This window comes from Budorcas taxicolor, chromosome 21 (assembly GCF_023091745.1).
Source record: "Budorcas taxicolor isolate Tak-1 chromosome 21, Takin1.1, whole genome shotgun sequence".
Lineage (NCBI taxonomy): Eukaryota > Metazoa > Chordata > Mammalia > Artiodactyla > Bovidae > Budorcas > Budorcas taxicolor.
Window position 1 is genome coordinate 28456834 of NC_068930.1, and position 70433 is coordinate 28527266.

The 70433-nt window shown below is 50.0% G+C and overlaps 1 protein-coding gene and 1 pseudogene across 1 annotated transcript; one reads left to right on the forward strand and one right to left on the reverse strand.

Annotated features, from left to right (window-relative positions):
- The first annotated feature begins 7888 nt into the window (after window positions 1-7888).
- On the forward strand, window positions 7889-28934 carry LOC128067011 (liprin-alpha-1-like). Its single transcript, XM_052660137.1, has 17 exons — window positions 7889-8057; window positions 8204-8256; window positions 9101-9202; window positions 9675-9845; window positions 10405-10420; window positions 10745-10793; window positions 11496-11621; window positions 11822-12023; window positions 13930-14076; window positions 15459-15575; window positions 16386-16467; window positions 16790-16896; window positions 20634-20857; window positions 22657-22888; window positions 24946-24975; window positions 27603-27745; window positions 28598-28934. The coding sequence occupies exons 1-17, from the start codon at window positions 7889-7891 to the stop codon at window positions 28932-28934; spliced, it is 2307 nt and encodes a 768-aa protein (XP_052516097.1).
- A 19845-nt stretch (window positions 28935-48779) lies between these two features.
- Window positions 48780-51603, reverse strand: LOC128066753 (elongation factor 2-like; annotated as a pseudogene).
- Between the last annotated feature and the right edge of the window lie 18830 nt (window positions 51604-70433).

Below are 70433 nucleotides of genomic sequence, written 5' to 3' on the forward strand. Positions count from 1 at the left end.
ACACTGAGAGTGAACTTGCCGGCTCCAAGGTGAGAACAGTGGCAGGACCGGCCCGTGCCCCCCACACACAGACACACAACCTTGTCGTGAGGTTAAATGAGTTAATACGCACAGATGCCTGAATCAGGGACTGACACTTGGACCTCCGCCCCCTTCACCTCTTCCTCCTCGTCGTCATCACTGTCATTGTTAGGGGCCCTCATCCACTCATTCAGTGGACCCACAGTGCTCCTGCACAGCCCTGATGTGAGCAGCAAGGCCAACGAGCTGGGAGGCTCCGCACAGGACTCACCCTGCCTGCTGGGGCCACACGGACAAGGCCTGTGCCGTGACACGGAGGCCCCGGGAGAGGCTGGATCCTCTGGTCGTGGGAGTCACGGGGGCCTCAGCATCAGAAGTGGAGGGGTGAGCCGGGTTAATCCAGGGGGGTGCAGCCCTTCATTCAAAGTGGGGGAAGAACGCCATGTGTCACCCTGTGTCCGGGAGGCTGCCCTTGCCCTGGTGGGCTGCGGGCACAGCCTAGGATGACCAGGAGTCTGCATCTCAGTAGGGGCCGAGGCTGGCGCTGAGTGAATCTCCAGTGAGGTTTTTTCCTTAAAAACCATGCCAAGTGACTTTGGCTCCATTGCTTTTTGCCAGATACCCAGAATGACCCCAAGAACTTTGTACATTCCAAGGGTGGTGACTGGGTGTGGAGCCCAGCACAGACCCGAGTCAGTCCTGCCCTACGTCCCACACCATCCCCCTTCCATGGCCTGGCTTTCTTCTGCCAGGACCTTCAGAATGGTGGAAAGGCAAGTGTGGCCTCAAGCTGGGGGCCCCAGCGTGGGCTCCTAGCCCCTGGGGGTCCCCTTGGGACACCTGGGGGACCATAGTCCCCACTGCCGTCGGGCAGCTCTGTCTCGGGAATGTCGAGTTTCTTTGCTTTTCTGTGTGATGCAGCACCCAGGGGTGATTGGGAAGTCTGCTGGTGTTACATGCTCCTGCCTTAAATGGGGAAACATTCTTGCTGCATTGACGCTGCTCACTCAATGCTGGGAATCTGTTAAACACAAATGGCAAGGGGAACAGAGGAAAACAGAAAAAGAAAAATGGAGAGTGGCTTGGTTGCTTCAGGTCTCACATGTGATTAAGAGAGTGTACAGCCTGCCCATGAACCCGAGTTCCCACACCTGCCAGCTATAAGGTGCCAGGCCCTGATTTTAGAACCCTAGCTTCACTAAGCAGTCAGTGACAGACAGTTTTTTTGTATTTCAGGTATACACTGTGATGACTTGATGCCCATAGACATCATGGAATGATTGCTCAACATACGCATCACCTCACACAGTGAACTCTGTGTGTGTGTGTGTGTGTGTGTGTGTGTGTGTGTGTGTGTGTGTATCTTTAATGTTCCTATAATCCATGGAGAAGGCAATGGCAACCCACTCCAGTACTCTTGCCGGGAAACTCCCATGGACGGAGGAGCCTGGTGGGCTGCACTCCATGGGATGGCTAAGAGTGTGACAGGACTGATCGACTTCCCTTTCACTTTTCACTTTCATGCATTGGAGATGGAAATGGCATCCCACTCCAGTGTTCTTGCCTGCAGAATCCCAGGGACAGGGGAGCCTGGTGGGCTGCCGTCTGTGGGGTCACACAGAGTCGGACACGACTGAAGTGACTTAGCAGCAGTAGCAGTATGCCAGTCTTCAAAAACAAGGTGGAGAGTGTTCCTTGTTTACCCTGAGAGTTCCTGTGAGATTGCTGTTTTCTTCCCTAGATTTTTGGAAGCATTGATTGACAAAACCAGTTGGTTTCATTGCAGGGAGGCTTTTAATTTCAGATTTAGTTTTTTTCATGCAAATAACATTTTCTGATTTTGTATGTCTTCCTGGGTATGTTTAGGTAAGGCATTTCCCCTTTGCTAGGCCCATAGACTCTCCTATGAGTAAGGGAACTGTGGTTCACACTATCTTTCTTTTCTGTAAGATGTGTTGTGCCCCGTTTTAAAGATCCTTGATACTGGTGATTTGTGCTGTGTCTCTTTCTCTAACCAGTCTCCCTAGGGGTTTATCAGGTTTATCGGTCCTTTCAAAGAGCCGACGTCCGGCTTGTTTAAACAATTCCCTGTTTGCCCTGTGTTCCCTCATTTCCTGCTCCTTTTCTCCCATCCACCTTGTGCTCCACTCGCTGTGCTTTCTGTCTGGATTTTTGGGAGGAGGCTCAGCTGATTTCGACCTTCCTTCTTTTCCAGTATATCTGTTTAAGGCTTTAGGTTACCATCTAAACACAGTTGGCTGGGTCCCACAAGTTTGAATAAGCCAAATTTTCATTATCTTGTATATAAAAGTATTTTCTAATTTACACTGTGCTTTTTAAAATTCTTATTCATGAAAGTCTACAAGAAGTCTGTGATTTATCTTCCCAATGTTTGGGGAGGTTTTTCTGGTGACCCTTTTTTGATCTCTGTTAATTCCATGAAGAGCCCCGTCTCGGTCTTTAGGGGCTACTGTTATGAATACCGTAGACCAGCTGATAAACAACAGAAAGTTGCTTCTTATAGTACCGGAGCCTGGGAAGTCCCAAGATCACCAGCAGGTGCCGCGTCTGGTGAGGCCTGTTTCCTGCTTCCTAGACTGCCTGCTTCTTCTTCCTGTTCTGGCAGCACGGCAGCCCATTCCCTCCTGACCTGAGCTCTCCCAGAGTCCCTGCCTCCTGGTATCATCACCACGTGCAGGGTGAAGTTTGAGGGCACATAAGCCATCAGCCCATTGCAATCCGTAAGTATACCCTGCATTATTTCAGTCCTCTGAAATAATGTGAGCTTTCCTAAGGGCTCAATATATATTCATTTTGTTATATGTTCCTTGGGCTCTTGAAAATAATATCTATCAGTGGGAATGCAGTGTTACGTGCGTATCAGTTAGATCAGATTTGTCAATCATAATTCAGATTTCGGTAGCCACGTTGAGTAAAGCAGAAGTAGGTGAAGTTACCTGTAATATATTTTATTTTAACATTCCCAAAATATTGTCATTTCAGTGTGTAATCAACCTGATAAAACGTAATGAAATATTTTACGTTCGTTTTCTCTTGCTAAGTCTTTAAAATCCAGTGTGTGTTTCAGGCTTGCAGCACATCTCATTGTAGAGCCAGCCGCATTTCAGGTACTTCGTGGCTGCAGGTGACGACGTCCCAGGGAGCCCAGTTCCCCGAGAGATGTGTCTTTAACGTCTCCCACTGCCATTGTGAACTTGGCTGTGACTGCTCTTCTATTTCTGTCCGTTTGTATGTATTGATGTTTTGAGGTTATGTTATCAGGGACATTCAGATTTAGAATCCTCATCGTCTTGGCAGACTGGACTTGCGTGAGCAGGAGATGCTCCTCTTTATCGCTAGTGATGCTTCTTACCTTAGGCTCTCTCTGACAGTGATGTTGCCGCGTCAGGTTTCTGCCCTTGTTCGCCTGGGCATCTTTGACTCTCACCTGTCTGTGGTCTTCCATCTTAACATGTGCCTCTGGGAACAGTGTGTGGCTCTAATCTTAATCAGGGTGACGCTTTTATCTTTTAATGAGGACATTTGCTCTGTTTATAACTTTGATGTTTCCGTCTGTAGATACCGTGTTGCTGTGTGTTTTCTGTTTGTCCCACCTGTTCCGTGTTCTTTTCTCTTGCCTTCTTTTAGAAGGATGAGGTGTTTCTCTAGTTCTGTGCTCCTCTGCCAGGTTGGTGGGTGCACATTCGCAGACACAGCCTGTGTTTTACATTGAAGTCTAACTTAGTACTTTTACTGCCTCCCTGACACGACTGTTTCCTCCTTGTCACTGTTATCCTTTAAAATTTTAGATATATTGTCGGCGTTATCATCACTGTAGCATTAATATTTACCCTGACAGTTACCTTATTGTTGGTCTTTACTTGTTTTTTATATTTCAGTCAGAGACGACTTTTCTTTCTCCCAAAGCACTGCCTTAATATTTTTTTAGTCATGTCTGTGGTTGATGAATTGTCTCATTTCCATTTGCCCTACAAGTCTTTATTTTGCTTGCACTTTCGAAGAGTGTTTTTGTTGGGCATCGAATTCCAGGTTGGTGGTTATTTGTTTTCCAGCATTTTACAGATGCCAGTCCATTATCTTCTGACTTCCTTTTTCTTGAAAAGTCAGCTCTCAGTGTTGCTGTGCCATTAAAAGCCACAGCTTTTTTCCCCTGAGAGCTTGAACATTTTCTTCTTGCCTTAGGCACCTGCAGAGCTGCTGAAACCAATGTGTGGTTTTCATTTTTGAGTCAGTGCTCTGATTCTTGAACCAACTCTTGCCACTGTCCCTGTCAGTCAGTTCAGTTGCTGAATGTCTGACCCACTGTGACCCCATGGACTGCAGCCCGCCAGGCTTCTCTGTCCATGACCGATTCCCGGAGCTTGCTCAAACTCATGTCCATCGAGTTGGTGATGCCATCCAAGCATCTCATCCTCTGTCTTCCCCTTCTCCTCCTGCCTTCAGTCTTCCCCAGCATCAGGTTCTTTTCCAAAGAGGCAGTTCTTCGCATCAGGCGGCCAAAGTATTGGAGCTTCAGCATCAGTCTTTCCAATGAATATTCAGGACTGATTTGCTTTAGGATTGACTGGTTGGATCTCCTTGCAGTCCACGGGGCTCTTAAGAGTCTTTTCCAACACCACAGTTCAGAAGCATCGATTCCTTGGCGTTCAGCCTTCTTCGTGCGCCAGCTCTCACATCCATACATGACTACTGGAAAAACCATAGCTTTGACTGAATGAACCTTTGTCAGCAAAGGAATGTCTCTGCTTTTTAATGTGCTGTCTAGGTTTGTCATAGCTTTCCTTCCAAGGAGCAAGCGTCTTTTCATTTCACCGTCTGCAGTAATTTTGGAGCCCAAGAAAATAAAGACTGTCACTGTTTCCGTTGTTTCCCCATTTATTTGCCATGAAGTGATGGGGCCGGCTGCCATGATCTTCATTGTTTGAATGTTGAGTTTTATGCCAGCCTTTTCACTCTCCTCTTTCACTTTCATTAAGAGGCTCTTTAGTTTCAGGCCCTGGAGGCATTTCTTATTCCCCTGACTGTCTTTTCTCCACCATGAGGGGCCCCATTTATAGTTTTTCACAATGTAGTTGAACAACGGGTTCCTTCGCTATATTCTATACTTTTTTCCCTCATATATATATTTTTTAACCGATCTATTCCTCAGTTCACTGATCCTCTCTTCAGCTACATCCAACTTGATGTGAAGCCCAGAGCCTGAGTTCTTCAATTCAGTCACTGTTATTTGAAAGTTCTAGAATCGGTTTTGAGTCTCAGAAAGTTTTCCTTGTGTCAAGTATATTTTTGAACTGGTGAAGTTTGCATCTGATTCCTCTAGCATACCTCTGATATGCTGATACACATCAGATACCTCTGGACCTGTTTCCGTTCTTTTTCTCTTGGTCTTATTTGTTGTTACACCCTTATTTGCATTTTTGGTTGCATGGTGGACATTATCTATGGAAACCCCTAGAGTTTCTGGTGATGCTGTCTTCTCCAGAGGTTCCTCTGATGTAGACCTCTAGTGAAGACAGAGCTGTCTGTTCACTCAGGGTCTGAGTGACTTGAGGCTGGGGTGTCTTTGTAAGCTGAGTCTCAGCAGCCTTCACCCACCTTCCCCCCCTGACCCCAGGGAGGAGCCCTCCAGCATCTCCATCTGGAAGCCTGGGGTGCCTCCCATGGCCCCCTCCCTTCTCGGCCGGTCCTGAAGCCCACCGTCTGTCTCCCGAGCACCACAAGGTGATTGATACTCAGCGCTCAGCCGGTTTGGGCAGAGTGCTGGGTATGTTTTCTGTGCCTCCCGTTTCTTGGGGAGCTTAGTCTCTACCATCCGGACTGACTTGTCAGGCCTGTGGTTGGATTTTTGTCTTCCCAGCCCAAGGAAGTGTCCAGAGCTGTTAGCCAGTCCCCTCTGCTTGACTTTTTCCCTGCCTTTTCTTCCCAGAGTCAGCTTTGTTCTGATGCCCCGAGGGAAGGAGCGGCCCTCTCAGTCTCCAGCTCCCTCACTGGGCTTTTGTTTGAAATCTTGGATTGTGGCTGCCTAAGGACCTCTTTTGAAATGTATTTAGCTTCTCTAGCTCTTGGTAGGCTGACCCACAAGCTGCTTGCATCTATAACTGGTAGTGGGGAAGCCCCAGGTGTCCTCTCTCATCTGAAGCCACATGTAAAATTCACAGTAATTATATTGATCATCTTTGGTACTGGGGTAAACAAGAACCAGGGGCCCTTGCTCATTACCCACGGTTGTGTTTCTGATCAGAATCCCCTGCTTGCCTGGGCTGTTTCAGTGCCCCTTGAACTTGGGAAGAAGGTGGGGCAAGCGGCCCATGCGGCCTGGGGACAGAGGAGCCAGTCTGCCCTCTTCCCTTGCCCCTGCCGGCCCAGGGCAGGCCTTGTGATGACAGGCGGCTGGTAGTGGAGGAGAAGGCTGAGGAGGAAGGGGCTGCGTGAACTGTATTCTGTGATGTGGTCAGGTGCGGGTTTTCTTTTTCTGTGTGAAAAAATGACTGCTTTGACTCTTCTCTCCAGTTTCACTTGAAGGTTGAAAATGAAGATTGAGTTAAATTAAAGTTGAGCACAGTGATTTTACAGTCTTTTTGAAAGCAACAGTTGAGGTTTTCGAAAGACATCTCAGAGAACTCTCGCAGATAAAGCGAAAAAAAGAGAATGTGTTCAGGGTGAACTGCGGGCGGGACCCCAAACCGTACTCTGTATCTTGCAGAGTCTGTAACTGCTGAGATGGGTGGATATGGGGCCTCAAGCCCCCGGGGGACGGAGGTCCTCAAGTGACAGCAGAGGCCCCGGCTGAGCCAGGAGCCGTATGGCCTGTGCCCTGGCGAGTGGAGAGCCGCGAGGCTGGGAGTGGGGCCAGGAGAGGGGGTGGGAGACTCGGGCGTGGAGGGAGGGGCAGCACCTGGCGGGGTCTGGGAGGCGCTGGCTGTCACGGCTCAAGGCAGGGACACCCCTGAACCTCCACCGTGCAGCCCCCACGGGGCAGAGTTGTCTGGCAGCCCAGGGTCAAAGTGAAGAGGGCGAGTTCGCAGCAGATTGACCGAAGCCCTGTACCCACTGTGAATTCATTTTAAGTGCCTGGAGCGAGGTTGGTCAAGCCCTTGCTGAGCTCGAGTGAGGGAGTCAGTCAGGGAGGACGGAGCTCAGGGTGAGCGAGGGGCAGCTAGTGCAGTGAGTCCTTGTCACCCGGGTGGGTTCTGGGGACACCCTTGAGTTCAGTGGTGCCCTTTCAGTAGCCTCCCTGGAGGCTTGTTTGGGGGCTAGAGGAAGCAGAAGCCCACTTAGAAGACGTGCTCATTCCTAGTGGTGGTGGTTTCTGAAGCAGTTGCTACTATTTGGTTCGACTGTGAACCAGTATCCTTGCAGGGTCATGTTTGGTGGTGGGCCTGAGCTGTGGGCACAGCCTTCCTTCTCCTGCACCCCACACTCATCTGTCATCTTTTGGGCAGCCCCTCCCCCCTCTCTGCACCCTTGATGGTGGGCCTGAGCCCAGCCCCCCTGTTACCATGGAGCCCCTTATGACCCAGTGGGTTCCAGGTGCCAGGCTCCTGGGAGACGTGCTGGAGGCAGAGCCTTCGTGCCATTTCTTCTAGAGACAGCAGCGCTGATGGTCGTAGTGTGAGAGCGGTGGTCCTAGTGTGAGAGCAGTGTGTCTGAGAGTGGTGTGTGAGAGTGTCGTGTGTGAGAGTAGTGTGTGAGAGTGGTGTGTGAGAGCGGTGTGTGTGAGAGCGGTGGTCGTAGTGTGAATAGTGGTGGTCGTAGTGTGAGATCGGTGGTGATAGCTCGGGTGCTGAGGTATCTAGCCGTGAAACAGCAGTTGCCCCTGAGTGGGGGGCTGCCCCGATCCGCGAGGATGGGTCGCAGGAGGGCCCGCCTGTGGGCGCTTTTCCAGTGCTGCATCCCCAAGGCAAAGGCCAAGACAAGGAAGAACTTGGCCTCGGCCCAAGTCCTGGAAGCAGAGCGGCCTGAGGTGAGAGCAGCCGGGGGCTGGGCCCGTCGGATTGGCCTTCACGCGGCGAAGCGTTGGAGCTGTGTTTCATTTTGTTAGCATGGCTGTGGGCCCTGCCGGCCAGGGCGTTTTGGCCTTCTGGGCAAGATCGACCCCAGCAGGTTGACCTTGTAAGTGGTTGTGCAGGGGCTGCGTGGAGGACGGGCGGGGGCCCCACAGGAAGGGAAACACTGTCTGGAGGAGTCACTGGGGCACGTGGATTGAGCTATAGAGTCAGTCCTTGAAGCAGAAAGGCTAAGCCCCTTAACGTCTCCCATCTTACAAAGCACAGAACAGTGTGTCCAGTATCTTAATGACGGGTACCTGCTGCTTATGTGTATAACATACACCCTCATAGCTTCACATGTCTACTACATGCCTCTTAACAAGTGTTGGGCAGTGTTCTAGGCGCTGAATACTCAGTATGTAGTAGGGGAATATGTAGCCCAGGATTTTTTTATTTGTGTAAAGAAAACTAGAAGAATGAAAGACTCCGTGTGGTTCAGTTTGAGCAAGTTCACCATGTGGACGGCACCGCGTGCATGAAAATTGTGATAAAATACATAAAACATGACTTTAACATTTTCTCCAGTTTATTGAATGACTGGGTGACTTCAATGGAGTCAGGCTAACAGATGACCTTGGGGTGCCATCAGCCTTTTTCCCAGAGGAACACTCCAAAGCCTGATGGCCTTGTAGATCTTACCTTTCTTCCTCACTCTTCCCAGCGGTTCTAGGTCACTTGTCTGTGTGTCGTTTAAGAATCTCTTTATCCACTTTGTTGTTAGGTTTATGTTTAGGGAAGTTTCTCAGACGTCCCTGGGTCTTGAGAAGACAGGCTTGGATTCCGGGTTCTCCCCTGCCGCATGCCTGCCAGGTCGAGGTGGAGGCTGAAGGCCGGTCTGAGTTGTGGTGGTCTGTGTGGTCTTGGGGTCAGTGGCCCCCCTCTTCTCTGGAGGGGCAGGGAGACCCTTTGTGTGGAGCCTGGAGAGACTTGACAGGGTCAGTCTTGAGAGTCTTGCTCTCTTTTTAATTTGTGTTTGTATTTAGTTACTTACTCATTTCACTGTTTTCTAGGAGTTGGCAACATCTACGGAAGAAGTCAATATATGCCGGGAACAGCTTCTTGCAAGAGAAGAAGAAATAGCTCTGCTGAAAGCAGAGAGGAATAACATCATGGTCAGTAGGGGAATTCTCACATGTTGACATTTGCCCCTCGGGGGCCACCGCTGGGCTCCGTGTTGCTGTCTTTAAACTCTGTCTGGTTTTCAAGTCATTTTTCACATCTTCCCACTGAGCAGACCAGGGTGGATCAGTTTGGGGTTCTCATACTTTGCTTCAAATTTATGATGAGAGCTACTATAATTTTCGTACATTTGAGGGGGGAGTTCTCTTAACCTACAATTTTGTCCATGCTACAGTTTGTGTGGGGTCTTAGTTCCCTGACCAGGGAGTAAAACCCATGACCCCTGCAGAAGTGTGGAGTCTTAACTACTGGGCCACTGGGGAAGTCCACTCTAACTTTAGACTGAAGTGGCGGGATTCCGACTTGCCTTAGCATGTTTCCGGCTGTAGCATGAGGCTGAGAGGGGTTATCGGGCCCTGAATTCAAGCATGAGGTTGACGGTGCTCCTTTGGCCCTGCCCTGCAGCTGCTGCTGGAGCACCTGGAGTTCCTGGTTTCCCGGTATACACCGTCCCTCCAGACGACGGCGGGCAAGTGGCAGGCGCAGTCCCCAGCCGGCATGACCAGCGAGCTGGAGGTGATCAAGTCACTGAAATCACTCTTTGAGCACCACAAGGCCCTGGACAAGAAGGTACCAGCCACCCGGCCATCCTGGATTTGTACACTTGCAGCCTTGTTAGGTGGATGATGCATGTATTTATGTAACTAGTTGACTTTTGAGCTTCTTGAATTCTTGTAAATACTTTTTTTCTGTAAGAAGTCAGAGTTTTATATGGTTAAAAAGTGTTGCCTACATGCATGCTCAGTCATGTCCGAGTCTTTGCGACCCTGTGGACTGTAGCCCACCATGCTCCTCTTTTCCTGGGACTTCCCAGGCAAGAATACTGGAGTGGGTGGCCATCTTCTACTCCAGGGGATCTTCCCGACCAAAGGATTGAACCTGCCCTCTTGTACTGCCAGGTGGATTCTTTATCATAGGTCCACCTGGGAAGCCACCAGTTAAAAAGTATTAGTTGGTATAAATGTCTCAAGACTTATTATATTCTGTATATCAATTTGCAATTAAAAACTAAATAATATAATTATTTTAGGGTAATATTTCTTTCCCTCTCAAACTTAGAATTTAAAGCTGTTAATAAGCAGATTTTTTGATGTTAAGATCAATGAGATACATTAAATGTATTCTGTTACAGTAGCCGCGTATTAGGGTGAGTATACAATGGCAACCCACTCCAGTACTCCTGCCTGGAAAATCCCATGGGTGGAGGAGCCTGGTAGGCTTCCGTCCGTGGGGTCGCGAAGAGTCAGACACTGCTGAGCGACTTCACTTTCACTTTTCCTTTTCATGCACTGGAGAAGGAAATGGCAACCCACTCCAGTGTTCTTGCTGGAGAATCCCAGGGACAGGGAAGCCTGGTGGGCTGCCGTCTATGGGGTCGCACAGAGTCGGACACGATTGGAGTGACTTAGCAGCAGCAGCAGCAGCATACACTAAGAAGTGCACTCACGTATATACACACATCAACACACGAGGAGCACTTGAAAGGTGTAGTTTGTTAGAAGAATTAGGTGCCACACATAACAAGGTAAGTTGGATCATTCATCGTGCAATTTCAGTTAGTTCAGTTCAGCTCAGTCACTCAGTCGTGTCCGACTCTATGCGACCCCATGAATCGCAGCACGCCAGGCCTCTCTGTGCATCACCATCTCCCGGCGTTCACTCAAACTCACGTCCGTCGAGTCGGTGATGCCATCCAGCCATCTCATCCTCGGTCGTCCCCTTCTCCTCCTGCCCCCAATCCCTCCCAGCATCAGTCTTTTCCAATGAGTCAAGTCTTCCCATGAGGTGGCCAAAGTACTGGAGTTTCAGCTTTCGCATCATTCCTTCCAAAGAAATCCCAGGCCTCATCTCCTTCAGAATGGACTGGTTGGATCTCCTTGCAGTCCAAGGGTTTGTCATTTGTATCCTTTCATTTTAAGGAAGTATGAAGGGTGTAGTGGTGGACATCAGATGTTCTTTATCTTTCTGATTGAGGACCAGCCCACCTGGGTTATTTTAATGACCAGTAAACTAGACTTGTGGCTCAGAGCTGCAGGATCTCTTAAGCACCCCTTTTGTCCAGGAGGAGACAAATTCTGACTCGAATCACCTGGTTCTATTCGAGATGGATAGCATCACCATGTATTTTCTTTTTATGCTGTATTTTCAGTTTTGAGTTGAGTTTTTCCAAATGGAGTTTTGCTGTCTTTACTTATTTCTTTATTCTGATTCAATGTTTTGGTTTTCACTGATGATTCTTAAAGAGAAGAATAACCTGAAAAAGATACTAATGGATGGGGTGCTTGATGTAAATCACAAGCAAGAAAACATGCCAAGCGCCAATGGAAAGGCATGTCCTCGGTCTCACTCTCTGTCTGGTTCTCGTCTTACTATCCAGTCTGTGCGGGGCTGTGGAGACCTTTCACCAATGCATCATGTAGGTCTGAGTGGCCGTAAGGGACGTGTGAGCTCCAGAGCGCAGAAGGCAGTTTTGACTTCACCGATTTCCCGGAAGTGCTGCGTTCCCTCCCTCCCAAAACAAGGCTGTCTAAGGTTTCCTTTCCCCCTTAGAGAACCCGCGACGAAGACCTGGCTCCGGTGATCGAGCTCAAGGAAATCATCAAGAAGAAGTCACGGGAGCAGAGAGAGATGAAGGACCGCCTGGCAGCCCTCTCTGCCCACGTAACAGAGCTGGAGAAGGACCTGGACACGGCCAGGAAGGACCTCCTCAAGTCCAAGGAAGTAAACGTGAAACTACAGCAGGACGTCCGTGAAGTGAGTGACAGTGGACGTGTCTGTTGTCCTGAGGCGGAATGTGGGTCCCTTGTTCTCCCCGTGATCTCAGCCTTGGCATGGCTGCGTGAGCAAGAGCAGAGCACTGGCGAGACCGCCACTGGCTGCCTTCCCACCTCTGCGTCAAGGTCTCTGGGGTAGAAGAGGCCTGGTCCAGGCGGCCCGTTGGCAGTGGACCAACATGGCTGTGCTGCACCCTGGGTGTGGACTCCTCATTTCCACAAGTTCTAGGGGGCCTAGTGTGTTCCTTTTTAAAAAATTCATTCATCCACTCATTCATTTATTGGAGTATAGTTGCTTTACACTGCTGTGTCAATTTCTGCTGTACAGCAATGTGAACCAATCATATATATATATGTATACACACACACACACAAATCTCCCTGGTTTTTAGGTTTCCTACCCATTAACTTCACCACAGAGCACTGATAGAGTGCCCTGTGCTGTTCAGTAGGTCCTCACTCGTTGCTGACTTGATGCATAGTATCAGTAGTGTGCATATATGTCAACCCCAGTCTCCCAGTTCATCCCCCTACCTGCCTGCTGAATATATTCCCGATGATGCTGAGATTTCCTTCTGATTCACTCAGGTGAGTCTGAACATCTGTGGAGCCCATTCTCCTGGAGAGATGGGAACATGCTGTGTGGGCTCTGCTGAGGCAGCTTGCCTGGCCATCTTCTCTAGTTTTCTGAGGTTCTGCTCCTTGAAAGGATGTGTGACAGTGATACCAGCGGTCAGACAAGTCGAGTGGCGTTTGCTCACCCTCAGATCCTCAGGCCCGTGCTGTGTAACCATGCAGAATCAGGATGTTTCTGGCGGTCGTGTCTGCTGGTGTCGTGATTTATGAGAAGCTCCCTAATGGTCACTGTGAAAACAGAAGAGAGCTGGGGGCTCAGGCCTCCTCCCGTGAGCCTCGCCTCTCCTCTCTGTGCAGACAGACAGTGCCCACCCTGCCCCACCCCTCCCCCATGAGACCGTCTCAGAGTGCACCCCTCCAACATGTGGTACAGCAGGTGTACTGGTTTAGTAGCTCGGTGTGAGTCATTCTGTGTGAGAACTCAAAACAGAAATATTTGCACATGTTTGTATAACGTGTTCACACTACTCTTTGGCAACAGGAGGAGATTAGGTGGCAGAGATTAATACACAGAGAATTCTGGAAAAAGCTTTTTTAAGACCTTGCACTTTTAATGTTAGGACAACCTCGGTTACTTAGTGAGCACGGAGGGACCTGAAATGGATTTTGAGCCGGCGGACAGGAGTCGCATCGGCAGCAAGCTCTGCTCCTGGTTTGAGCGTTTCCTACATGTGGTGTAACTGCTTGAGAAGAACTAGGCTTGAGAAGGCTGCTCCCAGTTGTGTAACACTGTGACTTCTGTTTCTACTCATTAATATTCTTATTGAATTTTGAGGAAATTGCATGAGATTTTACCAACTTTCACCTGAGGAAATGAGCCTCGGAGCTCCCTGTAGGATCTGTTGAAGGTCCCTCCCTGTTCTGGGTCAAGCCCGCCTGTATAGTGTGGAGACAGAGATCCTCATTTCATGCCAGATACCTTCCCTCCTGGAATTCTTGCAATGACAGAGTAGTTTAGTGTACTTTTTGTTTGCTGGTTGGGTTTATGATGTAGACAAGAAGCTTGGTAAATCGAGTGGCCAGACAGACATTAAGACAGATGGGTGCCATCGTGGCAAATGTGACATTTGAGGTAGGCGCGTTTTTGCTCACATCTCAGAAAACTGCCATGTCTAGGACTTTAATTTTGAGGACGCTAATTTTATGTTTGATTTGAAACTTAGGATTTAGTCCAGCTTTTTTACTCTTAACTGTATCGCAGTATTCTATGATAATGACTTACCTTTTCTCCTCTGCAATGCCTGGTGTAGGCTATGGCCCAAAAGGAGGACATGGAGAAGAGAATCACTACACTTGAGAAACGCTACCTCGCTGCACAGCGCAAAGCCATCTCTGTGCACAACCTCGATGATAAACTTGAAAATGAAATCGCAAATAAGGATTCTATGCATCGACAGGTAATGGCTTTTCCTGAACTGTGTCTGACTTCTGTAGTAGTGAATACTGAGGAAGGAAGGTAAAGACCTTTTCATGTGACTCCCATGTTGGAAATCAAGTCCCAGTGTAAAGTTCTTATGACCCTAAAATACTGCGTTCAAAAGTGTGGATGTACATCATGATAAATCAGCTGTACTGAAAGGAAATACATTTTTTAAAAATTGAGGGTGACTGCAACTTAGAGGTTTGAATTATTTGGGATTTGGGTTGACCATTTTGTGGAATTCCTCTCCTGACTCTTGTTTTACTTGACTTGAATCTGTTGGCATGTTAGCATTTTTCCTGAAAGAGCAGAGAGCAGCAGGGAACTTCACAGCAGCTGGCTGCCTGTTGGGAAGTGGGGTCACTGTGACAAAAGGCAGGGTTAGAGCTCCAGTCTGATTAGGTTTTGTACTTCCTGTGGTTTGGTGAGCTTTACTTGCTCCTGTTCCTGTGTGGTCTCACATAATCAGGACTTAATCAGGAAAACCAAATCTGGCTTCTCCAAAACAAAGTGAGTCAGTCTGGTGTGTGACAAAGTGTATCATTGGCCCCACTACAAAAATAAAATACTAGAAAGCCATTGAAATGTATGATGTGGAATGCTAATTAAGAGCATTCTGATATACAAAATAATGGCTGTAAAAGGCAGATCAGAAAATACTACGTTGTTGTTTTCTGAGGGTTTTAAAGCACATCTTATTGTTTATGTATGTATATAGAGTAATACACACACAGAAAAAATAAGAAAGCTGCTTAGAAATAAACGCTAACCTCTCAGGAACCCGAGCGTATAGATCATTTCATTTTTTTTCTTTTTCCAAAAAGAATCTGTCTAAATGTTCTACACTGAAAGTTTTCAGAGTTAGAAGATCTGTTAAAAGAATAATCATGCATTTACAAATATTAGTTGACTGGCATTTCCCCAGGCACACTCTGATCAGGTCTGTATTTCAGAGGAGATGAAAGCCATATTTTGGCTTACAAGCCCATGGCCGTCTGGGTTGGTAGGGTTCCCTTCAAATGATGATTCTGGTGATGTTTTAAGAAGGGTCAGTACTGACCCTTAACTTGTCAATAGGAATGAATAAGCTTCTACAGAAACCTGATCTTCTTTAATATATAAGAACTTTCTTTTTTAAAGACTTCTTTGGAGACGTTTAGGAAGAGCAAATACTCTGGCAGGAGGTGTTCTGCCCACTGCGACCAAGCCCAGGAACACTGAGAGAAAAATTACCGTAACGCGGCTTCCGAAGCAGAACTAATCCTGTGGACACATGCATTTAGGTTTTGTCTCAGCTTACTAACAATGGCAGAGGCTACACCGCTCGGCCCGTTTTGATGTTCTGCTCTCCCTTTGTAGAAGGAGGATAAAGACCGACAGCTGCAGCTGTGCCTGGAGCTGGCAGAGCAGAAGCTGCAGCAGATGCTGACAGAAGTGGTGGCTGAGCTGGCTCAGCGGGGAGTTGCACTCTCCAAGGTGCTGCTCTTGGTCCCCGGGGGACGGGCGCGGGGAGGGCCTGTTCCCTTGTTGTCCCACTGTGCCCCTCCCCGTGCTGCTCAGTCCACAAAGGAGCGCAGACGTGGGGGTCGTGCTGCCCGTCTGCGATGGGAGTGCTCCCTGAGTGTCGGACAGTCCCCGCTCCCGTGTCATCCCTAGGTTAATTTCCCTCCAGTTTTGTCCTGTGCTCTGTGTGTCCCCAGGATGCTTCAGCTCCGAGTCACTGCTGCTCAGAGTTCAGTCAGCAACTCAAAGCCTAGCAGGATACAGAACGAGAAAAATCCCATTCTCGTTAAGAGATGGCCAAAATAGGTCTGTCATGAACACAGTTTTAAGTCTTTATTCATACATTGTTGAATAAGTCACAGCGGGGCACGGTGCAGACCCAGGGCCCCACTCCCAGCTTGCAGTCCGCGGGAGCCCACGGGTGAGAGGCCGCGTCCAGGAGCCGTGGCGCTGCTGGGGATATGGTGCCCACAGCCAGCCAGCCACCCCGTCCTTCTGGTGGGAAAGGTGTTGCCTTGCACTGCTGGTGGGCACTGGCTGGGCATGGAGAGGCGGGTCGGGCCTGTGCTGGCCTGGCTGTTGGAGCATTGCCTGGAGCTCAGGGAGCGCCTGAGGGGCCGGCCGGTTTCCTGAGGCAGGTGCTGTCCTGTGCTTGCAAACCCTCCCCGAGCAGGGTCACGAACAGCCGCCAGGGGGCGCCCTTCTGCCTGTGATCTTCCCCTCAAGGGCTGGTTTCTTCTCTCCCCTGGCATCTTTGCTGTCTGTCCCCGGTCGGCCTTGTAGTCTGAACTTTTGTCTTCCGGAAGCTCTGCCACTAAGGAGGCGAAACTGTTCGAACTTACCTCCCAGCTTAGGAAGGAAGAACGTGTGCCCTCGTGTGTCCCGTGCTTGCCACTGCCTGCTGCCCGCGCTGGCTCGCCCCAGGCAGTCTGAGGAAGGGGCCTGGGGCCAGGGGGAGCACCTCTCCTCTCACGAGCCGGTCACCAGCACCCTCCGTCACCCACGTGTCACACACGAAGCCGCGCTGGCTGCGTGAGCAGGCGTGCGGGTGTGCCCCCCGCGAACCCGGGGCCAGTGGTCCGCACAGAGCATGGCCCGCTTGCCGTCCCTGCGGTCACAGCCCGCGTGCCGTCAGGACAGGGTCGTTGCGAGCGGAGCTGACGCTGTTCTTGGCCGACAGACAGGAGAGAGACACAGCAGCATGGAGGAGAGGGGCGTGTGGGCCGGAGACGCGGCTGGGCGGGGCCGGCGCTGCCTTTCTCCGCCGCTCCTGTCTCTGTCTCTGCCGTCCAGTGTGCGTGTGTGGCCCTGTCTGCTGATCCAGGCACCCAACCTCGGGAGCAGGGCCAGATGTGGTCGCCCCTAGGTGGTGGGCAGGGGCCAGGGGATCCCCACGCTCAAGGAGGACGCTTGTTGCTCTGACCATCCAGGCCGGGGAGCTGCTCAGCATACAGTTGGACCTTACGAGTGGCCCTCAAACCTGAGGGAGCCAGCCCGAGGCCCGTGAAACGGAAGGCATGGTGCCCAGGTGTGGAGGTGCTTGCCTCGGACGTGGCGCTGGAGTCCCACATGCCAAACTGCTGGTCCAGACGTGGGGTGTGTGTGTAGGATGGCTGCTCCTAGGCAGGAGGAGAACCGAAGTTGCGCTGCGACAGAAGGCGCACCAGGAAAGGGCGATGGTGGAGGCTCGCATCAGAGAGCCCTGAGAGAGGTTTCCCGGAAGGGTTGGCCACACAGCGGTACCGACCATCCAGGAAATGGAGTGGGGATCCCAGGTCCAGCCTCAGGGGTCAGTACTGTCCCCACCATAGCTGTGTTCTTGGGCCTGGAGTGCAGAGCCTCACATGTGGGCTCCCAGGGGGCTGTGGTTCTGACTCCCATCATGAGACCTCGGTGAGGCTCCCTCTCTGCTTAAGCAGAGGGCTCAATGTCTCCCGATCAGGGGTGCACTTCCTTACTTTCAGAACTGCTGCTCAGAGGCTGTTGAGATTGGGATGCTGTTTATGACTAAGCCAATTCAAAGTAAACTTTTGTTTTGCTTTAAAAATATTTGAATGCTGATGCCTTATGCCTTCATGCTAGTCAATAAGCGTGACAGCATCCACAGGCAGTGTGTAAAGGAACAGACATAGATGTGTGCCCGCAACCCTTCCAGAAAGCATCAGTGAGGCGGAATCACCAGTGGCCCCGATGTTACCAGCCGCTGTGCTAGAACATTCTTCTAGGTCCACCCTCACCCCTTCGTTTCTTTCTTAGAAGTTTATTTCTGGGGCTTTGCTGGCAGTCCAGTGGCTGGGAGCCTGCCTTGCAAGGTCAGGGACGCAGGTTCGATCCCTGGTTGGTGAGCTAAGATTCCATGTGCCACGTGGCAATCACATCAAAGGAATCGCACGTGATGCAGCTAAGGCCCGATGCAGCCAAATCAATAAGTTTAGTTCAGGATCTTTTATATAATGTGATAGAAAAGATTGAAGTAAGTAAAAGCAAGCATTCTCATATTCCAACTCCAGCCATCTCTCTTTTTATTTGCTTTGGAAAATGTCTGAGAACCTCTATCAGAGCAGCTCAGTGGGCAACAGTCTGGTGGAGGTTCGGTGAACACCTGTCCCAGCTGCACCAGTGCCCTAAAGACGAGGCCCAGAACCTTCGCCGAGGTCGGCGCTTGGGTGACGCTTGTCTGAGAGAGACCCATGGTCACTACAAGTTCTGCGGCACATTTTTCCCCCACAAAACCCAAGATGATACCCACACCTCACTAGAGAGCTCTCTTCACCCTGACCTGTGGGCTGGCCCTGAGGTGGGGATAGTTTTGTCTCAGGTTTGAATTTTACATGTGAAACCTGCGCCAGTTTCCTGAGTGACCACTGAACTGCAAAAGCTGAAAGCAAGTATAAAGCAGTTTCACTTACCCCAGGGACCTGGCCTCCTTGGATCTAGAAGATCAGTCGGGGAAGGAGGAGTTTTTCTGTGTACAAGTTAGTGTTAACAGTTGTCATCCGGCTTCGTGCCGACACTTCGCTCTGGGCGCGAGGTCCGCCCCTCATCCCGAGGTGCTTTATGCTTTCAGACAGGAGAGTAGCCATCCCGCAGTCCACGCAACGTCTGTTAAGAATTGTCTCTAAAGCACTGTATGTATCTTTTTCAGAATTCTCTCCTATGGGAAGTTGAAAATGCAAAAAAGCATTTAGAAGAAATGCAAAATGACAAGGTCCTTAAATCTCTAAATCCTTTAGAAATGTGTTAAGAGCTGAACTGAGCTGGGTTCACTGTTACAGTTACTGCAGATGCTTCGCGGAAGTGGAGTTACATTTTCCTTATGGCTAGTCCACTGCTGTAACGTGTATAGCATTTCTGGTTTTGAACATTGAATGTGATTTGCATTATAGGTGGATTTAGAGTGTGTGGCCGTTGTGTGTGGTTCCGAATTCTAAGTAGTCCTTTCTGGGTTCACCCGAAAGCTGAGACAAAGCATGAGCCTGTCACGTGGACAGTGCTGTCCGTCAGAAAGATCATACGAGCCACATACACAATCTAAAATTTCCTAAAAATGAGCGGGCTGCTTTACGTGCTTTTTTCACTGCGAGTCTTGAAATCTGTGTGATTTCCACATCGAGCTTTGCACCGGCCTGCGTCACATCCTCAGTGTGCTGCACAAGGCGAGTGACTGCCGTGGCCGACAGCACAGAGCTGCCAGGTTGAGTCGAGTGACTCGGAAACTTGGCCCGTTTGACTTGTTTTACCCCGTGAGGAAGTGAAGTGGGGTGTAGAGGAATGAATGTGAGCAATGCCCAGGAATGAATGTGAGGTCCATGGAGACAGTCTAAAGCAATGAGAGGAGCGAGGGCAATAGAGTGAGTCCTGTCCCCCACCACCCGAACCCCGACCCCAAGTCCAGCTTCTCTCTATAGACTTCGTTGTCGTCAATGGCTGGCCATGTTTCCTCCAGAAGCTTTTCTACGCCTGAGATGTGACTTCTTATTCATTATGGTTTATAAGGGTTAGTATTGTTCTGAGTGTTTCTATTTGCTGTGGAACACTTAGAGTACAATTTCTGAGAATGAAAATGTTCAAAAATGTGCGATTTTAAGGCGAGAGAATGGAGAGGATGTGCTGATCGGGCTGATGGGGGTGAACCCATAGGCAGCTAGTTCGCCAGAGCGGAGCAGGAATGATGGCAGGTGGTCCTGGAGCCAGGAAAAGGGGTGGCCCAGCCCTGGGGAGGGGTCGTGACAAAGACAGAAAGCGAAGGTACTGGCCATGGGGGACAGGGAGCAGGCAAGCCAGCAGCTCGAGGCTGCCCCTCTGTTGCTTTGAGGTCATGTCTGGGAAAACAAGGCAGGACCTGGGTGAGAGTGGGGCAGGGGGGAGATTTGCGGAGAGAAGGGTGTGAGGTGTGAGAGCGGGAGGGCGGCACGGGGCCCAGCAGGCACTCTTGCATGCGTCTCAGATGACAGAGGCACCCTTGCGGTGTGCGGGGCCATCCCCAGAACAGCCCGAGGGCCTGTGCCCTGAGAGGAGAGCCACGGGAGGCTGGCCCTCCCGGCCCCTGGCTGCCCCTGCTCACTCCTGTCTGTGCGTGTTCAGACCAGCCTGGAAAACGGAGGGCTGGGAACCCGCGAGGACGGCACTCCTCGGCGAACTAGTACCAGTGATGAGCGATGGGGTGGACCCAGTGGCTGCGGAGCTGAAGGGTTTTTTTTTTTTCTAATTTTCCTTCAGCCTGGCTGATGGAAGCAAGGATATATTTTTGTAATTTTCGGTTTTTGTCTCTGACTCCATCAGCCCACCCTTGTGAATAACCTCATAGGATTGCCTTCCGTCCACGCTGAGACCTGAATGTCACCAGGCCATCTAGGAACTGGATTCTCCTCCTGCCGTTTCTTCAGTACTGCTCGCTTAAGAGATGGCAGTGTCTCATAAGCAGGGCCCATTTGTCCAAAGTCAGGGCTTCCATGTAAAATTGTGTTCAGTTCCTGATAGACTTGAGGTGCCAAGAATGTTGCTGACGAGACGTGGTCCTCTCGTGCCCAGGTGCAGCCCCTGAAAGATCAGGACCGGGAGCGCGGGCAGCAAGCCAGCGTGCTGGCCAACGTGGGCCAGGTGTTCAAGAGTGACAAGGGCGTGTCAGACGGCATGGGCGACCGGGTCACCCTCTTCAGCACGCCCGCTCTGCTGTCGCCCAGCGGCCAGGCCGATGCCAAGACTCCGGCCGGGAGGATTCAGAAGCAGCTGGACAGGATCAACGAAGAAAGCTGGTGGGTGCGCCTGAGCCCAGCTCCCCGGAGACTCGGCTTCTCTGAGGAGCTGTCTCCTGCTTAGAGAAGTCTGAGTGTTCCATAGTGAGAAAACTGACTTCAGGTCTGCTTCAGGAATTTTCAGTTCTGAAATTGCCCTTGATTATAGAGCTCAGTCAGCCAGGGCATTCTGTCCACAGTGTGGTGTCAGCACTCTGTGGGGGGGCGTTGTGGGGTGTCCCCCCCTCAGCTCTGGGCCCCAAGGTGGCTGAGGTGCCGAGGCGGTGTCCCCTGTGGCCCGTGCACCCTCCAGCACTGACGGTTCATCCTCGTGTGTCCCTCGGAGCCTTCTACGTTCTGGTGAAAAGCCACCTGGAACAGAAAAGCTGGGGTTCTGGGCTTGGCAAATTCCCACTCAGATCTGCATTTCCCTTTGTAACTTAATACATTGTGAAGATTGGCTTGGTGTAAGACAGTGATCCAAGGACATGTGTTTGAGTTTTTCTCATCTCATCAGTATATTTAAAATGTTTTCTTTAGACCCAGTCTTGGCAGTTAGAACAGTTTACAAAACAGGATAGAACCCAAAGGCCCGCCTCGTGGTGAGCAGGGGGCCCTGGGTCTGGGTGCAGCCGGGTGGCTGGGGCCCCGAGGCCTGCCTGGTGCCACACCCGCACAGCTGTGCCTCCTGTCCCGAGTCCACGTTCAGAGTGGCCGCAGGCCGGTGACCCTGCACAGGACGGGGCAGAGCTGCTGCTCAGATTGTTCTCATCCCGTCACCCCTGCCCGAGGTGCCCGTTCCTGCCGGTCGAGTGCGGGGGGCTCGGGGAAAAGGCAGGGGTGAATGGCACAACCAGCAAACGCAGATGGTGCCGCCTGTACTTTTGATGCTGAGACAGACTGCTTTGTGGGCCGTGTTTGAGCACAGACAAGCTCAGAAAGATTGTCTTTCCTCATCCCCGTAGGAAATTGGGAACAGTATGTGTTAATATTTTTATTTTTAGAGCAAGTTGTCAGGTAAAAATGATTTTTCCTTATGCAACAAGTTGACTTGATGTAAATGGTAAATTCTGTCCATCAACTTGTCAACAGTGATAAACTTTCAAGATGTATAAGTAGAAGTGAAACTGGAGAGTTTACTACGTGTAAGGATCTTGTATTTTAATTTGAAAATCATTTTATTTGCATAATCATGCATGTAATCTGTATATAAAATCATCCATGACACATAAGGGGAGAAGAGCAGTAACTGTGAATTCTAGGTTAAGGCAGCACATTGACCTGAATCCAGAAACTCACACAAAGCTGGTGGAGAAATTCATCAAGTGATGCGTTTGTACATACACAAGCTTAAAACAAAATGAAAAGTTCAACTCAGCACTTCATCTGGTCTGGAGACTTGTGTTTAGAAACTCCAGCATGCTCGTGAATCGCTGTTTTGGTTATACGGAGTTCCGGATTCCCAGTGGAAAAGATCTGAGGCACTGACGTGCATCTCTGCCCTGAGAGCAGGGAAGGAAAAGGTGGTCAGCTTCAGGTATCTCCTCACAGGGAGTAACCTCCCAGGACCCATCAGAATGTTAGAGTAAATAAGTCAAATCAAACGTGAATGATGAGGGGCCACTTTGTAAGACTCAATGATAAGTTATTGTAAGTTTGAGACTATTCCAAAGAGGGAAAGCTGAACCTTTTTGCTGAGATGTTAATTGAGCAAGTCTTCCTGGAATTTGCTGATCGTGACACAGAATGCAAGCCCACATTTGCTGTCCAGACATGTTCCTCTGCTGACAAAGGCAGGTGATGATTTTATTCCGTTTTAGGTTGATCCAAAAAGACAAGGAGAACACGGATCAGCGGGCGGAGGGGATTGAGAGCAGGGTGGGCAGTGGGAGCTTCAGCAACCTTCGGCGCTTTAAATCCTCCGACTCCCTCAACCTGGATTTCGCCTCCTCGCATGCCGGCTCCTTCCCGCCCAGCAGAGGGCGCTCCATGCCCGAAAGGAGGCAGCCCAGCCCTGAGCAAGAAGAAGACAAGCTGGGCTTCATGACTCTGGTATGTGTCTGCCTCCTCCCTGCCGCGTCCCTCCCCGAGCACACTGGTTTTCTTTTGTTTGTTTGTTTTTTCTCTTTTTACCCAGAAGAAAATCAGGTACGTTTGCTACGCTCAGAGGTCTAAGATTTTTAAAACTGCCTAGTCTTGAATCGGGCTTCCCTAGTGCCTCAGACGGTAAAGCGTCTGTGTGCAATGCAGGAGAGCCGGGTTCGATCCCTGGGTTGGGAAGATCCTCTGGAGAAGGAAATGGCAGCCCACTCCAGTATTCTTGCCTGGAAAATCCCATGGACCGCGAAGCCTGGTAGGCCACTGTCCATGGGGCCACAAAGAGTCGGACGCGACTGAGCGAAATCATTCCATAATCACACAGCGACAAATGAGTCTTGATATTTGGACCCCTGGCTTAGAAATCTCAACTGGTCTGCTGGCTGATGCGCCTGGCCGCACGCTCAGGCCAGCTCTGCGTGTGAAACCAGGTTCAAAGCCCGGTGCCCCAGGGCCCCAGTGAAGAAGTCTGGCTTCCTCACTCTTCCGAGTCTGAAAACGGGATGACGACCTAGGGCTTTCGGTGACAGAGTGTGCGGCTCTAAAGCACATGTTCCAGCTTTCTTCCATGTTTAGCTTAGGTTTTGCGAGTGCATTGCTGTTTACCCCATGAACTCACGTTTACAACACTCTGCTTTGTAACTGCACTTGTATTTTCACTTTTTTTTGGTTACCACCCGTTTCATGTTAGCTGCATTGTTAGTCGGCATATAATTAAATTAACTGTGAATCATTTAGCGGCATGTGAAATGGTAACTAGTCCATTTTGTGGTCTTTGGAGACACTGTTTTTATAATTTGCATCGTTGGGTAATTAGTTGATATTTAAAATTCTTTGACGATTTCTCTGTAGTTTCACGATTGATTTCTTTCCAAGTGTTTGTAAAAGAACAACAGTTCCGTATATTTTGTCCTGCTGTTGGAGTTCTCTGACAGTGTGTCTGCTTTCATCATTGGTTTTGATTTCCTGGCTCATCCTGTTGCCTGCTCAGTGGTTGTCAATCCAGACCCCAGCTTCCCACCACTGCCCCGCCTCGCCCCGGAGGCTGCAGTTGACCCATCCATCTCCCCTTCCCCGCCCTCCCACCTGCTCTGGTCATAGCAGTGCTGTGGTCCACAGCAGGCGTCCCCTTAGTCGGGTTTGTGCTTTGTCTTCATGTCTCATCAAATGGTGTTTTTCCCCATAGCAGTAAGTTTGAATTAGCGTATCACTATGCAGTTACAAGCATAATGTAGATGGATCCTAAACCGCATATCATGTGTCATTCATAAATGAGATTATCCTTACCTAAAGAAATGATCTTCTTAAGTGTAGAATTAATGGACTTTTGACACAATATCCTTTCTGTGTTGGTGCTTGTTTTTAAGACTATAAATCTCATCAGCTTTTGCACAGTGAATGTCTCTATTAGACTCTTTAAAAAAGCATCTTGTATGGTTAATAAAATATAAAGACTGCACCTGCTATTATGCTAGCTTTCTTTCTTACATATTTTCACAGGGAACCTGCTTTAATACATTTATTTTGAGAACTTTTAAATCAAATTCTAGGTAAGCATTTTATGTTCATGTCCAATAGATGGTTCGATTTGTTCAGTGTTCAAATAGGTATTATGGTAACTTCCTCATCAGTTAAATTACTATTTCAAAGTATAACATGTTTTTTATGAAGAGAAACTAACTTATAGAGAAGTTTGGCTGAGAATAGACAACTGTTAAGGGCCTTTATTGTACAGAATGCTGTGCTTTAATAGATCATGATGTTGTAATAGAATTGTATCTTCCTGAGTAATAATTTATAGTGTTTCTCTAGTAAATCTTGAATAGCTTATTTAATTTCTGTGGTCAAAAGAAATGTTCTGTTTCCAGTTACATGTTCTCTAAATGTTCATCTCACTTATATGTTTGCCATCATTTTTGCTATACTGTGTTTGTCTGTACTGATTCTTGAATTTTTAGCTTCAAAGTCGCAAGATATCTGGTTTCTCTTCATTTCTTTGCATCATCTATCAGCCTAGTGATTTAAGGAAGCATTGTCGAAAGGTAAACTATTTAGTAATTTAGCATGCCTCTGTTTCTCTGTGAAGTAGTAGAGAGTCCTTATCATTTTACATGAATGAACACTGTGTGGTTATGTACTGGTGAATAACTGACATTTTCATGGAAGTAATGAAACTCACCCACCACTGGGTGCTGATGGTTCTGTTGGAAATAGGTCATTTGTTGGGACAATTGTAACAGTTTGCCTATCTCCCACTTGTTTGCCTTCTAATCATCTCATGCTTATTTATAATAGAGATAGTATTATTTATTATTTTAAAATTTTTCTTTACTTATTTTTTGGCCATGCTGCACAGCTTATGGGATCTTAATTCCCCAACCAGGGATCAGACCAGTGTCCGGGCAGTGAAAGTGGCAAGTCCTAACATCTGGACCACCGTGGAATTTCCGCTTAGAGTTTTTTTTTAAACAAATGACTGAATCAGAGCCATAGAAGTTAGATTTGGGGGAAGCCAATTTAATGACGGTGGGTAGCAGTGTGCAGGAGACTCTGTGCGCCAGGCACCGTGTCGAGTGCTTTCCGAGTCTGTCATCTAATCCCGCAGACGCCAGGTGAGGTCCAGGCTGCTGTTATCCCCATTCAGCAGACAGGGACACTGAGGCTTAGAGAGGCCGAGCACCGTGCCCAGGCCCCCACACCCCAGCAGTGTGGTTCGGACTGGTCTGATCAGAGCCTGGACACTTCCTGTGGTGCCGTCCAGCCCGCTTTGCTCCAGAGGCTCTCGTGTCCATCACGGCATCCCTGATGGAGGGAGCATCAGGAGGGAGCTCGCTGCCTCTCCCGTTTGGTCACTTGGTTGAGCCCCTGTTGTTGGAGTCCAGTGCCCCGAGGGCTGGCCTTCCTTGTCCCTCTCCCACTCCCAGCCCGCCGATGGAGCACTCCTGGGGCCTTCCTGCAGGACTCGGGCAGCCGTGCTCCAGTTCAGGCAGCTCAGTGCCCGGGAGCCCTTCTGCTGGGCACAGCAGAGCAGCGCCATCACCTTGGGGTTGGTGCCCTGGGTGTGCCGCTCGCCCGCTCTGTGGCCTGCTTTGCCCTCCTGGTAAGTGAGGACACGGCACTGCCCATCCTAGTCATGTGGGCACCAGTGGGGCGGCTCCCATCCTGGGGGAGGGCGGCCAGGCTGCGGACCCAGAGCCTTCCTTAGGAGGAGGCCCGGGGGAAGGGGCTGGCCGTGGTCCCTGACTCTAAGGCAGGTGTTTGTCTCCACTGAGTCCATAGTCAACCCAGGTGTGTCACTTCCCTGCTCTGTTCTTTGTTGTTTTCTGATTTTTATAAGTGCTTATTTTAACTTGAATTTGAGATTGATCCCTGTTCAGTTCCATGTGGATAATTTCTAGCCTTTTTAGCCTTCTGTTGCCTGAGGTTTCTTGGTAGAGGTCAGGGGAGGGTGCCCAGTTTATCCAGCTGCTGTTAAATGAGTTCAGCTGTATTTTGCACTAAGTCACTTTGTTGTCACCAAGCTCCTGTGGGGCTGCACGGGACCAGTATTCTTTACAGAATCCCATTAAAAAAGGACTGGTTAGTTGGTTAAAACAACACACTCATTGTTTATAAAAATACTTGCCATGCATGTTTCCTCAAACCTCCCCTGCTTGACCACATACCCAAATGTATAAGTGAGACCTGTCTGGACCCCGAGGGGTTCATCTGTTCCCCACACTGTTGCCACCAGTGTCTTTCCTATCTTCAGACCCAGGACTAGCGGAAGAGCTGGGAGTCCAGGCGAGATCATCTTTTTCCTTTTTTTAATTAGTTTATTTTTTAATGGAAGGATAATTGCTTTACAGAATTTTGTTCTTTTCTATCAAACCTCAACATGAACCATCCATAGGTACAGATACATCCCTTCCCTTTCGAACCTCCCTCCCATCTCCCTCCCCATCCCACCCCTCTAGGTTGATACAAGATTATTTCTTAGTGAAGACCTAGGAGAGCTTCATGTAAACCCCAGGGAGCAAATGACACTCAAACTGGGCGTAAGCACTTCAGTGTGTAGCCCCCGGTCTGTATGTTACTGAGAAATACAAGCCAGACACATGGTGTTCGCATGGAGGGCTTAGGTACCTTTTCTGTGTTTCACTTGTTGTCCTGGGCTCAGTAACCTGCATCATCACTACAGATGATCTTGGGTGGTGGTACAAGCTGTTTCCTTTCCTCCTTCAAATCGAAAGGTCTGGACGGCTTTGCTGAGAGGTTTCTTACTCTTGCTAGTGGTGCTTCTGAGCAGCATCTGGCGATGAGCACAGTCCTTTCATCAGGGCAGTTCATGCCATGCAGGGTTCTCGGTGCTGGCGTGGCTCTGCTGTCCTGCCTGGCAGGGCCATCTGTTCACTGGATTTCAGGGAGTGCAGAGCCCGGCTGCAGGGAGGCTCCCGTCCGGGGTCTCGGCAGTCAGTGGGGTGCTCTCGCTGCTCCACGGCCCTGCTTCTCTTGAACAAACAGTCCTTTAAGATGGCATTAAGCTAGAACAAGGCATTTTTTGTACTTGGCGGATAGCATAGCTAATATATTTTCAAGTAAGTTTCTGGTTATAATGTAAAGCCTGTGTGATTGCCTTTTTCGACACAGTCTATTGTTAGCCAATTTTATACTTACCTCACTCCCTCAGCTGCCAGCCATACAGGAAGAGGTAGAAGATGACACCATCAAATGTGAAACCTCGACCTCCGCCTCGCTGCGGTCCTTTCGGCTGGACCGGCTCACGGGCTCACTGCACACAGCCAGCGATGAGGATATCAGGGACGCCCGCAAGTAAGGGGCCTGCTCGCCTCGTCGTCAGTTTCAGGAGCCCTGTGGCTCTTGTCTTGAAAGAGTTGCAAGGATGGTTGTAAAGGAATCCCACTGGATTCGGTGCCTGTGTTTAGTGGTGAACTTCAGGTGCTGGGGTAGAAGAGCTCAGTGACCTCAGTGAATTTAGAGAACATCTGTCTCTACGTGTTGACTCCTGTGGGAGGTCTCTTCCTGCTCTAGCTAGAGGTCTGCCAGGCCTGGGGCGCGTTCCTGATGGTTACGGCTGCGTGCCTCTCGGCTTTGCTCTTGAGGGTCCCTCCCTTTTCCTCAGGGGTCTCCTCTCAGGAGACTGTCTGTCCCCTCCTGTGACTGACACTGTCCTCATTCAGACCCCCACCTGCTGAGCTCCCGTCGTGAGCCAGGCAGCACTCGATGGAGGGCACATGCGGTCACCTGCCCAGCAGCCCTGCACAGTGACCGTCGCTCTCCTGCCACGGCCGAGGACGGTCACCCTGCAGGAGGCGGGGCGAACTGCCCAGAACTGGGGAGCTCGCCTTCTCTGGGAGCGTCGTCACCTGCCGAGCAGAGACCCTGAGGGAGGGTCGGGGCGCCCTCTGCACCAGCTCGTCTGGAGTGAAGACCTCCCTCCTTGGGGGAGGGCTCCAGTCAGAGAATCTCAGCTTCCTGGGGCCATTGGTTGTGGCTGGAAGCCTGCATCGCTCGTGTGGAGTGTGGTTGGTGAAGGAGACTCCACTATCTGCTGCGAGGTTGAGGCGTGGGTGTTGCTAGGTGTCCGGTTCTATCCGTAGGTCTTATGGAGGGGTGTGTGTTTGCACAAGGGTGCCAGTTAAAGGTCATTTTCTCTCCCCGAAGCGCGACAGGCTCTCAGGACGGTCTCGGGAGCAACCCCAGCAACAGCAACAGCAGCCAGGACTCGCTGCAGAAAGCCCCAAAGAAGAAGGGCATCAAGTCCTCCATCGGTCGTTGGTTTGGCAAGAAGGGAAAGGGCCGGCCTGGACACACCAGCAAGGAGGCGTTAGGACCAGGTGGGTGCTTCACCGTTCAGAGGGAGGAGGGTCTGCGTGTATGTCCCTTCTGTGTCTCCCCCACTATCCCCACGAGGCTGCTGTCACTCACGCTGGGTGTCCTCCTGGGAGGAGCGGAGGAGGCGTCTGTCTTCTCTAGGGTCCGAGATGATCAGATCAGTTGATGAGTGGATGGGTGGACGGGTGGATGAACAGATGGTTGGCTGGATGGGTGGGTGAACGGAGCATGGAATGAGTAAAGCAGATGCTTACTCCGATGAGAAACGTATTCTACGAATTGGGTTGAGTAGGAGCCGGGCAATGACTGTTTCCTCCAGAACAGTGACAAGTGTTTGGAAACGGCCTAAGTGCTCATCAGAGAGGAGTGAGGTACAATCTGTGGGCACCCCACAAGGAACAGCATCCCCTCCTTCCTGCCACTTTCCCCATCCCCAGGAGCTCATGAGGGATTCTGCCCATGCCCCCCACCCCAGCCCACAGCCACGCAGGTCCTCCTGGGGTCTCCTCATCACACAGTGTTATCATCAGGCCCCCGTCTCGCTCGGCTTCATCTCCTTAAGGACAGGGTATGTTCCTGCCTCTTCAGCCAGATATTTGTTGAGTGTCTTCTTTTTGCTGGGTGTGGGATTTACAGGGTGAGTAAAACAGATGTGGTCTGGAGCACAGTGAAGGGAGAAGAGAGAAAAAGAAGCAGATTATTCAGTGCTATCCCTCTTGTTAGTGAATACAACACTGAGCTGGATGGTGCATTGATTGTATACCAGATGCTGTGTGTGCCCCTTACCAAGCAGGTGCTGCCACCTCCCGATTTACAGGGGAGCAGACGGTGATGGTCACGCGGTGAGGCAGTGGTGAGGGCAGGTTCACATCCACGCAGTGGGACCATGCACTTTGCCGAGCCCCAGCCACCTCTCTGGTGGATGCAGCAGGAATGAGATGGTTCTATGGCATCACTGATTCGATGGACATGAGTTTGAGCACACTCCAGGAGACAGTGAATTACAGCAAAGCCAGGAGTGCTGCAGTCCACGGAGCGGCAAAGAGTTGGACACAACTGAGTGACTGAACTAAAAGCTGAGTGTGTGCTCAACTGCTTCAGTCGTGTCTGACTCTTTGTGACCCCAGGGACTGTAGCCCAGTAGCTCCTCTGTCCGTGGGATTCTCCAGGCAAGAATACTGGAGTGGGTTGCCATGCCCTTCTCCAGGGCATCTTCTCAACCCAGGGATCGACCCCACATGTCTCGTTATCTCTTGCAGTGGCAGGCAGGATGTTTACCGCTAGCGCCACCTGGAAAGCCCCAGGGAACGCTGACAACTAGGAAATGCAGAAAATCAGGGGGCTGCTCCTAAGTTAAACTGGAAGAGCAGCAACACAGGATGAGAAGAGGAAAACACACGAAGAGCGACAACAGTGCCGACAGAGACAAGCCGGGATGTGTTCACCCACAAAGAAAATATCTGTGCCATTCGGAGGAGGAGCCCGCCAGCCCTTGGAGGGACAGTCGGAACTGGAATGAAAACCGAGGCCATGGTCAGCAGTGCCCACCCACACGGCCAGGGTGGCGTGGTGTCACTCACCGGCTTCCTGTGTCCCCAGAGCTGCTGGGGTGACATCTGAGTGCTGAGGCCAGGCAACGTCCCCAAGTGAGCTAAGGCATCCCTGCTCTCCTTCCAGTGCTGCTGTGGGGCTCTCTGTGGGCGGCCACCCTCATCGCCTGCTCTGCCACCTGCTGGGGCTCGGCTGTCCCCCTGGGATCCTTTCAGCCCTTGAGCTTGGATGTTCCCAGCCCTCTGCCACGCCGGACTGGGACGCAACTCAGGACTTGGGCTTGAGATATCAAGGAGACCGTGAATCTGGAAGGACACAGCCCTGGGGCCCTGGAGTGAGCATGTGAGAAGAGCAGGAGAGCAAAGCCCCCTCGGGGAGGCAGCAGAGCTGGGGAACGTGCCCACACCCACCGCTGCCTCCGGCAGAAGTGCCTCTTCTTTGCCTCTCCTTGGCCTGAAACAGACCCCAGCTGCTGCTGCTCCGCAGGTGATTCCTAAAGATGCACATCCTGCAAGAGCTATTGTCCCGCTGCTCTGGGGCTGCCCAAGTGTGCTCAGGAGCGTCAGACAAGTGGGGCTGCCACGCCTGATGCTGGGGGAGGGCCTGATGCTGGACTAGGGTCTGATGCTGGGGGAAGGTCTGATGCTGGACTAAGGCCTGATGATGAAGGAGGGCCTGACGCTGGGGTAGGGCCTGATGCTGGAGGAGGGCCCTGATGCTGGACTAAGGCCTGATGCTGGGGGAGGGTCTGATGCTGGATGAGGGCCTGATGCTGGGGGAGGGCCTGATGCTGTGGGAGGGCCTTATGCTGGTGGAGGGCTTGATGCTGGGGGAAGGCTTGATGCTGGGGGAGGGCTTGTTGCTGGGGGAGGGCTTGATGCTGGGGGAGGGCCTGTTGCTGAGGGAGGGCCTGATGCTGGAGGAGGGCCTTATGCTGGGGGAGGCCCTGCTGCTGGGGGTGGAACATCTGATGCTGGGGGAGGTCCTGATGCTGGACTAAGGCCTGATGCTGGAGGAGGGCCTTATGCTGGGGGAGGGCCCTGATGCTGGGGCGGGAACATCTGATGCTGGACTAGGGTCTGAGCTGGGGGAGGTCCTGATGCTCGACTAAGGCCTGATGCTGGGGGTTAAACGTCTGATGCTGGTGGGAAGGTCTGATGGTGGTGGGCAGCCTGCTCCCAGATGTACACAGAGTTGTGATTATAAATCTCTATGAGAAATCTTTTTTCCATACTTTCCTGACCACCTTGCTATGTTCTTTTTTTCTGAAGCATAACTGCTGTGCAGTATCGGTTTGATTTCTGCCGTACAGCAACATGCATTCGCCATAGGTGTGCGTGTGTCCCCTCCCTCTTGAATCTCCCTCCCACCTCCCCCTGCTACATTCTTGTTTCTGTGGATATATGAATAACAAAGACTGTTGACCAAAATAACATGAAAAGCTCCCACACACAAGCGTGCACACGTACACTCCCTAGTGCATCATTCGCGTCCACGTCAGGGTTGCCCTCGGCCACCCCACCCTGGGATCCACGGTGAGCCTCGACACCTGCACTTTGTTCCCACCCTCGGCCCGCTGCCCACGCCTCAGCAGCAGAGGGGCCCCGTCCCCGCAGGTGCTGAAGTGATGGAGTCCCTTGTCTCCAGATCCAAGGACATGAATTCCAGGTCGGTTGTCCTTTGGGGACACCTATACTTCCGCCTTCTAGCCTTTCCATTGTATCCATCCGTTTCTCTTAACAGAATGTCCGTGTGATGACACGGGCTCCCATTACCAGCTGTGGTCTGTTCTCATTGAGAATACAGCTTACCCTCGGCACTCTTTATTGGCAGTGGGAAATTTTGCTTCAGTACTTTATTGAAAGAAAGCAATAAATAATACTGTGATAAAAAATAGTTCAAAAGTAGACTGTGCATACTTTGTCACATATTCAGGAAGTTCACAAAAGATAGAAAATTAGAATGTTAACAATGAATTGTACAAGGAAAGGCAGAACACACATGTAAGGAGACATGCTGTCTGTGTCTGCTGAGATATCAGCTGCATAATAAGGCACCATGACCTGAATGCATCTCTTGCTGCCTGCTTTAATGTGCTGCTGAAAAAGTAAAAGTTACATTTGCTACTTATACTATCCAAAATGGTTATGTCATCAAAATCTAGAAATGTATGCCTAGGTCCATTCTTTAAACATGTTTACAAACAGATGTAAAAAGATGATTTACATCAGAAAAATAAGGTCTTTGTCAGAGCTGCACTGTGCTGTCTGTCTGTCAGGGATGTGGCGTCCTCACTGTCCAGCTCGATGGCTCCACAGCGGGTGCAGGGCATCGCGATTGGTCCTCGAAGAGTCTCACCAGAGAGGAGGGATCTGGGTCCACAGAGACTGGGTTACAGGAGAGATTTTCATAGTCGTCTCCTAGTTATCCTTTCAGCCCAAATTTCATTAGAAGCTCACAGTTAACACCCAGTACTTTTAAATGGCTTCACGCTGCAGACAAAAAGCAGTTCTTCCCAGAAACAAAGTACAGTTTAGGTCAGTCGTTAAAATACAACAGTTGGTTGAAATTCAGTTTGCTCATTTCAGAGTGATTGTTGGAGAGCTTGGTTACATTCTGGAAGGATAATGCACACCGTGTCATGATGATTTTACAATCGCAGTAAAACCCCTTCTCTCATGGCTTAACATTTAAAAATTAAACAAGAATAATGACAATAAATGCATCATTTGCAAAAGCCCTATATTTGTTCATAGGATTTATACAGACAAGTATTACAGTACAATCATTTGAAAGACTAAAATCAGGTATCAGAACAGGAACTGATCTGAAAGGATATTCATAGCCTGGATAGACAAGAAAAAGGAAGTATATAAATGAAGTCATAAGTTTACATAAATATAAGAAACATTAAATTTTAAAATATTTTCTCTATGGTATTCATGAATTTTTCCCTAATGAAAAACTCTAATAAAATATCTTATGGTCCATATAACAAGTATTGACAGATTAAAGATTGCATCAAGTTCAAAATGTAGCCTTTGTCGTCTTCTGGACGCTGTATAATCACCTACAGAAGTAGTGCGGGTAAACTGGAAACAAACACATAGACGAGTCAGTCCTGGGACGGCAGCTGGTGCCCGAGCCCCTCCTCTCCAGACACCCCGCCCCTCCCCATTCTGGGCTTCAGCTGCTTTGAGAATTCAGAGAAATGTGAAGGACCAAGCAGATCAAGGAGAGAACTCTGTGGCTGACTTTATTCTGACATATAGCTAAAAGCTGCTGGTAAAAAAACTTAAAACCCAATCCAGCTTTCTAGCTGAGACGTGAACAGGACAGAGCAGACAGCCTCCTGCTCTCAGAGTGGCTCGAGCAGGGCTGGGCTCCCGGGATGGACCCACCAGAGGACCGCCCAGAGCCTGCAAGGGAGGGTGGCCCCTCAGCGGTGGCTGACCCCCAGATGCCAGGGCACTTCTGTGTTAAACACTGGCCTCTGGATGAAGAGGCCCAGGGCAGGGCAGCCCTGTGAACCCTGATGCTCTGGGCCCTGTTCCCTCCGAGAACGTGCACGCAGGGCATGGCCAGCAGCACTGCTGCTGTGGGAGGGACACCCGTGTGCACGGACGCCAGGGAGACTCGGGCCATGTTTTACAGGATAGGTAAGAGCACGTATTAGTGGAAATTACCCTAAAACTTGGTGTTTTAAAACTACAGCCTTATTCTTGTTGTCCAGTCACTCAGTCGTGTCTGACTCTTGGTGACCCCGTGGACGGCAGCATGCCAGACCTCCCTGTCCTTCCCCCTCTCTCAGAGTCTGCTCTAACTCACGTCCACTGAGTCGGTGATGCCATCCAACCATCTCATCCTGTCGACCCCTTCTTTTCATGCCTTCAATCTTTCAAGCATCAGAGTCTTTTCAAGTGAGTCGGCTCTTCCCATCAGGTGGCCAAAGTATTGGAGCTTCAGCTTCAGCATCAGTCCTTCCAATGAATAATCAGGGTTGATTTGCTTCAAGATTGACTGGTTTGCTCTCCTTGCTATCCAAGGGACTCTCACGAGTCTTCTCCAGCACCACAGTTAAACAAAGCATCAGTTCCTCGGTGCTCAGCCTTCTTGATGGTCCTACTTTCACATCCGTACTTGACTACTGGAAATACTATAGCGTTGACCAGACGGATCTTTGTCAGCAAAGTGATGTCTCTGTTTCTAATACGGCATCTAGGTGTGTCACAGCCTTTATTACATCACCATTTCTCATGGTTCAGTGTAGATTGATTCTCTGATACTGAGTCTCACCAGATTGGGGCTGTGGTCCCTTCAAGGTCTGAATGGAAAGGACGTGCTTCCAAGCGTACACATGAGGTGGGGGCTGGATTCAGTTCTTGGGGGCAGTTGGCAGGAGGCTGTCCTTTGTCCTTGTGACGTGGGCCTCTCCGTTTATTGTTTATTGTGATGTGGGCCTCTCCATTTATTGTTTGTTAGTCACTCAGTCACGTCAGACTCTTTGCAACCCCATGGACTGTAGCCTACCAGGCCCCTATGTCCGTGGAGTTCTCCAGGCAAGAATACTGGAGTGGGTTGCTATTTCCTTCTCCAGGAGATCTTCCCAACCCAGGGATCAAAGCCAAGTCTCCTGCATTAGCGGGCGGAGTCTTCACGGCTGAGCCACCAGGGAAGCCCAGTCCTCTCCATATGTGTGTATGTACATGCTAAGTCGCCTCAGCTGTGTCCGACCCTTGGCAACCCTGTGCAAGGCTCCCTCTGTCCATGGGATTCTCCAGGCAAGAATACTGGAGTGGATTGCCATGCCCTCCTCCAGGGGATCTTTCCAATTCGGGGACTGAACTGGCCTCTCTTGGGTCTCTAGCAATGGCAAGCAGGTTCTTTACCCCCAGTGCCACCAGGGAAGCCCGGGCCTCTCCATAGGGCTGCACAAAACATGGCAGCTTGTTTCATCAGAGCAAGTGAGCGACTGGAGGTGGGGGAAGTCACCATCCTTTTACCCTGATCTTGAGACATCCCACTGCTTCTGTTGATCCATTTCTCGGTATTTTGTCTGAAATTCTGACAGGTCTGAGATCCTACTTCTGAGTTAACGAGTTACCTTACCACAGTTATTTATATGAGTCTTTATGAGTGTGCACGTATACCTGGGTGGCATGTATTTATACCAGTATGCAAGTGTATATGTATGCATACAAACATACATGCTAGCCAACTGTATACACACCAGCCCGACATGAGATCTCTGGATCAAGCATCAGACTGTTTCATTGCCGAATAAACTTAGCCCTGGTTCCCCCCAGGGGGAGAGGGTAGAGGCATGTGTACCTGTGTGTGCAATGGGGTTTATGCATAAATTCCAGGTTATGAAACTCAGAGCTTAAATAGATGGCTGACACATCTGCTCCTGCTCTCCTCCTCAGTAGGAAAGATCCTGTATTTTCTTCTGGAATAGAAACAAAGCCTCTTTCGGAGGAAAGAAGCCTAGAATGTGAGTACATGGCCCTGATCGGCAGGGGACAACCTCTAGCCCCTACAAGGCAGTAGCCAACCTCTCCCTTCTAAGGCGTGTCAACCATTTGTGCTTGTTGCATGCTAAGTCGCTTCAGTCATGTCTAACTCTTTGCAACCTATGGACCTTAGCCCACCAGGCTTCTTTGTTCATGGGATTCGCCAGGCAAGAATACTGGAGTGGGTTGCCATGCTCTCTTACAGAGGCTCTTCTTGGCCCGGAGATGCAACCAGCATCTCTTAGGTCCCCTACATTGACAGGGAGGGTTCTTTACCACTAGCACCACCTGAAAAGTCCTGTTAACCCTTCAAACAGCCTTTAAGCAAAGTTGGCCACAATCTTTGCTCAAAGAACTTAAACTTTAAGCAAATCTGAAAAATGTCATGTCCATTTTATAAATTGAAAAGAATAGGATTAAAGGCCAGAAATTTGTCCCCAGTAGTAAAGATAAGCAGGGTGCACACAGTCTCTCTGCCTGGATATTAAACATTCACTCTATAGAATTTCATTAAATACATATAAACTTTTAAAGATTCTTTGACATCCCCCAATAGTTTGAGTTGGACAAATAGAAAATACAAAACTCAGTGTTTGGAATAGATGCCACAAAATCGTGAAGTGACTTTTCACCCATCCCTTTCCTGGGTCCTGAGTCATCTTGGCCTTTTTTTTTCTTGACTCCTCAGACTCGGGTTCTACCGTGTCTCAGCACTTGAGTGTCTTCCTCTGGATTCTTTTGTCTGTTCTGTCCTCTTGGGCACACCTCATGCTTTCCCTGCTGAATCACAGCGAAAGGTCTCTGGCTTTGACAGCTGTTTCTGTCCTCCATTATGCTACCATCCCACAGGAGTCTGGAATCTTCCTGATGCAAACCACTTCCCAGGATTTCCACCTCTCCCTCCCTGGAGAGTGTCCAGACAGTGTCTTATGAAGCACTTGGCTTTTGCTCCATTCTCTGAGTTGCTGAAACCATTTCCACACAAACGATCATTTTAGTCTACCTCTTAGCCTTGTTCAATAATCATGGATTTGAGAGACATTTGGGCTTCCTCGGTGGCTCAGATGATGAGGAATCTGCCTGCAATGCAGGAGACCTGGGTTCAACCCCTGGGTTGGGAAGATCCCGTGGAGAAGGGAATGGCAACCCATTCCATTGTTCTTGTCTGGAGAATCCTCTGGACAGAGGAGCCTGGCAGGCTACAGCTCGTGGGTGGCAAAGAGTTGGACACAACTGAGTGACTAACACGCATATAGACATTTATGTGACAAAACGTTTTTGTAGTATTATTCAAATGTCAAAAACTTCAAAATAATCAAAATGTTCCCAGTGGGATTCTGGTTAAGTTACTGGTGTTAGACCCATACAGTATGTTAGGGAGTTATCAAAAGTAACATTGTAGCAAAATAATTAGTGAAATGAAAAAATGTTTAAAAAAAGGTGTTTAAGAATGTTTAGAGGGAAAAGCAGGATTATTAATAGTAGTTACCTGTGGTGGTTTCAAGGCAGGTGCGCAAATTCTTTGATCTTTTTCTTTCAAGATACATAGCTGAACATGGGGTGCAATTAGTGACCCATCTGTAATCATGAGGACATGGCAGAGGTGGCTATCCATGAGCAGCTGCTAAAACTAGGATCTTTCTTCCAGATCGAAGGGCCAGCAACAAGCGATCACAGCAAACAGTTCCTCAGGACAGTGCGGTAACCGTCTTTTAGGGCACGCAGCCATGTCAAAGGGGTCCCTGTCCACGTAGGGCATTAGGCCCAGAGTCAAAAGCTAGCTCCCACAGCCTCCCTCTGAAGGCGCACAGGTCACTGGCACTGGAGAACTCGTTATTAACCAGACTTTCAAGGGCCATCCACCAAACCCGCCTGTTCTCATTGTCCCCCAGGCAATGACAGAGTCCATGGGGAACACGTCTCTGCAGACAGCATTGTCTGCAATCTTCACTTGAAGTGTGTCCTCAGCGACACGGTTCCTAACAGCCACATCTTGGTGGATGACTTCCCTGCTGGACAGATGGCTCATTCCTCAGGCAATCTGAACAGTCATGTGAACCAAGTCTTGTTGAGACACCGCCCTTGGATTATGGGCCTCTACTAATTGGTGCTGCCATAAAAACAATCTAAGATTCCCCCAGTTCATGTAAGCCAATATCCGCAAGGGCTTTTCTCCTATACACACCCTGGTGACAGGAAGAAGATTTCTGTGATGAAGACCGCACAGCTTACAGCTCTCAGTGAGCATCATTGTCACCCGGATTTCAGAAGCTTGATCTTTATCCGTCTTTACAAATACTTTCTTTTCTTTATCTGGATCTTTTCCTTTTTTTCCTTTAGCCACAGACTTTATTGCTTGAATATTTGCAACTATTATTCTATACACTTTTAATTTCTTCCAAAACTCTATGCTCCATGTTTGCTAGGTCACTTCACTCTCCGTTTTATTCTACATTTCCATCAAGCAGCGTTTCCCCAAATCACAATCTGCCTGGTTGTGTATTGTTGCTGTTCAGTGGCTAAGCTGTGTCTGTCTCTTTGTGATGCCATGGACTGTAGGCCACCAGGCTCCTCTGTCCCAGGCAAGAATTTCCCAGGCAAGAACACTGGAGTGGGTGCCATCCCTTCTCCATATTTGGATCTTTTTCATCTACTAAGATCCCATGGAAAATATGCTCAAAATACCTTATTGAAGTCCATCTTTTAGAATTATCCTCTCCCTGAATATTGCAATATCCTTCACCTGAGCGCTGGCCTCCGAAAGAGTGACACTTCTCAGGTCGTTCTTCTGTCTTCTACCCAGCTTGAGTGAAAATAAACACAAAACACCAAACTCTGTCGCTATGTCAGATACGATATCATCAACACAGTTCAGAAGTGACAATGCAAAACAATTTTTTAAACAAAAGCATGTTCATTATGCAATCTGAGACAAAGTGCAATCAGGAGGGAGCCTGATTATACTTTAAAAGAAAATGCAGTCAGGAGTGTCTGGAATCAGAAGCAGCTTTGGTATTTGTTGGACTGTGATCCTCAGCCACTTTTGCCTAAACACACAGAATGGATGGGTCTGGTGCCCTGTGTGCTGGGCTGCAGGCCCAATTTCTTCACACAGGTCAGATGAACTGGGCCCACCACCCCTGTGCTCAGTGGGCAAAGCTGAGTCGCTCTCTTGTCCTCATGGGGCTAGCGGGAGGGACTGACTGAAGACAAAGTGCCATGGGTTACACTGCAGAGGGGTGTGATGCAGGAGAAGGGTGCCGATTTTATTGATGGCAGCCCCATCCACTTCTTCTTCCATCTTCCTGGCTTCCTCCAATTCTCCTGGATTTAACACCAATTAACCTCAACTTCAACCCCTTACCTAGATTTCTCAAGAATTTCATCTGTGTATAAATAGGAGGAGGAAAAAAAAATAAAACCGTGAACCTTTTTTGCTGTGCTCAAAGACTCAGCATAAAAATCCTGTTTTTAAAACAGAGTATAGCACCAGAACACTACACCTTATTCCCTTTCATTTCCTTTTATAATAGTTGAAAATAACACGAGGTGCTTTGACCGAAAGTCAAGCTTGTTCTAGACCTGTTCAGTTCAGTTTAGTCGCTCAGTCGTGTCCGACTCTTTGCGACCCCATGAATTGCAGCACGCCAGGCCTCCCTGTCCATCACCATCTCCCGGAGTTCACTCAGACTCACATCCATCGAGTCCGTGATGCCATCCAGCCATCTCATCCTCTGTCGTCCCCTTCTCCTCCTGCCCCCAATCCCTCCCAGCATCAGGGTCTTTTCCAATGAGTCAACTCTTCTCATGAGGTGGTCAAAATACTGGAGCTTCAGCTTTAGCATCATTCCTTCCAAAGAACACCCAGGGCTGATCTCCTTTAGAATGGACTAGTTGGATCTCCTTGCAGTCCAAGGGACTCTCAAGAGTCTTCTCCAACACCACAGTTCAAAAGCATCAGTTCTTCAAGGCTCAGCTTTCCTCAAGGTCCAATTCTCACATCCATACATGACTACTGGAAAAACCATAGCCTTGACTAGATGGACCTTTGTTGGCTAAGTAATGTCTCTGCTTTTGAATATGATATCTACGTTGCTCATAAATTTTCTTCCAAGGAGTTAGCATCTTTTAATTTCATGTCTGCAGTCACCACTTGCAGTGATTTTGGAACCCCCCAAAATAAAGTCTGACTCTGTTTCCACTGTTTCTCCATCTATGTGCCATGAAGTGATGGGACCAGATGCCACGATCTTAGCTTTCTGAATGTTGACCTTTAAGCCAACTTTTTCACTCTCCTCTTTCACTTTCATCAAGAGGCTTTCTAGTTCCTCTTCACTTTCTGCCATAAGGGTGGTGTCATCTGCATATCTGAGTTATTGATATTTCTCCCGGAAATCTTGATTCCAGCTTGTGCCTCTTCCAGCCCAGCGTTTCTCATGATGTACTCTGCATAGAAGGTAAATAAGCAGGGTGACGATACACAGCCTTGACGTACTCCTTTTCCTATTTGGAACCAGTCTGTTGTTCCATGTCCTGTTACTTCCTGACCTGCATATAGGTTTCTCAAGAGGCAGGTCAGGTGGTCTGGGATTCCCATCTCTTTCAGAATTTTCCACAGTTTATTGTGGTCCACACAGTCAAAGGCTTTGGCATAGTCAATAAAGCCGAAATAGATGGGTTTTTTTGGAACTCTCTTGCTTTTTCCATGATCCAGAGGATGTTGGCAAGTTGATCTCTGGTTCCTCTGCCTTTTCTAAAGCCAGCTTGAACATCTGGAACTTCATGGTTCACATAGTGCTGAAGCCTGGCTTGGAGAATTTTGAGCATTACTTTACTAGCGTGTGAGATGAGTGCAATTGTGCGGTAGTTTGAGCATTCTTTTCCTTGCCTTTCTTTGGGATTGGAATCAAACTAACCTATTCCAGTCCTGTGGCCACTGCTGAGTTTTCCAAATTTGCTGGCAAATTGAGTGCAGCACTTTCACAGCATTGTCTTTCAGGATTTGAGATAGCTCAACTGGAATTCCATCACCTCCACTAGCTTTGTTCGTAGTGATGCTTTCTAAGGCCCACTTGTCTTCACATTCCAGGATGTCTGGCTCTAGGTGAGTGATCACACCATCGTTTTTATCTTGGTCGTGAAGCTCTTTTTTGTACAGTTCTTCTGTGTATTGTTGCCACCTCTTCTTAATATCTTCTGCTTCTGTTAGGTCCATACCATTTCTGTCCTTTATTGAGCCCATCTTTGCATGAAATATTCCCTTGGTATCTTTAATTTTCTTGAAGAGACCTCTGGTCTTTCCCATTTTATTGCTTTCCTTTATTTATTTGCATGAATCACTGAGGAAGGCTTTCTTATCTCTCTTTGCTCTTCTTTGGAACTCTGCATTCAGATGCTTATATCTTTCCTTGCAGATGGTGATTGCAGACATGAAATGAAAAGATGCTTACTCCTTGGAAGGAAAGTTATGACCAACCTAGACAGCATATTCAAAAGCAGAGACATTGCTTTGTCAACAAAGTCTGTCTAGTCAAGGCTAAGATTTTTCTAGTAGTCACGTATGAATGTAAGAGTCAGACTATAAAAACAGCTGAGCAGAGAATTGATGCTTTTGAACTGTGGTGTTGGAAAAGACTCTTGAGAGTCCCCTGGACTGCAAGAGATTTCAACCAGTCCATCCTAAAGGAAATCAGTCCTGGGTGTCCATTGGAAGGACTGATGTTGAAGCTGAAACTCCAATATTTTGGCCACATGATGATGAAGAGCTGACTGATTTGAACAGACCCTGATGTTGGGAAAGATTGAAGGCAGGAGGAGAAGAGGATGACAGAGGATGAGAAGGGGATGACAGAGGATGAGATGGTTAGGTGGCATCACCGACTCAATGCACATGAGTTTGGGTAAACCCCGGGAGTTAGTGATGGACAGGGAGGCCTGGTGTGCTAGGGTTCATGGGGTTGTAAAGAGTCAGACACGACTGAGCCACTGAACTGAACTGAATAGATGCACAGATGTAGAGGAAGGACTTGTGAACTCAGCGGGAGAAGAGGGGGGGACAAATTGAGAGAGTAGCATTGAAACATAGCCACTACCATATGCAAACTAGCTAGCTAGTGGGAAGTTGCTATATAACATAGGGAGCCCAGCAGGGAGCTCTGTGACGACCTAGAGGGTGGGATGGTGGGATGTTGGGAAGTGGGAGGCAGGCTCACCGAAGAGTGGATAATATACTTAGGGCTTACTTGTGTTGTTGTATGAGGAAAACCAACCAAGCATTGTAAAGCAGTTATTCTTCAATTAAAAATAAATAAATACAGTCTGAAAACTATCATTCAACACATATGCAATGTCATTAAACCTATATGGGATCATCTTCTCTTCCTAGTTGTTTTTCCACTATAAGTACTTATAAATGTCATTAAAGGTTTTGAAAATATGATTTTAATATCCACACAGTATTGCTTAATACATATACATAAATAATGAAATTTCAGTCTCGACATAGAAACATAATACCAAAAAAGTTTCCATTCTAAACTAAAGCTTGCATTTTAATTCAGCTTAATGAGAATTCCTCTGAAGATCTAAAATTCTTATGAAAAGTAAATTATGTGGAGTCCTTTTTGCTTTCATCTGTTATACCTTATTGTCATTTATTTCTAAGGACTCTTTGACTTTTGACATTTTGTATTTGACTGTAATTTTTGACTGAGAGAAAATCTTAAATTTAGATATTACGACTGTCAAGAAGTAGTCTTGTAAGTGTGAATCGTTCAGTCATGTCCAGTTATTTGTGACCCATGGACTGTAGCCCACCAGGTCCTCTGTCCAGAGAATTTTCCAGGCAAGAATATTGGAGTGGGTAGCCATTCCTTTCTCGAGGGGATCTTCCTGACCTAGGGGTCAAACCTAGGTCTCCTGGGTTGCAGGCAGATTCTTTACCATATGAACCACCAGAGAACCCTGACTCTGCTGTACATGGATGTAAAAATCCTTAAAAGTATATTAGCAAACCAAATTGATGAATACATTAAAAGAATCATACACTGTGACCAAATGTAAGTTATTCTGTGCCTGCAAGCATGATTTATGATCTGCACATCAATCACTGTGATACACAATATAAGCAAAATTAAGAATAAAATCACATGATCTTCTCAATAATTGCAGAAAAAGCTTTCGACAAAGGCTAACATCAATTTTCATACAATCTCTCAGTACAGTGGCTATACATGGAACATACTAAAGGGTATATAAGACAAGCCCACGGCTAACATCCAACTCAGTGGTAAAGAGGTAAAAAGTGACAGTGAAGTCTGTCGGTTGTGCCCGACTCTTGCCGACCCCGTGGACTGTAGCCTACCAGGCTCCTCCGTCTATGGGATTTTCCAGGCAAGCGTACTGGAGTGGGTTCCCATTTCCTTCTCCAGGGGATCTTCCCAGCCCAGGGATCCAACCTGGGTCTCCCACACTGTAGGCAGATGCTTTACCATCTGAGCCACCAGAGGTTTTCCTGAAAGATCAGGAAAGAACAAGGATGTCCAATCTCACCTACCTTGCTCATCATAGCAGTGGAAGTGTCCTTCCCAGAGTAACTAGGCAAGAAAAGGAAATTAAAGGCACCCCCATCAGAACAGATGAAGTTGCACTGTCACTATTCGATTACAACAGGATTTATATGTAACCTTAAAAACTCCACCAAGTAACAACTATTAAAACTAATAAACTCGGCAACATAGCAAGATATGAACCATCAGAAAGAGAACAGAACAGTCCCATATACAAATGCATCCAAAAAAAACAAAAAAAAAAAAAACAAAAAACAAACCCTGAAATAAATTTAACTGAGGGGCAGAAATACCTGTACAGTCACGGGCTCCAAGACCTAGAGTCTGGGTTCAAATCCCAGCTCACCCACTGACCTGCAGAGTGACCCAGGGCAAATCACACAATGATCTGAGGCTCAACATATTCAACTGTAAAGTGAACACAAAACCAGTGTCTCCTCCCAGGGCTGTGAAACTCCAAGGAAATGCTTATTTAGGCCGAGGGGTTGGAGTGTCTCCAGGAGCCTCTCCTTGTATGAAACTCCTCTAGAACTGGGCTCTCCTGATCCTGTGGGCGAGGGTCAAGGGTAGAGCCTGGGAGCGGAATGGGACTGGACAAGGACGAGGACAAACAAATACTAGTTCTGTGTCAATGAGGGAAGCCACCTCCTTTCCAGATCTCAGAGTGGGGCCTGCACCGAGGGCCATGCACAATCAGAAGTGATAACTCCGAACCCCCCACAGCAGGGATGGAGCCTTCCTGGCAAGAACCTTCTCTCTGGTCCAGGCTCCAGTGTGATGTAGTGTTGCTCCCTGAGTTCTCCATGTCTCCACCAGGCAAAGAGCTCTTGGGAGCTGGAGGTCTATTAAACCACAGGGGCCTGAGGGTCAGAATGACACAAGGATGGACAACATTGAAAACTAGCTAAATTTTTAAAAAATGACAGAAGTACAGGCGAGGCAGGGGATGAGAAGCAGAAAGACTGACGACCTCTCAAGCTTTTAGCAGAAATATCTCCACACCAGCTCAGCAGAGCCTACAGGAGGAAAATATAATGGAAAAGCAGGCTATGGATATATCTCTACACTGCTGGACCCAGAGATCCAAGTCCCAATCCACCGACATCGTTCTGCATATCCAGACACCGAGAGGACGAAACACAGACCTTGCCTTAGGAGGTCTCAGCCAGACTTAATATTGGGGTTGCTGAGCATGGTCACATGGTCACTATGGACTCAGACCCTCCTCCATGCTCACATCCTCTGTTCTCACAGAAACATACACGGTTCACTACAGAGAACCCTCTGAGGGTACTTATGTATACCAGAAAATGGCAATGGTGAAATGCAAAGAAAAGACACAGAAAAGGAAACATGCCTCTGGGGAGCTCTACAAATTAGAAAAGATCTGAAGCGCTTGATACTTGGCATTTTTAAAAAAGCTTTTTAATATGCAAACCCAGAAAGGACATTTCCAGGAGAAAGGACAAAAGAATCATCCCATTGGGGCAATTTGGTATCCATATGGGAAAGTAAGTTGGATCCCTACCTCACAAAACACCAGCAAACCAATTAGAAACATACTAACAACCAAATAGATTTAAGGGACTAGATCTGATAGATAGAGTGCCTGATGAACTCTGGACTGAGGTTCGTGACATTGTACAGGAGACAGGGCTCAAGACCATCCCCGTGGAAAAGAAGTGCAAAAAAGCAAAATGGCTGTCTGGGGAGGACTTAGAAATAGCTGTGAAAAGAAGAGAAGTGAAAAGCAAAGGAGAAAAGGAAAGATATAAGCATCTGAATGCAGAGTTCCAAAGAATAGCAAAAAGAGATAAGAAAGTCTTCCTCAGTGATCAATGCAAAGAAATAGAGGAAAACAACAGAATGGGAAAGACTAGAGATCTCTTCAAAAAAATTAGAGACACCAAGGGAATATTTCATGCAAAGATGGGCTCGAAAAAGGACAGAAATGGTATGGACCTAACGGAAGCAGAAGATATTAAGAAGAGGTGGCAGGAATACACAGAAGAAGTGTACAAAAAAGAGCTTCACGACCAAGATAATCACGATGGTGTGATCACTCACCTAGAGCCAAACATCCTGGAATGAAGTCAAGTGGGCCTTAGAAAGCATCATTATGAACAAAGCTAGTGGAGGCGATGGAATTCCAGTTGAGCTATCTCAAATCCTGAAAGACAATGCTGTGAAAGTGCTGCACTCAAGTTGCCAGCAAATTTGGAAAACTCAGCAGTGGCCACAGGACTGGAAAAGGTTAGTTTTCATTCCAGTCCCAAAGAAAGGCAAGGAAAAGAATGCTCAAACTACCACACAATTGCACTCATCTCACACACAACTTAAGCAATGCTCAAAATTCTCCAAGCCAGGCTTCAGCACTACGTGAACCGTGAACTTCCAGATGTTCAAGTTGGTTTTAGAAAAGGCAGAGGAACCAGAGATCAAATTGCCAACATCTGCTGAATCTTCAAAAAAGAAGAGTTCCAAAATAACCCATCTATTTCTGCTTTATTGACTATGCCAAAGCCTTTGACTGTGTGGACCAGAATAAACCATGGAAAATTCTTCAAGAGATGAGAATACCAGACCACCTGACCTGCCTCTTGAGGAACTTATATGCAGGTCAGGAAGCAACAGACTGGACAGGGACAACACACTGGTTCCAAATAGGAAAAGGAGAACGTCAAGGCTGTATATTGACACCCTGCTTATTTGACTTCTATGCAGAGTACATCATGAGAAACGCTGGGCTGGAAGAAGCACAAGCTGGAATCAAGATTGCTGGGAGAAATATCATAACCTCAGATATGCAGAGGACACCACCCTTATGGCAGAAAGTGAAGAGGAACTAGAAAGCCTCTTGATGAAAGTGAAAGAGGAGAGTGAAAAAGTTGGCTTAAAGCTCAACATTCAGAAAACAAAGATCATGGCATCTTGTCCCATCACTTCATGGGAAATAGATGGGGAAACAGTTTCAGACTTAATTTTTCGGGTTCCAAAATCACTGCAGATGTTGACTGCAGCCATGAAATTAAAAGACGCTTACTCCCTGGAAGAAAATTTATGAGCAACGTAGATATCATATTCAAAAGCAGAGACATTACTTAGCCAACAAAGGTCCGTCTAGTCAAGGCTATGGCTTTTCCAGTAGTCATGTATGGGTGAGAGAGTTGGACTGTAAAGAAAGCTGAGCACTGAAGAATTGATGCTTTTGAACTGTGGTGTTGGAGAAGACTCTTGAGAGTCCCTTGGACTGCAAGGAGATCCAACTAGCCCATTCCAAAGGAGATCAGCCCTGGGTGTTCTTTGGAAGGAATGATGCTAAAGCTGAAGCTCCAGTATTTTGGCCACCTCATGCAAAGAGTTGATTCTTTGGAAAAGACCCTTATACTGGGAGGGATTGGGGGCAGGAGGAGAAGGGGACGACGTAGGATGAGATGGCTGGATGGCATCACCGACTAGATGGATGTGAGTTTGAGTGAACTCCGGGAGATGGTGATGGACAGGGAGGCCTGGCGTGCTGCAGTTCATGGGGTCGCAGAGTTGGACAAGACTGAGCGACTGAACTGAAACGAACTGAAATGAACTGAACTGAATTGAACTGAAGAACCAACGACTGAAAGAAAAACTTTACAGAATTTCGAACAATTTTGGATGAAGGAATATCTTTTAAGTTCAGGTATTGTTAATTTACAATAATTAGTTTGTTTAAGGTGTATAGCAAAGTGATTCAGTGATTCAGCCTCTCAGGTGCTTCCTTGGACAAAATTCATTCCCTTTGGGAGGCCCGTGGGCCATGCCCTCAACTCAGAACAGCTAAGAATCCTGAATACGCAAAGCTGCATGTGGTGGTGCTTGTGGGGGTTTTTAGACCGAATAAATTATTCTAACATGATACAAGTACCAAGCCCAGAGGTCAAGAGAGGATCTCATAACCTATCTTCAAACAGAAGGCCCTGCTCCCTTGAATGTGGGTGCGTGAAACAGCGCTTGGGAAGGAAAGAGGTGTGTCATGAATATTTTGCCTGCAGAGGACAAAGTGGTGTGTAGAGAGGATGCGCAGGCACGTCCCAGGACACTGAGCACACGGACACAGTGACTGGACTCTCAGCCCTGCTCTTGGGCATCGCACTGTCTCCACCGCTGACACAGGGGGAGCAACTCACCCGTGTCCTGGAGAGTATGGTCACATGACCTGAACCTGGCCAGTCGGTGTGTTCTATCCCTCCTGGCCACCGTGATTGGCTCAGGACTGGTGCGGTGACCAATCGGGGCCCAGGGCCGGGCCTCTCGCTGGAAGCAAGGGAAGAGGAGCTCGCCTTCTGCCAGAAGGGGTGGGGCTGGGTGAGGTCAGGCTCCAGCAGTGGGAGGGGCGTGAGGTCAGCCTGGGGCAGTTGGTGACCTTCCTGAGCCCATGAGGGCAGAGCTGCTGGCCTGAGAATGAGGCCGTTGCTGAGCCCAGGGGTTGAGAGCGCCGGTTCCTGCTGTGGTCCCGGAGCTCCACCTGAAACCGGAGGGAAGCGGTCTGCCTGTGAGTCCTCTCCTGCTTGCCTGTCAGCTTGTTTGAACCATGTTGGGTTTTCTGTCCAGCTGGCTAAGTGGAGACCCTGGAAATGCAGCTGTGTGGGTTTTGGCTGGCTTCAGGGAAGAAATGCCAGATGACACTTGGAGACGCCAGTTTAATCTGGATTCAGGTCGTATCTCTTGAAAATGAAGTGAAAGTCCCTCATTCGTGTATGATTCTTGCGACCCCATAGGCTATACAGTTCATGGAATTCTCCAGGTCAGAATACTGGAGTGGGTAGCCTTTCCCTTCTCCAGGGGATCTTCCCAGTCCAGGGATTGAACCCAGGTCTCCTGCATTGCAGGCAGATTCTTTACCAGCTGAGCCACAAGAGAAGCCCATGACTACTGGAGTGGGTAGCCTGTCCCTTCTGCAGTGGATCAGGATTCCCAACCCAGGAATCAGACCTGGGACTCCTGCATGGCAAGAGGATTCTTTACCAGCTGAGCTATCAGGGAAGCCCAGTATCTCTCTCTTTTTTTCTTTTTTTTTTTTCCCACCATGTTGAGTTTATTATTCCAATGGCACTAATACAGCTGGAGGTGCTCAGTGACACTGTGCAGGCGGGGTTTCCTGCCTTCTAGCTTCTGTCCAAAGAGAACATCTACCCGCTTGTTTCTTGCCCCTTCTGGAGGAAAATCCACTAGGGGCCATTTACCCAAATAAACCTCTTAATGCGTTTATTTTTAACTTTTTGACATTAAGTTTCCCTCTCAACAAAAAAGTATTGGTTGTCCCATCCCCTCCCGCATTCCCACCGGCCAGATAAGTCCCTGCTCCGAGGGCACTTGTTGCCCCTAAAATCTGGAAAGAAATATCGAAAGAAACAGCATCAAGTGTTCATGTTGAGTGATGGCACGAAGTGGGCCCCAGAAACCTGTCAGGCAGAGCATTACTGGGTCTGGACAGCCTCGAGGTGTTGTGGAGAATGTGGGGGCTTGTTGCTGTGGTCACTTGTCCCTGGGCGCAGGGGCCGCGCCAAGTCCCACCCAGTGGCAGGCTAAGCAGAGGCCGCCTACAACTTGACCAGGAAGTTGTCCAAGGCTGGGATCCCTTCCTTCAGGCCTTTGCACTTGCGTGTCTCCGCCACCACCTGACTGGGGCGGCTGGTGTTGTCAAAGGGGTCACCGGGCAGTGGTCGAATACACACTGGGGGAAGGCCTGGCCACCCGTGTTGGACCTCAGGTCAGCGGTGAAGCCAAAGGACTCATTGACAGGGAGGTAGGCCTTCACAACAAACATGGGAGTGCCGGCCACCTGGGTCTCCTCAAAGACGTGGCCCCGCTTTCTGTTCAGGACACCGTAGATACCACCAACCACTTGTTCCGGGCACTGGATCTCCACAAGATAGATGGGCTCCATGAGCCGGGGCTGGGCAGTCAGCACACTGGCATACAGGCAGTGCCAAGCTGTGGGGATGATCTGGCCACCCCCACGGTGGATGGCATCAGCGTGCAAGCGTCACATCATGGACGTCAAAGCGCATGCCCCGCATATTCTCCTCGCACAGTGCCCCCTCCTTGGTGGCCCACTGGAAGCCAGCCACCACACTGTCCTTGATTTCGTTGAGGTACTGTACACCCTTGGTGATGTCCGTGAGGATGTTGGGGCCCGTGCCATCAGGGCCGAAGCACCAGATCTTACGGGCCTCAGCCACGTCCCACTCGTACTTCTCAGCCAGGTAGCGGGCCCGCTGCTTGAGCTCCTGGCGTGCGGACACCTCGCCCTTGTTGATGTCCTCAGCCCGGCCATCAGGGAAGGGCCGCGCCTTCATGTAAAGCCTATTGTGCTTGTTGGGGGACTTGGACAGGCAGAGCACGTTCGACTCCTCACTGACAGTCTCCCGGTACGAGACAACTGGGTCAGATTTCTTGATGGGGATGCAAGCAGGATCCTCCTCCAGGTCCTTGAGGCAGATCTCCAAGTGCAGCTCCCCAGCCCCCGCGATAATGTGCTCCCCGGACTCCTCGATGATGCACTGCACCATGGGGTCCGACTTGGCCAGCCGCTTCAGACCTTCCACCAGCTTGGGCAGGTCGGCCGGGTTCTTGGCCTCCACAGCGACCCTGACAACAGGGCTCACGCTGAACTTCATCACCCGCATGTTGTGGGCATGCTCGAAGGTGGTGATGGTGCCAGTCTTCACCAGGAACTGGTCCACGCCCACCAGACCCACAGTGTTGCCACAAGGCACATCCTCGATGGGCTCCACGTAACGGCCCATCATCAGGATTGTCCTCTGGATCGGCTTCAGGTACAGGTCCTCCTTCTTCCCAGGAGTATAGTTGGGTCCCATGATGCGGACCTTCAGGCCAGTAGACACCAGCCCTGAGAAGACCCGGCCGAAGGCATAGAACCGACCTTTGTCAGAGGTCGGCACCATTTTGGAAATGTCCATCATGAGAGGGCCTTTGGGATCACAGCTTTTAATGCCCATGGCTGCCTCATCGTCTGGGGGACCCTCATACAGGAGCTCACAGCGGTACTTCTGGGCTGTCCCAGGGGAAGGCAGGTGGATGGTGATCATCTGCAGCAGGGCGTCCCCAGCAGGCAGCCAGCGGCGCATCACAGCCTTCAGAAGTGGTTTGCCCTCCTTGTCCTTATCTTCACTGTCCAACTTGATGTCCAGTTTTTCAATTAGTTTTGCCGTCTCCTCTTTCTTGAAGTTCATGATTGCATCAAACACCTTGAAGATTGGGTCCAGGATGAGCTGGCAGAACGTCCGTGGCAGCTTCTTGCCATCAGGGCTATTGGCTGACTTGCTGAACTTGCTAGTGGCTGGATCAAAGCACCGGTCTCCCCACAGCTTTTTCATCATGTCCTCCACCTTCTTGGCCTGCTCAGCAGGCCCTAGCTGTCCCTCGCCCTTGGCGGCAAACTTGGCCACATACATCTCTGCAAACTGCTTCAGGGTAAAGGCCCAACCATGGAGACCAGATCCAAAGCCAACAGTACCAAGGATGGGGTCAATCCTGATGTTGCCCATGGGGCCGCTCTCGCCCTCGCCGTAGGTAGAGATAATGACGTTGACATTCTCCACGATACGCTGGAAGGTTTGGTAGAGCTCCTCAGGCTCCAGCTGCAGCTCAAGCAGGGCCCGGTCCATCTTGTTCATCATCAGCACTGGCTTGATGTGCTCAGCGATGGCCTGGCGCAGCACCGTCTCTGTCTGCACACACACACCAGACACACAGTCCACCACCACCAAGGCACCGTCAGTGACACGGAGTGCGGCTGTCACCTCTGAGGAAAAGTCGACGTGCCCAGGGGAATCAATGAGGTTGATGAGGAAGCCAGAGCCATCCTTGCTCTGCTTGACGAAATTCAAGTCGTTCTCTGAAAGCTCGTAGAAAAGGGAGATGGCCGTTGACTGTTGACTTGATGGTGATGCATCACTCCTGCTCGTCCTTCCGGGTGTCAGTGAAGCGGGTCTCCCCAGCCCGGGCAGAGGCGATGATACCCGCCTTACACACCAGGGAGTCTGTCAGAGTGGACTTGCCATGGTCCACGTGGGCAATGACAGACATGTTCCGGACGTTGGCCTTCTTGTCCATGATGGCCCGGATCTGGTCTACTGTGAAGTTCACCATGGTGGCGGATGGCGGTGGATTCTCCCAAGCAGATCCGAGCGAGCTGGGTCGCGCCGAGCAGCCCAGTATCTCTTAAGGCCAGCTATTCATTGATATCTCTTAAGGCCAGCTATTAATTGTAGGATTCCCCTAATTAGTCTTCACAGGATTAAGGTGGCAACCTGCTAAGGTAGCAATCGATGTCTTTTTTCTAGAGGACAAAACTGGGGCTCAGAGAAGCGGGTAACAGGTGACACAGCTACAGCAAGGAAGTGTGCACCTAGACAAACTCCCCAGATCCTGCTGTTAGAACCCAGGGAAGCCATATGGTGTGGCTTGTCCATGTGACAGGGGCTAAGGCACCCAGCCCACACTGGATACTGTGGGGACCTGACTTGGTAACTGCCGTCTGGAAGCTCTGAGACTCACAAAAGCAATTTGCACTGAAGAGAGGAAGGACACCTCCCTTCATCCGCCCCACCACACCCTCCGGGTTCTCCCATACCCTGCCCCCTTTCTCTTGCTTTGTGAGGGAATAAGAGTCACACTCATGTGACCACATTGGCTGTCCACTGTTCACGAGCTACCAAGTGGAGCTGCTACAGGAGAGGCTATGAGCCTTTGCCCCTGAGTACCTCTCTTTCCTTTGCACCGTGGGAGCCCTCCTCCACACCTGCACACCAGAGGCCTTTTCTGAGACACGTAGGGACCCTCCCTCAGTTTGCAACAGGTTGCCTCCATCGCTGTCCTTTCAATGCCTCCCTTGATACTCAGCTCATGAGCTCCTTTGTCTGCATCGCGGCCCACCTGGCTGCCACGGGAGGGACAGAGCTGACAATGAATCCAAAGCTCGAATCTCACAGCCAGGAATCTGTGTATAAAGGACCTGATTATTCACGCTGTAGAGGCTGTAGTAGGTTGCAGGGATCCGTAACCAGGGCTTAGGCCAAAGTGACTCCACAGCTGTTTTAATGCCTGGGGAGGGTTCTGGCTATAGTGTGGGTGGGGTGAGTCTCCTGAGGTTGTGAAGGCCCCCTGTGTGCAGGTTCATGGTGCAGAGAGAAGAGAAGGTGGAGTCCTTCCCTGGAGGTGGTCACAGCTCATGGACGAGCCAGACAGGCAGGCAGGGCTCGATAGCACCTGAGCTGCCTTCATGAGTGAATGGTGTGGGGGCAGAGGAAGAGAATCAGGTCTGCTCCCTTATGTGGTGCCCAGAGCAGGTTGTCACCAGACTAAACACTTACTATGGTGATGACCATCACTGCCGTCTGCAGAGGGTTTACATTGGTGTGTGTCTACATCTGAGCAGTCAGGCCGTTGCTAAACCACACTGGCCATGGGCATTGCCTCTCCTTAGAACTTGATATGTTTCGTCTCTTCCTTACTGGACATTCGTTGCCAAGAGGGTTTTGGGGCCACACGGATGTTGGCTTTTTCTCTAGCTTTGTCTCATGAGGGATGAGTTTCTGGTTGTTGGTGTGGTTTGTTTTTCCAGCTCCCTTTCTTGGCTTATTTTGTGACTTTGTTTCTGCCAGAGGAAGGGCTTAGGATCTGGCTTCTGGCTGAGATGTGACACTTACCACAGCAATGCCGACCTGGAGATCATGACCACATTTGCCAAAAGGGCTTTGTTTTGCAGAATACATCTCGAAAGTACCTACACTGTCCTTTCAGATACGCAAAGGCTATTTGAAATGAAATAAAAAACAAGAATTCTCAAGTTGACTCTTACAATATGCGGGGAATCAGAAAAATCCCCTGGAGAAGGGAAACACTACCCACTCCAGTATTCTGGCCTAGACAATTCCTTGGAGTGTATAGTCCATGGGGTCACAAAGAATCAGACAAAATCGGATGACTGAACAACAACAGCAATGATGTCTGACCATTTGTCAAACAGAGAAACCAGCAGTATTTGCACGACTGTGTGCATGTTCAGGTGCTCATTCGTGTCCAACTCTTTGCAGCCCTGTGGCCTGTAGCACCCAAGATCCTCTATCCGTGGAATTTTTCAGGCAAGAATACGGAAATGGATTGCCATTTCCACCTCCAGGGGATCTTCCCCACCCAGAGACTGAACCCAGGTCTCCTGCATTTCACAATCTACACTGGCTGGCGGGTTCTTTTCTGCTGAACCGTCTGGGAAACAACTCATTACATCACTGGGTTATTCTAAAGTACTTCACTTAGAGTCTAGCACTCGGGAAGTTCTCACTGGTGATGTGAGTATTCAGTCATGTATCATTATTGCTCATATGATAATGGAATGGCCACGCTCACAAAGGAGAAAGAAGAGCCTTTCCAAGTCCAGTTAAATCCTTCACCACACATATCTTCTTTAAATCTTCTGACTTTGAAATAAACATCAGGCATAAAGACATTGGTTATGGCCACCAGGAAAGATCGAGTTCTACTAGTAAGTGACGAGGCTTCTTCCAGTTCCAACATGCATGTGTTGTTTCCCCGGCATCACCCAGCACTTCTGTGACAGCAGCTGGGGGTCCTGCAACCTAACTCAGTGTGGACCCTGCCTATCTGGGGGTAGTTCCAGACCCCACAGGTTAAAGGCCCAGCCCTACAAGACTCTCCCCCGACTCCAGCCATCATTTGCAAGCCCAGATTGTCACCTGGGCTCTGACCCGCTGGCTACCCGTTCCGAGGTTCTAATGACTTTGGGTTCTATTAATTTTTGGAGTGGTCGCGGAACTCAGAGAAACATGTTGCCTAGTAGATCACAGCCTTATTGTAAAAGGTAATAAACTCAGGAACAGCAGATGGAGGGGGATACATAGGACAGGGTGTGTGTGGGGGAGGCACGGAACTTCATGTTCTCCGAGCCTCACTTTCCCCAAATCTGCATGTGTTCCTCAACCCAGAAGCTGTCCAGACCCTGTTTGGGGATTTTTATGGAGGAGTCATCACACAAGCACAATTGATTAAATCAGTGGCTGTTGGTGATTGCTTCAACCAGAAGCCCTTTTGGCTTTCCCAGACATGGTCAGGGGAGGAGTGGGGCAGAGGAGGGACAGGAAATTCCAATCCTTAACCATGTGCTTAGTTGCCCTGGCAAGCAGCGCCCCCCTTTGGAAAGGAGGCACTCTCCGAAAAGCCACCTCATTCACCTAACAAGAGACACCTTGACTGCTCTCCCCACTTCGGTAATTACCAGAGTTTTAGGAGCTCTGTGCCAGGACCGGGGGCAAAGACCAAAAATGTATTTCTTATTATTAATACAAATCACAAGGTCACAGTGACCCCAAACATCAGTGATAATTTGGTTCTATAGCCTTAAAAGTTTTTCAGCAGTTGAGTGGGCTTTTTTAAACAAAATTTGGGGGCCACACCTCGAGGCATGCGGTGATCTTAGTTCCCCAACCAGGGACTGAACCCACTGTCCCTGCATTGGAAGGCAGAGTGTTAACCGCTGGACCACCAGGGAAGTCTCTGATTGGGCCCTTTTTAGGTGAAACTCTTATTGGCATAAACTAAATGGTTCAAGATTTCAAAAAGCTGGAGCTGAGCATGAGCCATCTTCCTGTGGTGTCTTCAGATCATTACCGACTTTTCCATGGCCCCTGCAACCCTCAGCTTTCCCCTGAGATGAATCAGTCCCCAGGAATTCTGTTACCTGCCCCTGCTCGAGACCAGAGTCTATTCAGCGGCCACTGGGCACAGGCAGCGTGCAGGGTGTGTGCGGGTCCACACCAACCTGAGTAGTGGAGAGATGTCAGGGAAGACTCATTCCCGGGTGTGCTCTGATTACAAGAAGTGAGAAGGTTTGGGGAACAAAATAGCCTCGGAGAGAGCCCAGTCACACTACCTTGCCCACTGTGAAACAAAATTGGGGCTTCTGCATGCTTCCCCAGGGAGAAAGAAATCCATAGACTCCGTTGGATACTCAAACAATGACCTCCAAAAGATGAAGAGTCTTAAAGTGGGATTTCTCAGCCTTGGTGTTGTTGGCATTTAATATCTTGCAGCATTCATAAATGCAACTGAAAATGTCCCCAGATGTCACCAGTGTCCCCCGGGCCCAAACACGAGGGCCAGCTGGACAGGCTGGACCAGGAGCAAGGATGAAGGAAATGAAAGTTGCTCAGTCATGTCTAACTCTTGGCGACCCCATGGGCTATACAGTCGATGAAATTCTCCAGGCCAGAACACTGGACTGGGTAGCCTTTCCCAGGAGACCGAACCCAGGTCTCCTGCATCGCAGGCAGATTCTTTACCCGCTGAGCTCCAAGGGAGGCCCAAGGGAAGCCCAGAAGCAGGGGTGGGGGGATGCAAAAGGACAGGGAAGCAAGAGCAGTGAGGGCAGATAAGCAAGTCTGCCCTCCTGAAATGTCTGCTGGCCCGGTCGTCTGCAGTTATGACTGGGCGGGGTGTGGAGGGCACAGGGGCTCAGAGGTGTGTGACCCCCTTTGCTCCCCCTGGGCCAGCAGGTGTGTGAGGCTGAGCCGCTCTGAGGCAACATGGGCTTTGAGCCCCACACAGATGGGGCCCCTGTGTGCAGCGTGAGCCTTTCTCCCGAGTCAGGAGGTTTATTGTTGAGAAGACATCCCGTGATGACCGGGGGAAGACTGGCCTGGCTGAGGTAGCGGTCGATTGGTGGATCTTAGGGACACAGAACATTGAGTGTCCCAGGTGGGGCTTCTGATACCGACGACCACAAACTGGGGTGGTGGGGAGGCTTAAAACAATACTAATCGACAGTCTCCCAGTTCTGGGGGCCAGAAGTCTAAAGTCAAGGGTCAGCAGGACCGGGCCCCCTGACCTGGGCTCTGGAGGAGCGTCACTCCCAGCTCTTCCAGTTTCTGGGGCTCCAGGTGTTCCTGGGTTTGTGGCCACATCCCCTCAGCCTCGGCTTCCTCCTCACATGGCCTCCTCCTCTCTGTGTGTCTCTTCTCTTCTTATAAAGACACCCATCATTCTGCATAAGGCCCACCTAATCCACTGTAACCTTATCTAACTTGATTTCCTCTGCAATGACCCGATTTATGAATAAAGGCCCCCTGGCAAATATGGGGAGTTGGGATGTGGGTGTCTCTTTTGGAGGGCACCATTCACCCCGCTACAAAGCTGAGTCTTTACACACAAGCAGTTATCCCAGGAATGGGGGGAGCTCACGCAGGACCCCTCGAGTACAGCCATGGATGGGTGTGGTTGGAGAGCTGAGCAGGGCAGGTGGTCTGGTGGGGACCAAGCCTTGGCCTGGCTGCCTCGGTGCAGGGTCCCGGGGTGTGCACGGAAGCCCCTGAGGTCGTCAAGATGCAGGTTCTGACTTTTAGCAGGTCTAGGAGTGCCCCACAGTGCACCTCTCACCTGCTCCCAGGGTGTATAAACTGCTGACCCTGGTCCATGCTTAGAGGTGCGAGGAGCGTGCAGGCCTGTTTCCCAGGAACTGTCAGAAACTTCCCCAAGGAAGGCCCCCCCCTCCAGTGTCTATGCAAGTCCCCAATCCCCTGTCCAGTGCCCCAGATGTACCCCAGACAGAGACCCATACACAGCACTGGGTGCCTGGGTCAGGAACCCAGTGGAGGGGGAAGTGGTGGGTCTGGAAGAAACATGCTCATAACTTTGCGTATAGGATGGATGGAGCCTGAGCCTGGCCAACTGGCTGTGACCACAGGTGACCCACTTGCCCCCCGACCCTCCGCCAGGCACCGTGGGCCCAGAGGACCTCAGCTTAAAACTTGCTTCCCCAGCCACCCACGAGAGGGGCCCTCATTGTCAAATCAGGATCTGACCCCTTAATCCAGAGACGACCCCCGAAGTCAGTTTCACACATGAGGGTCCAGGAAGGATGTCATGTCAGAGACCCCTGGGACAGCAGACAGGATGGAAATGGTAGGGAAAGGTCCTGGAGGCAGGTGGCCCAGGCCTGCCTTCTGCAGGAGCGCCTCTTCCGCCCATTCCCCACTGCTCTGTCCCTCCGATGGCTGTGGGGTTAGCGGCCAGGGTTCCCAGGAAATGGACAAGAGCAGCTTGTGGGCCAACATGTTTCCTTGTAACTGAAACCCATCAGCATTTTTCAAGGGCAGACTCAAAGCCAGGGCATTATGTATGTCCACTGGTAACTGCTGAAAAGCCACACAGGAAAATCCCGACTATGCCCTGGGGGTGACCGAGGCCCACACCTCCCTGATGTTGAACTTGACTCCGGATTCGGCCAATTGTTAAGGCCGCAGACATGTGAACCCTACGAGGTCAGTTTGCTTTCAAGCTGCCGTTCAGGGCTCGCCACCGCACCCTACGGCTGGCAGGCTGTAGTTTCTCCTCATTCCTTCCCGGAGTTGGTGTGGGCCGTGGCGGTATCTGTTTCCCGTCTTTTGGATATTGCTTTTTTGAAAAGCAAGCGAGCAACTGCCTACTGGAGGACGGGAGCCACCTCCACACCAGACTCCAGGATGGCTGGTCAGGCGGTAAGGGTACCTGAGCTCCCAGAGGGGCTCAGACCCCACACAGCCCGTGTGGCCATGTGTGCAGGTCCAGACCCAGCCCGGCCACTTCCTGAAGGCTGAGCAGCCTCAGGCAAGTGGCTTCCCCACTCGGGACCTTGGTTTTTCCACCTTAGAATGGAGGGGCTTTCACCTGCTGGGGGGTGGGCAGGGTTGCCATGGACATGGGACAGGGGAGAGGGGCATGTTTCTTGCAGTTTCCAGCTGAGGCTTTGTGGGCATGAGCTGGTGTCTGAGACAGTTCCCAGACTTGGCTAAGTGTGGTGATGAGCATGGAGTTGGGAGTGGGGGTCCGTCCCCATAGCCTGGACATTGGAGTGGGGGTTCTCGACTTAGGGGCACCTCAGGTCTAATTTCAACAACTCCGTATGTAAGGATAATGCAGCAACAGATGTTCTCAGGGACTTGTCAGCCTGGATGCAAAGCCCCATCCCCACCCCACCTTCTGTGGGCATCCTGACCTGGCTTGTGGTAAAAGGGTCAGATCCCTTTACCACAGGAAGGAACTGAGGCTCTGAGAGGTGGGGCAAGGAGATGAAGGCCACTGGGCTGGACAGGGGCAGTTGAACGTGGGTGCTGGGTTCTCACGTCAGACTCTTGGCCCTGAACCGTGAGAACTGGACTGTCGGGAGGGCTGAGTGCCAAAGAATTGATGCTTTGGAACTGTGGAGTTGGAGAAGACTCTTCAGAGTCCCTTGGACTGCAAGGACATCAAAGCAGTCAATCCTAAAGGAAATCAACCCTGAATATTCATTGGAAGGACTGATGCTGAAGCTGAAGCTCCAATACTTTGGCCAACCCGTGTGAAGAGCTGACTCATTGGAAAAGACCCTGATGCTGGGAAAGATTGAGAGCAGGAGGAAAAGGGAGCATCAGAGGATGAGATGGTTTGATGGCATCACGGAGTCAATAGACATGAGTTTGAGTAAGCTCTGGGAGGTGGTGAAGGACAGGGAAGCCTGGTGTGTTGCAGTCCATGGGATCTCAAAGAGTCGGACGTGACTTAGTGACTGAACAACAACAAAATGTGGTCTTCAGCCTCCATCTCACTCCTACCCCCAGGCTTAGTGCCTGTGCCATGAGCCTCTCCTACAGTGAGGTGTCAGGGGCCATTGTCTAGTCCCGAAGCTATTCATATCTCTATTCATAATTCCACCATGACACATTCATTTCTTTGGCTGTAAAGTTTTTATGTCTCTTGAGTCTTAAGTGCTGAGGCTTTTCTACACCCCACCTGGCTCCCTCTGGGCCTCTCCTGGTTTTGTGGAAGCGTACTTGTTCTAAAGTGGAGAAGGAAATGGCAAAGTTATCAAGTGAATTCTGGACATGTTTTAAGAGTCTTGTCTTTAAAGTTCCCCAAGGACGACTCTTCCCTGGTCCTAGGTAGTCGGGCTGAAATCTGTGCCCCTCTGGTTGCGGTTTTGATGTCCTCCCATGTCTCTAGGCCGGTTGTGTGCCAGAGTCGGCTCTCTCTGGCTCATCGGGAATTCTGCCAGCCGGGTGTTAACCCTTTGGTACATGAAACAGGCCACAGCGGGAGAATTTACACCACGGAAATTGGCAAATGATGCAGCTGCAGATCAGGGTTCCTTCCTGGAGAGCAGGGGGTTGGGCAGGGGGCTGCATACATTATCAGCATGCCCCTGCTGAGTGGCCACGTGTCTCCTTTTCCTGAAGAGGCCAGGTGTCTTCAAACGCGTCTATTGTATTTTCACTTCTCGTTATGACACCTTTTTATTTCTGCTCGTTCTGTTTGGTTCTTTTCCAAGTTGGCTGTGTCATTTTCTTTAATGGTTTCCTGTCCTTGGCAGGACCTTTCTATCTTGAGGTTCATTTCTCTAAATGAGATGAGCTTAGCTGATTTATTAGATGTATTATCCATCAAATCCTCTCAGAATCCCAAAGCTGAGGGGGTCACTTCTGCTGGTTCTCCTCCAGCTGTCTTTTATCCTGGTGTGCCTGGCGCTCTTCCATAACGGCCACCACTCTTCCATAACCCGTGAGGCAGTTCCCAAGCCTGGGAAGAAGGTGTCCTTATCCAGAAAGACTTGGCACTTGCATTCTCCACTCATCTGAGGGTGTTATGGATAGGGTTACCTAGAACCAAGGTCACGGGCTGACATGCCTGGACCCACTGGGGTCCTCACCTGCTCCTTCTCCTGCTCGGCACCAGAACCACCTTCCTTGTCATTCCCGAGGCTGGAGGAGGGAGGTCCTTTCTGGGTCACCTGAAAGTGTCGTCTCCTGGGAGTCCAGCTCCATGGGGGGGTGGGGGGGGGAGGAGTCTTCTGTTGGACTCCTCCTCTTGGGCAGTTGCTCCTCTGGGTCTTCTCAGGTCTTCACTAACTTAAAGGCGTGACACTTTTTGATTGTTTTTGTTTTCCATGAGAGGGTGGATCTGAGTAACCTACCCACCAATCATCAAAGCAGAACTGTGAATGAATACATGTCTTTTATTCCTTCAAGAAGCCAGGCCTCAGGAACCAGACCCTATGCCGAAGCTGAGGGGTAAATCTGCCCCAGCCGGTCCTGCAGCCCCAGCTCCCTGAGAGACTGCATTCTGGGTCCTGGCTCACTGGAGACAGTCAAGGGTACCATGTCCAGGATGTGGAGAAAGCATGCTTATGCCAGCACCCCATGTGACCACTCCTCCTGGGCGGTGCTGACGTGGTCAGCAGGAACCACAGAGCAGAAATGCCTCCCTGCAGACCCTTTCCCAGGGACTGAGCACTTTGCTGTCCGCTTCGGGAGCCGTCCAGGTAGAGGGCAGGCGTGAGCAAGTCAGGGTCAGCCCCCAGGGCAGTCCCAGCCTGCCTCCTCGTCCACGAGTATTAAAATGAACCCAAGGATGCTGCCAGAGGTTGGGGAAGGACCTCAGGAGCATTCTCGGCCTGCACACGGTAGGAACTCAGCAGGACTGTGCCCCCGGCCCCATGGATCACTCAGCAAATATCCTCAACCAAGGCTCCTGTGAGATGACACGTTCAGGTGACCCAGAAAGGGCCCCTGTCTTCCAACTCCGGGAACTGGAAGGAGGGTGGTCCTGGCGCTGATCAGAAGGAGGGGATGAGGCCCACCCCATGCCAGACGCTCTCCCTCCCGGGGGGCACGTCTGTCACCTAAGCAGAGAGACTCAGCCTGGAACCAGCCTTTCAGCTCACACCCACGTGGGACCCCGGTGCCAACAGGAAGAGCAGGCAGGACCCAGGGCTGCCAAGAATGCACCCGGTCATTAGGGACAGACCAGCCATCACGTGCCTTGAACACATTCGAGGAGAACACGGCCTCTCCCACAGAGCGGCCCTGGCATCAGAGGCCCTCCGAGTGGTGGTATTATCCTTAGAGCTGAGGAAGCCGAGGGCACAGCGGGGAGGTTGACCAGTCCCCTGTGGTGGTCAGAAGTCCGACCCAGGCTTCCCACCGGGGCTCTGCGGCTTCCTGGCCCGGCGGTGCTCGGAAGCCGTCCTGTGTGTCCCTGCCATGTACACACGCTCCCCACAGCTCCTGCTGGACCGTGAGCCAGTTGGGGTTCACACACAAGATGGCGTGGAAGCGCGCCCACCACCCTCAGGCCTGAGACGTGGCACCCCTAATTCCTTGATGGCAGTGACGGGGCCCTCTGGGGTGGGTGGCAGCTGTGGGGTCAGGGTGGGTTGGGGAGGTGTGCTGCCCGGGAGCCCTCTGGGGGGAGCTAAGGACCCCAACCTTCCAACAAGCTAGGAGGATGCCCTTCAGCGAAGATGGGTGGCTGTGACATATAACACGGCGGCTCAGGCAGCCGTGGGGACGAATAGGGGCCCTTGGCATCCTCGACCACAAGGAATCCCCACGGGGACGTTTTTGCTTGTTCTGTGATTCCCTTCTTCCTTCTAAAAGGAAAGTGCCGGGAACAACTATGGTGAGGTCGCTGTTCCTGTGAGTTGAGCCGGGAGTGGAGGTTTAAACCAGTCCAGTCTGTGCTGGGCGAGCCTCCCCTTCCCCTCCCACACCTCGGACGGCACAGACCTGGTCACTCTCCTGGGCCTTCTTGGCTCTTTAGGAACTTTAAAGTATGACATTTGTTATTTCTTGTCTTTGTCCAGCATTTGGCGGCAGTCCACTGCAAGGGCCCTGACCCTGTCCTCTCCCCGAGCCCCTTGGCCTTCCCACGCCCACGCCAAGGCTCGAGGCCCCTGCAGTTCTGTGGCCTCCAGACTCCCCACCCGAGGGGCCAGTCCGGCCAGAAGCCACCACTCTGGGGCGTCCTGCTGGCGGAGGGGACCAGCATCTTATGGTTTCTTCCTGCCGGGAGCAGACTGCTGTCAGGCCAGGCACCAGGGTTTAAAACATCCTATATGTGTAAGAACGAGGACATCCCACACGTCCACCGAGTCCCACGACCCTCTCCCAGTCCTGCCAGATGTTTTACTTGGAGGGACCCTGTCGCTTACATAAACAGCTGAGCGTGTTTTCCCAGGGATGTGGCCCGGGCACTGCTTCTTGACCAGCATCGAGAGAAATCTCCATGGACTCGGAAGAATATATTTTGGGTCTTTGCATGTGGCTGAACAGAACGCATAGAAATAAACGGGAGCTGTAACAGGAAAGACGGGGTTGGCCGTATGGGGCCATCCGTGGTCATTCCCGCTGCCCCATGTGGTCAACCCCGCGCCCGGGAGCCCCCAGGCTAGAGGCGTTGCTGCCTCTTGGGTCTCGGTGCCTCACGGCTTCCTATGGTAGGGGAAGCGGCTTCCAGCTTCTTTGCAAAGAGTCTGTGCAGGGGTGGACTTAGCGGCTTCAAGGTCGTGGAGATATGGCATAGCCCCAGCCACGGGGTTGGGCGGGGATGCTGAGAGCACCAAGATCTCCCCTCAACTGTGAAGCAAGTCACATATGGCAAAGATTTGCAGAGGAGCAATAGATGGTCTCAGAGAGGCTGAGTCACTCGCCAGAGACAACCCAGCAGCAGACCGGGACTGCGATCCCTGTCGTTTAAACCGCGGCTCCCTCCAGTGCCCATCTGACCTGCCCCTTGAGGGCAGCGGGAAGATCTGGGCTTCCCCGGCCTGAGCGCCCATGCCTGCCTCCCCTCGTCTGTGCTGGGATGTGTCCATTCCCAAACCCATGCGCTATGTCCCCTGGCCCTGGGCTGTCATGTCAGGCTCCAGATTCCCTGCAGGAGAGCCCCACGCCCACCAGCACACCTTGGGGCCCTGCTCACCTGTTCTCTGTGCCCAAATGTCCTGATCCTAACTGTCTTCTTGAGGCAGCCTTAGGACTGAAGTCCTGGAGCCCTGCTTCTTCGAAGCTCCCTGCACCAAGCCCAGGGAGGCTCTGCCCGGCGGCCTCATGACCAGTATGGTGGTTTGAGTGGTGGCCCCGAAAGCCATCCATCCTTCCACAGCCTGCAAATGTGACCTTATTCCTATGAATGGTCTCGGCAGATGGAAATAATTTACTGACCTCTGCACCAAATCACCCGGGATGCATGTGGACCCTAAATCCAATGGCAGGTGTGCTTGGAAGAGAAGAGGGAGTGATCTGAAGCGCAGAGCCACCCAGGGGAGAAGGTTTGGCACATGGACGCAGAGATCGGGGTGATGTGGCCACAAGCCCAGGGAGGCCTGGGGTCCCCCAAGAGCTGGACCAGGCCAGAGGGACCCTCCCCTGGAGCCTCTGGAGGGAGCTGAGCCCTGCCCGCACCTTGATCACAGGTTTCTGACTCCAGAACTGGGGGCGAATGAGTTTGTGTTAAAGCTGTCCAGTCTGTGGCCAGTGGCTGCAGCCACCCCTGGACACTGAGAGTGAACTTGCCGGCTCCAAGGTGAGAACAGTGGCAGGACCGGCCCCTGCCCCCCACACACAGACACACAACCTTGTCGTGAGGTTAAATGAGTTAATACGCACAGATGCCTGAATCAGGGACTGACACTTGGACCTCCGCCCCCTTCACCTCTTCCTCCTCGTCGTCATCACTGTCATTGTTAGGGGCCCTCATCCACTCATTCAGTGGACCCACAGTGCTCCTGCACAGCCCTGATGTGAGCAGCAAGGCCAACGAGCTGGGAGGCTCCGCACAGGACTCACCCTGCCTGCTGGGGCCACACGGACAAGGCCTGTGCCGTGACACGGAGGCCCCGGGAGAGGCTGGATCCTCTGGTCGTGGGAGTCACGGGGGCCTCAGCATCAGAAGTGGAGGGGTGAGCCGGGTTAATCCAGGGGGGTGCAGCCCTTCATTCAAAGTGGGGGAAGAACGCCATGTGTCACCCTGTGTCCGGGAGGCTGCCCTTGCCCTGGTGGGCTGCGGGCACAGCCTAGGATGACCAGGAGTCTGCATCTCAGTAGGGGCCGAGGCTGGCGCTGAGTGAATCTTCAGTGAGGTTTTTTCCTTAAAAACCACGCCAAGTGACTTTAGCTCCATTGCTTTTTGCCAGATACCCAGAATGACCCCAAGAACTTTGTACACTCCAAGGGTGGTGACTGGGTGTGGAGCCCAGCACAGACCCGAGTCAGTCCTGCCCTGCGTCCCACACCATCCCCCTTCCATGGCCTGGCTTTCTTCTGCCAGGACCTTCAGAATGGTGGAAAGGCAAGTGTGGCCTCAAGCTGTGGGCCCCAGCATGGGCTCCTAGCCCCTGGGGGTCCCCTTGGGACACCTGGGGGACCATAGTCCCCACTGCCGTCGGGCAGCTCTGTCTCGGGAATGTCGAGTTTCTTTGCTTTTCTGTGTGATGCAGCACCCAGGGGTGATTGGGAAGTCTGCTGGTGTTACATGCTCCTGCCTTAAACGGGGAAACATTCTTGCTGCATTGACGCTGCTCACTCAATGCTGGGAATCTGTTAAACACAAATGGCAAGGGGAACAGAGGAAAACAGAAAAAGAAAAATGGAGAGTGGCTTGGTTGCTTCAGGTCTCACATGTGATTAAGAGAGTGTACAGCCTGCACATGAACCCGAGTTCCCACACCTGCCAGCTATAAGGTGCCAGGCCCTGATTTTAGAACCCTAGCTTCACTAAGCAGTCAGTGACAGAGACAGTTTTTGTGTATTTCAGGTCTACACTGTGATGACTTGATGCCCATAGACATCATGGAATGATTGCTCAACATACGCATCACCTCACACAGTGAACTCTGTGTGTGTGTGTGTGTGTGTGTGTGTGTGTGTGTGTGTGTGCATCTTTAATGTTCCTATAATCCATGGAGAAGGCAATGGGAACCCACTCCAGTACTCTTGCCGGGAAACTCCCATGGACGGAGGAGCCTGCTGGGCTGCACTCCATGGGATGGCTAAGAGTGTGACAGGACTGATCGACTTCCCTTTCACTTTTCACTTTCATGCATTGGAGATGGAAATGGCATCCCACTCCAGTGTTCTTGCCTGGAGAATCCCAGGGACAGGGGAGCCTGGTGGGCTGCCGTCTGTGGGGTCACACAGAGTCGGACACGACTGAAGTGACTTAGCAGCAGTAGCAGTATGCCAGTCTTCGAAAACAAGGTGGAGAGTGTTCCTTGTTTACCCTGAGAGTTCCTGTGAGATTGCTGTTTTCTTCCCTAGATTTTTGGAAGCATTGATTGACAAAACCAGTTGGTTTCATTGTGGGGAGGCTTTTAATTTCAGATTTAGTTTTTTTCATGCAAATAACATTTTCTGATTTTGTATGTCTTCCTGGGTATGTTTAGGTAAGGCATTTCCCCTTTGCTAGGCCCATAGACTCTCCTATGAGTAAGGGAACTGTGGTTCACACTATCTTTCTTTTCTGTAAGATGTGTTGTGCCCCGTTTTAAAGATCCTTGATACTGGTGATTTGTGCTCTGTCTCTTTCTCTAACCAGTCTCCCTAGGGGTTTATCAGGTTTATCGGGCCTTTCAAAGAGCCGACATCCGGCTTGTTTAAACAATTCCCTGTTTGCCCTGTGTTCCCTCATTTCCTGCTCCTTTTCTCCCATCCACCTTGTGCTCCACTCGCTGTGCTTTCTGTCTGGATTTTTGGGAGGAGGCTCAGCTGATTTCGGCCTTCCTTCTTTTCCAGTATATGTGTTTAAGGCTTTAGGTTAGCATCTAAACACAGTTGGCTGGGTCCCACAAGTTTGAATAAGCCAAATTTTCATTATCTTGTATGTAAAAGTATTTTCTAATTTACACTGTGCTTTTTAAAATTCTTATTCATGAAAGTCTACAAGAAGTCTGTGATTTATCTTCCCAATGTTTGGGGAGGTTTTTCTGGCGACCCTTTTTGACCTCTGTTAATTCCATGAAGAGCCCCGTCTCGGTCTTTAGGGGCTACTGTTATGAATACCGTAGACCAGCTGATAAACAACAGAAAGTTGGTTCTTATAGTACCGGAGCCTGGGAAGTCCCAAGATCACCAGCAGGTGCCGCGTCTGGTGAGGCCTGTTTCCTGGTTCCTAGACTGCCTGCTTCTTCTCCCTGTCCTGGCAGCACGGCAGCCCATTCCCTCCTGACCTGAGCCCTCCCAGAGTCCCTGCCTCCTGGTATCATCACCACGTGCAGGGTGAAGTTTGAGGGCACAGAAGCCATCAGCCCATTGCAATCCGTAAGTATACCCTGCATTATCTCAGTCCTCTGAAATAATTTGAGCTTTCCTAAGGACCCAATATATATTCATTTTGTTATATGTTCCTTGGGCTCTTGAAAATAATATCTATCAGTGGGAATGCAGTGTTACGTGCGTATCAGTTAGATCAGATTTGTCAATCATAATTCAGATTTCGGTAGCCACGTTGAGTAAAGCAGAAGTAGGTGAAGTTACCTGTAATATATTTTATTTTAACATTCCCAAAATATTGTCATTTCAGTGTGTAATCAACCTGATAAAACGTAATGAAATATTTTACGTTCGTTTTCTCTTGCTAAGTCTTTAAAATCCAGTGTGTGTTTCAGGCTTGCAGCACATCTCATTGTAGAGCCAGCCGCATTTCAGGTACTTCGTGGCTGCAGGTGACGACGTCCCAGGGAGCCCAGTTCCCCGAGAGATGTGTCTTTAACGTCTCCCACTGCCATTGTGAACTTGGCTGTGACTGCTCTTCTATTTCTGTCCGTTTGTATGTATTGATGTTTTGAGGTTATGTTATCAGGGACATTCAGATTTAGAATCCTCATCGTCTTGGCAGACTGGACTTGCGTGAGCAGGAGATGCTCCTCTTTATCGCTAGTGATGCTTCTTACCTTAGACTCTCTCTGACAGTGATGTTGCCGCGTCAGGTTTCTGCCCTTGTTCGCCTGGGCATCTTTGACTCTCACCTGTCTGTGGTCTTCCATCTTAACATGTGCCTCTGGGAACAGTGTGTGGCTCTAATCTTAATCAGGGTGACGCTTTTATCTTTTAATGGGGACATTTGCTCTGTTTATAACTTTGATGTTTCCGTCTGTAGATACCGTGTTGCTGTGTGTTTTCTGTTTGTCCCACCTGTTCCGTGTTCTTTTCTCTTGCCTTCTTTTAGAAGGATGAGGTGTTTCTCTAGTTCTGTGCTCCTCTGCCAGGTTGGTGGGTGCACATTCGCAGACACAGCCTGTGTTTTACATTGAAGTCTAACTTAGTACTTTTACTGCCTCCCTGACACGACTGCTTCCTCCTTGTCACTGTTATCCTTTAAAATTTTAGATATATTGTCGGCGTTATCATCACTGTAGCATTAATATTTACCCTGACAGTTACCTCATTGTTGGTCTTTACTTGTTTTTTATATTTCAGTCAGAGACGACTTTTCTTTCTCCCAAAGCACTGCCTTAATATTTTTTTAGTCATGTCTGTGGTTGATGAATTGTCTCATTTCCATTTGCCCTACAAGTCTTTATTTTGCTTGCACTTTCGAAGAGTGTTTTTGTTGGGCATCGAATTCCAGGTTGGTGGTTATTTGTTTTCCAGCATTTTACAGATGCCAGTCCATTATCTTCTGACTTCCTTTTTCTTGAAAAGTCAGCTCTCAGTGTTGCTGTGCCATTAAAAGCCACAGCTTTTTTCCCCTGAGAGCTTGAACATTTTCTTCTTGCCTTAGGCACCTGCAGAGCTGCTGAAACCAATGTGTGGTTTTCATTTTTGAGTCAATGCTCTGATTCTTGAACCAACTCTTGCCACTGTCCCTGTCAGTCAGTTCAGTTGCTGAATGTCTGACCCACTGTGACCCCATGGACTGCAGCCCGCCAGGCTTCTCTGTCCATGACCGATTCCCGGAGCTTGCTCAAACTCATGTCCATCGAGTTGGTGATGCCATCCAAGCATCTCATCCTCTGTCTTCCCCTTCTCCTCCTGCCTTCAGTCTTCCCCAGCATCAGGTTCTTTTCCAAAGAGGCAGTTCTTCGCATCAGGCGGCCAAAGTATTGGAGCTTCAGCATCAGTCTTTCCAATGAATATTCAGGACTGATTTGCTTTAGGATTGACTGGTTGGATCTCCTTGCAGTCCACGGGGCTCTCAAGAGTCTTTTCCAACACCACAGGTCAGAAGCATCGATTCTTTGGCGTTCAGCCTTCTTCGTGCGCCAGCTCTCACATCCATACATGACTACTGGAAAAACCATAGCTTTGACTGAATGAACCTTTGTCAGCAAAGGAATGTCTCTGCTTTTTAATGTGCTGTCTAGGTTTGTCATAGCTTTCCTTCCAAGGAGCAAGCGTCTTTTCATTTCACCGTCTGCAGTAATTTTGGAGCCCAAGAAAATAAAGACTGTCACTGTTTCCGTTGTTTCCCCATTTATTTGCCATGAAGTGATGGGGCCGGCTGCCATGATCTTCATTGTTTGAATGTTGAGTTTTATGCCAGCCTTTTCACTCTCCTCTTTCACTTTCATTAAGAGGCTCTTTAGTTTCAGGCCCTGGAGGCATTTCTTATTCCCCTGACTGTCTTTTCTCCACCATGAGGGGCCCCATTTATAGTTTTTCACAATGTAGTTGAACAACGGGTTCCTTCGCTATATTCTATACTTTTTTCCCTCATATATATATTTTTTAACCGATCTATTCCTCAGTTCACTGATCCTCTCTTCAGCTACATCCAACTTGATGTGAAGCCCAGAGCCTGAGTTCTTCAATTCAGTCACTGTTATTTGAAAGTTCTAGAATCGGTTTTGAGTCTCAGAAAGTTTTCCTTGTGTCAAGTATATTTTTGAACTGGTGAAGTTTGCATCTGATTCCTCTAGCATACCTCTGATATGCTGATACACATCAGATACCTCTGGACCTGTTTCCGTTCTTTTTCTCTTGGTCTTATTTGTTGTTACACCCTTATTTGCTTTTTTGGTTGCATGGTGGACATTATCTATGGAAACCCCTAGAGTTTCTGGTGATGCTGTCTTCTCCAGAGTTTCCTCTGATGCAGACCTCTAGTGAGGACAGAGCTGTCTGTTCACTCAGGGTCTGAGTGACTTGAGGCTGGGGTGTCTTTGTAAGCTGAGTCTCAGCAGCCTTCACCCACCTTCCCCCCCTGACTCCAGGGAGGAGCCCTCCAGCATCTCCATCTGGAAGCCTGGGGTGCCTCCCATGGCCCCCTCCCTTCTCGGCCGGTCCTGAAGCCCACCGTCTGTCTCCCGAGCACCACAAGGTGATTGATACTCAGCGCTCAGCCGGTTTGGGCAGAGTGCTGGGTATGTTTTCTGTGCCTCCCTTTTCTTGGGGAGCTTAGTCTCTACCATCCGGACTAACTTGTCAGGCCTGTGGTTGGATTTTTGTCTTCCCAGCCCAAGGAAGTGTCCAGAGCTGTTAGCCAGTCCCCTCTGCTTGACTTTTTCCCTGCCTTTTCTTCCCAGAGTCAGCTTTGTTCTGATGCCCCGAGGGAAGGAGCGGCCCTCTCAGTCTCCAGCTCCCTCACTGGGCTTTTGTTTGAAATCTTGGATTGTGGCTGCCTAAGGACCTCTTTTGAAATGTATTTAGCTTCTCTAGCTCTTGGTAGGCTGACCCACAAGCTGCTTGCATCTATAACTGGTAGTGGGGAAGCCCCGGGTGTCCTCTCTCATCTGAAGCCACATGTAAAATTCACAGTAATTATATTGATCATCTTTGGTACTGGGGTAAACAAGAACCAGGGGCCCTTGCTCATTACCCACGGTTGTGTTTCTGATCAGAATCCCCTGCTTGCCTGGGCTGTTTCAGTGCCCCTTGAACTTGGGAAGAAGGTGGGGCAAGCGGCCCATGCGGCCTGGGGACAGAGGAGCCAGTCTGCCCTCTTCCCTTGCCCCTGCCGGCCCAGGGCAGGCCTTGTGATGACAGGCGGCTGGTAGTGGAGGAGAAGGCTGAGGAGGAAGGGGCTGCGTGAACTGTATTCTGTGATGTGGTCAGGTGCGGGTTTTCTTTTTCTGTGTGAAAAAATGACTGCTTTGACTCTTCTCTCCAGTTTCACTTGAAGGTTGAAAATGAAGATTTTATCCTTAAAGTTGAGCACAGTGATTTTACAGTCTTTTTGAAAGCAACAGTTGAGGTTTTCGAAAGACATCTCAGAGAACTCTCGCAGATA

What these genes read in the sequence shown, in the direction of transcription:
- LOC128067011 (XM_052660137.1), top strand. Translation starts at nt 7,889, where the DNA reads ATGGGTCGCAGGAGGGCCCGCCTGTGGGCGCTTTTCCAGTGCTGCATC. An exon ending in TACAGCAGGACGTCCGTGAA is followed by an intron (nt 12,024 to 13,929) that starts GTGAGTGACAGT and finishes TGCCTGGTGTAG; the next exon opens with GCTATGGCCCAAAAGGAGGA. An exon ending in GATATCAGGGACGCCCGCAA is followed by an intron (nt 27,746 to 28,597) that starts GTAAGGGGCCTG and finishes CTCTCCCCGAAG; the next exon opens with CGCGACAGGCTCTCAGGACG.